This window comes from Benincasa hispida, chromosome 12, assembly GCF_009727055.1.
Source record: "Benincasa hispida cultivar B227 chromosome 12, ASM972705v1, whole genome shotgun sequence".
NCBI classification, from domain to species: Eukaryota; Viridiplantae; Streptophyta; class Magnoliopsida; order Cucurbitales; family Cucurbitaceae; genus Benincasa; species Benincasa hispida.
This window is the reverse complement of record NC_052360.1, coordinates 15,251,098-15,323,186: the sequence shown is the minus strand read 5'-3', so window position 1 is coordinate 15,323,186 and position 72,089 is coordinate 15,251,098. Positions and strand designations below refer to the sequence as shown.

General features: G+C 35.9%; 3 protein-coding genes and 3 pseudogenes across 4 annotated transcripts; 3 read left to right on the top strand and 3 right to left on the bottom strand.

Annotated features, from left to right (window-relative positions):
- Window positions 1-12,818: 12,818 nt before the first annotated feature.
- LOC120068353 lies at window positions 12,819-13,175 on the bottom strand (annotated as a pseudogene).
- Window positions 13,176-13,394: 219 nt separating this feature from the next.
- On the top strand, window positions 13,395-15,723 carry LOC120092434 (60S ribosomal protein L15-2). The gene is made up of 4 exons (XM_039050521.1): window positions 13,395-13,528; window positions 14,286-14,452; window positions 14,891-15,088; window positions 15,308-15,723. The coding sequence occupies exons 1-4, from the start codon at window positions 13,525-13,527 to the stop codon at window positions 15,551-15,553; spliced, it is 615 nt and encodes a 204-aa protein (XP_038906449.1). The 5' UTR covers window positions 13,395-13,524; the 3' UTR covers window positions 15,554-15,723.
- Window positions 15,724-36,551: 20,828 nt separating this feature from the next.
- LOC120068120 lies at window positions 36,552-37,793 on the top strand (annotated as a pseudogene).
- Window positions 37,794-54,874: 17,081 nt separating this feature from the next.
- LOC120067413 lies at window positions 54,875-55,229 on the bottom strand (annotated as a pseudogene).
- A 232-nt stretch (window positions 55,230-55,461) lies between these two features.
- LOC120068119 (60S ribosomal protein L15-2-like) lies at window positions 55,462-58,629 on the top strand. Of its 2 annotated transcripts, XM_039019816.1 has the most exons (5): window positions 55,462-55,588; window positions 56,346-56,512; window positions 56,951-57,148; window positions 57,310-57,466; window positions 58,324-58,629. In XM_039019816.1, exons 1-5 carry the CDS (start codon window positions 55,543-55,545, stop codon window positions 58,410-58,412), a joined length of 657 nt encoding a protein of 218 aa, XP_038875744.1. In that variant the 5' UTR covers window positions 55,462-55,542; the 3' UTR covers window positions 58,413-58,629. The 2 variants fall into 2 exon arrangements, with proteins under 2 accessions (XP_038875744.1, XP_038875743.1); XM_039019815.1 differs by lacking the exon at window positions 58,324-58,629 and having other exon boundaries at window positions 57,310-57,725.
- An 861-nt stretch (window positions 58,630-59,490) lies between these two features.
- LOC120068209 (inositol 2-dehydrogenase 2) lies at window positions 59,491-64,707 on the bottom strand. The gene is made up of 7 exons (XM_039019916.1): window positions 64,525-64,707; window positions 63,228-63,398; window positions 61,846-62,010; window positions 61,609-61,773; window positions 60,526-60,660; window positions 60,301-60,398; window positions 59,491-59,830 (listed from the first exon to the last, which is right to left on the bottom strand). The coding sequence occupies exons 1-7, from the start codon at window positions 64,705-64,707 to the stop codon at window positions 59,641-59,643; spliced, it is 1,107 nt and encodes a 368-aa protein (XP_038875844.1). The 3' UTR covers window positions 59,491-59,640.
- Window positions 64,708-72,089: the final 7,382 nt, after the last annotated feature.

Here is a 72,089-nt window from a genome sequence, read left to right as displayed (position 1 = left end):
CCAATAACCACCCACTACTTTGGTTATTAAAGAAAAATAATTAATTATTCAATAATTAATATTATTATAAATATAAATGATGACCAACTTATCATACTATATTTATAACCTATANTATAAATGATGACCAACTTATCATACTATATTTATAACCTATAGTTTTAATATTTCATCTCATGAAGCATATAAACCATAGTTCTTTTTCTATTCTATGGTACTTAATGTAAATCTTATTTACATCAATCCTCCACTAGATGTATCTCATACATCATACCGATTATATCATATATAATCAAATACCTCTTGTCAATTTGAACATTTCCAATCAACACCTAGAACTGGTCCTCAACTGAATCCATTGACCTACCAAGGGGACCTTATGGATCTGTAGCTCGAAGCTCCAACGGTACGTGAATAACTGACTAAACTCTTTAGTCACGGGATCCACCATCCGTTAACTGTCAGACACTCCATTAAAGACCGACAGATGAACTCTCCTTATTACAGATATATTACGTGTTCATCTTAACCAATCAGCAATGTGACAACCCTTCACATATTGCTCGTAAGTATAGCTGAGACAATAATCGTTATGCCCCTATAGTTACATCTGTCTCCTTAAGTACCACTAATCTCTTTAATGAACATAAGTCATAATCCTACTATGACTGATTCTTCTCTTCCAAAGAGAAGTCGTGGCCACTATGTTCAAGCCCCAGAATCAGCCCTTAAGGGAGCAATCTTTCTACTTATCCCTGCTTCTGGAAAGGAGTGGATTCCATCTTATGGATTGAGTTCCTAGCTCCCAGATCAGACAAGTCCCCAAAAAGGTAAGCATGTTGAGTTGGCAATCTGGCCACTCTCACCTATACTAATCAAAGGATTGCCCTCAAAGGCAGGAGTTCCCAAAACACTCAGGATTGAGGTCATGTCACCTATGGTCGTTTAGGTGAGATGTAAGTCTCTAGTATCAACGACGTTATATAAAGAGTCTAGTCATCTCGTGGTCTAGGTCTTATACAAACTCTTTGTATAGGACACCCTCGCTCGCACGTCTCCACATGAATGGTTAGGATCTACCATCTGTAGTAGTTTACAACACTTGCAAACTTCTACAAAGCGGGCCGTATCCGTAGTGTCACTAGGATCAGGTATCCCACCTTAATCCTTATATTACAGACCTATTTAAGTTATCACTTAAGGCATGATCCACTTGTATATCACATATACATGCTTAAGTTCATATAAGATAACCAAAGAGCTTTGTTTATTGGATATGAGTAAATGTCAAAATTAAATAACAATTATTTTTTTCATTAAACAATGTGTATCTTTACAAAACAACAAGACTCCGGGAGAATTAGGACACCAATCCCAAAAAATTGAACTCTTCTTGCCAAAAGATATATTTCTATGTCCATTGGATATAACCAATAATCAGTATGACGACCCTTCACAGATGCTCGTAATTACAGTAGGGTAATTTACCATTTTGCCCCTATAATTACATCTTCCTCCTTAAGTACCACTGATCTCTCTAATGAACAATACAACATAGTCATATTATGTGTGAACACCTCTCGGGCCATAAGAAGGTGCGTGGTGCCACATCGTTCAAGCTTCGGGATCAGCCCTTAAGAGAGTAATCTATCTACTTACCCCTACTTTAGGGAAGAAGTGAACTCCATCTTGTGAAGTAGAGTTCCCAACTCCCAAATCAGACGAATCCCCAAAATGGTAGGTTTGAGTCGACGCTTTGGCCACTCGCACCCATGCAAACCAAAGAACCACCCTCAATGGCAAGAGTTCTCAACTCACTCAAGATTGAGGTCATGTTACCTATGGTCATCCTAGTGAAGTGAAGTCTCAGTCATGAATAGAGTTATATGACAAGACATTAACACTTCGAGGTCAAGTCTTATTCAAACTCTTTATATAGGACGCCCCCGCTCACATGTCCACTACACGAATGATCAGGATCATACCATCTGTGACAAGTCACAACATTTGTAACAATTCCACAAAGAGGGTCGCATCCATAGTGTTACCATGATAAGGTTTCCCTTCTATATCCATATACTACAGACTATTTTTGTTGTCACTTAAGACATAATCCACTTGTATGTCACTACATACATTACATGCTTGAGTTACATAAAGACAACTAAAGATATTAAGTTTATTGGTTTGTGGTAAAATTAAAAAAAAAAATCTAAATGTGCAAAGTCAAGTAGTGAAGTAAATATCATTTATATTATACATCACAAGTGTTCGTACAAAGTTGTTTACAAACTATAGGACATGAGACTTTAGGGCACAAACCCCAACAATAAGCTCATGAAACAAGAGCCAATTACAAATTTAATTGAGAAATTAAGGAGAATTAAAATGCCAAAACTCAGAAAACCATATCAGTGCATCAGTTTTATATATCTCATGGAAAACACCCACCACACCAAAATTAAACCGAATTGAATGTTTGTATGATGCTCTGATACCAATTGTTAGTGTAAGATAACATGCAGTGGAAGTATCAAGGATCCATAAGCATTTAAATTCACTAATTTTGGCAAAGATTAAAGCATGCTTATCTAAATAAGATGGTTTTAGATCATACCTTTGTAGAACTCTTCAAGAACTTGATCAAACAACAACAATCTTCAACAAAGATCATTGTGAACCATCTCAAGATCTTCCCCATTATCTTTTTGGAGCTTTAGACTAAGTTTTAGGACTCAAGAACAGCTTGAAGTGATGAAGAACAGAGAAAAGTGATGACAGGCAGAAATGCACGTCATTATAGACCTTTTATTTAGAATTATGAGGGCTGTTAAGTAAAATATGCGGCGATTATTTTAAGAATTTATGAGAAAATGAGTTTGCGTCGATCGGCATTAAGAATCTCAGCTAATCCATTATTATGCGTTCAACTGTTTATTTTTGTAGCAACCGTAGAAATCGATCGCATACGCGGAAGCCGGACTATCGCAAAGACGATCGCATGCGTGGAATCTCTCCATCGCAGAGGCGAAGGCATACGTTCGGCGCATGGATGTTACGGCCATTGACCGCATGCGTCCATCACATAGAAGTTGCGATCGTCAAACGAATGCGGTCATCGCAGAGAAGTTGTGACCGTTAAGCGAATGCGGTCATCATAGACCCTAGCGTGAGAAGATAGCTTGAGAGTTCTTCATCCCTTTCATCCATTTTGAGTGACGACTAGGGCCTTCGTCGGAGTTAGAGCTCAAAAGAGTCTGCTCCACCGCCCATCCATGGCACCACCGGTAGTCTTGACACACATCTGCTAGAAGCAAGACATTGCTTCCAGCTGGTCCTTCCATTTATCTTATTTCCTTGTATTGTATTACTATTTGGCTTAGGGAATTAATACATTTTGTGATCAATGCATTTCTATATTTCCTTCGATTCCATCTTCATCCTCATTTACTTAGCATCCTTTACTTTCATTGCATCGCTGAGTAAGATTGTTAGAGTATCGCATACTTAATCATGTGGATTAGGGATATGAAGCATGTAGCAAACCACCGGAAGGTGTGCGTTGCGTGAGTCTTGTGAGAAAACCTTATTTGCTTAGTGTGAAGCTGTAGCAACGCTTGTCTATAGGCGGACGCAATGCTTGTCTATGAGTAAAATCAGCAACAATCAACTACTCGGGAGGGTAAATAGTTGATCGCATTAAGCAATGTAAACAAGTGTTCACTAGGGATAGGAATAATCTTACGTCAGCCAGGCTTATGTGATTACCTTGTCTTATGTATGCGTCCATCACCCCTTTAGAGCTACTCGAGAGAGAGTCTAAAGAAAGAACCTAAGACTTGAGAGAGCTAGGTTAGAATCGAGGCTTAAGAGAGCTAGATTAAGATCACATAAGCAAGAATGGAGACTTAGGAATAAGTTTCGTTTACTATTACACATCACGTGCATCTGCGTCGGGTGTGTATAGCATGATCACATAAGTTTTCGTTGGTTGGGGTTGCCCTTGCGGTCAAGCTTAGTGCTGCAGTGAAGACATCCTCACATTTTATCTAATTTTCCATGCAATTTACTATGCGTCAACAATTGTCATGTCTCTACCTCTCATCCATACTTCCACTGCTTTGTCTGTTCGTTAGGAGTAGGAGTAGTGCTTAGCTTATCACCCCCTATCATTCTTTTATTTATCCATCGCAAACACATCACCGCATACACTTTAGCTACAAGTCCCTGAGTTCGACCTTGAATCACCCGAGAAACTTGCATTCTCGTTATACTTGGTGAGAGCGCAAGAAAACTTGTGACATGAACGCATGGTCATTGCATATGAGATCAACGCATACATTCCATTCCATCGCATGGCCACCGACGCATGAGAACCAACGCATAACTTAAGACATGCACCGCATATTGCGTCCATCTAATTTTAGTCATCAAAAAACTCACAGCAGCACACTTCCGAAGAACCCTTTCTTCCAGCTGAAATTTTCTCTCAAAATTTATGTATAATGCATGCCTTCAAATCACTCCAATCTTCTTTATTTATTGCAGATGAACATGCAAAGAAGAGATGTGCATGGCTTGCAGCTCATGCTTGGAGTTTTAATGAAGAAGAGGAAGTGGGCTTTGTGTGAGCATGAAGAAGATGATAATGAAAAACCAAGTTTTTTCATTTGTGCATGTAATCTAATTTTCCAATTTTTCTTTAAAACCAAAATTTGATTTCAAAACTAAAAAATAATTTTCTAAAATTAATTTCATAAATTCATTTAAAATATTAATTAATTTAATACAAATATTAAATTAATTTTTGCATAATAATCATCTTCATATACTTAAATCATATTGAAATATATATTCTCCAAATCTGTTTAATTTGAACGTTTTAAATTAATCTCTCGAACTACTCTAAAGTTTAACCATTTACGAACTAGTAGGGGGACCTTGCAGACCTACAGATCATGGGCTCCAACAATTCGAGATTAATCGACTAAACTCATTAGTCCAATCTAACTCCCATTCGTTGACTAATGGGACACTCCACTATATCCCATAGTCGAACTCCTCCCACTTTAGATATATTATGTCTACTAAATAACCATAATAAGTAAGTTGATCCTTCACAGGTTGTTCGTAGTCATAGCTAGGTCAAAATTATCGTTTTATCCTTGTGAATACATCTTGTTCCTTAAGTTTCTACTGACCCTCTAATGAATAATTCAGATTCATAATCTTTATGAATCAAATCCTTTCTCTATCATGAGAAGGCGGGGCCCCAATTGTTCAAGACCTAGAATTAGTACTTAAGAAAATGACCTTCTGCTAATCCTAAATCGTATAGGAATGAATTCCATCTTGCAAGGCTATGTCCCCAGCTATTCATTCGGTCTTATCCCCAAAATGGGAAGCTTATTGAGCAGTGCTATTGGACCACTCTCACCATTTGTAGATCAAAGGATAATCTCGAACAAACAGGAGTTCATAGCTAGCTCAGGATTAAGATCGAGTTAACCTAGGTTATTTGATAAATGAAATAGTCAGTTTTAACAGCAAACGGTTGTTATAAAGAAAAATGGCTATTTTTGTGGTTCAGTCTATATCCAAACTCTCCCACTCACGTGTCTCAACATGAACAATTTGTGGATCACATCGTTTGTAGCACTTTACAACTTATTGTAACAACTACAGAGTGGACCGCATCCAATAGTGTTACCAGGATGAGATGCCCAATTTCATCCATATAGTCATTAGACCATTTAGGCTATATACTGTCAACTTGATCTTGTTTATGTCACTACATAAAGTTATAGTATTCAGACTATATACAAGGATATGTTTATTAGATTTTCTTAATAAGATGCAAAATCAACAAATCATTATTATTGATAAATAGAATGTTTAACATGAACTGTGAATTCTGTTCTAGGACATTCCCAACAATCTCCCACTTGGATTAAAACTCCAGTGAGAATAAATATATACAATATAATGTTGAGAAACATATGGCATTTCGGAGCTAAAAGGATAAGATGTTTTATGCCAACGGTAAGGAGGTTTTTTATCAAATCGGTGGCTCGGGCTATACAATGAGTTGTTTCAAACTTCTTGATGGTTTGTGTCATGATTTGGATCCGATGTGTGGACGCTTCTTGTGGGGCTTTTCTAACAGAAGAAAGAGGATTCATTGGAAGAGTTAGTTTAGCCTCTACTGTCGGAAGTAAGAAGATGAGGGGATGAAAGCCCTAATGCAACGAAAATCACAGAATCAAATTCGTTATTGATTTAAGATTTCTGAAACACCCATACACTAAGAAATTCAGAAAAAATACAAAGACAAATAAAATTACAACCTACTGCAAAAATTTCCTAGGTTCATGCAATTAATTTTTCAACGGAAAAAGAGATAGAAACCTTACTTTGTAGAACAAGATGAAAATCCAATTCTCCAATGGGATTTCACGAATACCACAAAGAGCTATTCTATGAAAATTCTTAAGGTAAAATTGGTTTGTGGAAACCAATTCTAATTGGGATAAGAGAAGGAGAATTTGAGAGGGAAAAAATTGATAGAACTATTGTGTATGTTGTGTGTTGCCTGTGATAAAAAAACATAGTGCTTTTTTTACAAAAGAGAGAGATGAACGTAGAAGAACACACGATTCAAATAACTCCCCTACATGGGAGTTATTTGATTAAACTCATTAATTAAATCTAATTTAATTAATCATTTCATTTAAATCATATTTAAATGAAATATCTCTCACATAACCTATAGTTTTAATTCAATTAATTTAATTATATCAAATTTAATTAAATTTAATAATTATTTAATTCTCCAATTAAATAATACCAAATTAAATATTAAATATTTAATTTTACTTACAAATGAATCATATTCAGTTATATTTCTCTCATAACCTATAGTTTTAATGTACATCAGATATACATTAATTTTAATTTATTATTTTAATATGAATCTAATTCATATTAAATTAATATTTGAATTCCTTCAAATTTTTAGTTCTCCCATAAATTAATTTTGAATCATATCCAAAATTAAATTTATATTATAAAGTTTAACCAATTAAAAAAAATAAGCTTTATAGATTTTATTATTTCCATAAGTGAATTTGAACATTTCAAACTCTATTCAAGACATAATGACCTCAATTCTCTTTACGAGCTAGGAAGGGGACCTCATGGACCTACAGGTTAGAAGCTCCAACGACGTGCTCATTAACCAAATTAACCCGATAGTACCCCATTTTTGGAATGTCCAACGGACTATGTAATGTACTTTATCTGCTGGGATACGGGTAGGCATTTTACTAGAGTTTCTATTGTATCAATCTACCCTTGTTTAATTCCTGTTGAAACATATACTCGAGGGGTGGGTACAGGGCAAACGATTTCAAAGCGGACTCCCATTCATTAGCTAGAGAAGATCGCCAAGATTTCGTTATCCACTACTGAACTTATTCCTTCCAATTCAACAAGTATTCTCAATATTATGCCTTGAAGAGGACTCGAACCTCCACGCTCTTTAGCACGAGATTTTGAGTCTTGCGTGTCTACCATTTCACCATCAAGGCATCTTGAAAGTGAATCATATTCCATGAATATGATATCTATCTAGTGTGATGAGAAGGAACTCTTATACAAGAATACCTATGAGCGGAAGTGAATCTTTCCAATTCATTGTGACAGAATTTCCACATATACATTCGAACATACAGAAATGCATTGATTACACTAAATTACTGGCATGCTTAAAGGATTAAAAATAAAAGACTGGGAGAACATACCAGTTGAAGAATCTTCTTCACAAATCTCAGTCTCACCGTGAACGAACTCCTCTCGCTCTTTCTCATCCAGCAAGTAATCACCCAGCAACACCACGGTCGTCTCCACGAACAGCGCACGAACAACAGGCAATAGGGACGACACCACCACTCGGAGCCCTCAGTATTCTCGGAGTGAGAATCCAAAGGGTGGGCTTTGATGAAATTGGTAGAGGGAAGGAGGACAGGCTATCGTATACTATGATCAAGCAAATGGGAGAATGGGAAGACTATCATATAGTCGGGTGCTCGATCGTTTAGTGCGGGGTACAAGATCGTGTAGTAAAAGCTAAGCGATTGTCTATGAAAAGGTAAGCGATCATTTAGAAATCGCGGGTGATCGTTTAGGAAAGCGCGAGTGTGCGATCGTTTAGTAAGTAGGCGCTATCGTATAGGCTCTCAAACACTAAGCCATAAAATGCTAACATACTGTGAGCGATTATGCGTGTCTCGTGCAAAATGAAAACCATTTTTATTTTATTCTTTAATTACTAGAACTGTATTGAACTTCACATCAACGCATGAATTCAGAGAAAATGTCGGCCAATTATCTCATAACCGCCTAATTAATATAATCATATTATATTCATAACCTATAGTTTGATATCATATATCAACTATAGTATTTTCTCCTCTTCTTGATATAAATCATATTTATATCCAATTTCCTCCAAAATAATGTATCTCATACATTTAGTCAATCATATCATATATAATTAACCAATTCAATTATATCATATATAATCGATCTCCCTCTTGTTAATTTGAACATTTCAAACTCACCCAAAAACTGATTCTCAACTTATATCCAAGTTACCAATGAGACCTTTTGGACCTATGGCTCGAAGTTCCAACGGTACGTGAATAGCTAACTAAACTCTTTAGCCACGAGATCCACCATCTGTTAACTGTCAGACATTCTACTAAAGACCGACAACTGAACTCTTTTTACCACAGATATATTTCTGTGTCCATCAGATATAACCAATCATGAGTACGTTAACCCTTCACAGATGCTCATAAGTACAGTTGGGCCAGTTTACTTTTTGCCCCTGTAGTTACATCTCACTTCTTAAGTACCACTGATTCCTTTAATGAACAGTACAACATAGTCCAAATATGTGTGAACACCCCTCGGGCCATGAGAAGGTGTATGGCGTTACATCGTTTAAGCCCTAGAATCAGCCCTTAAGAAAGCTATCTATCTACTTACCCCTACTTCAAAGAAGGAGTGAATTCCATCTTGTGTAACTGAGCTCCCAGCTCCCAAATCAGACGAATCCCCAAAGTGGTAGGTTTGAGTCGGCGACCTTGCCACTCGCACCCATGCAAATCAAATGACCGCCCTCAATGGCAGGAGTTCCAAACTCACTCAGGATTGAAGTCATATTACCTATGGTCATTCTAGTGAAGTGAAGTCTCTATCATGAACGGGGTTATATAAAGAGACATTAACATTTCGTGGTCAGATTTGATACAAACTCTTTATATAGGACGCCCTCGCTTGCACGTCCCCTACACGAATGATCAGGATTAGATCATCTGTGGCAAGTCACAGCACTTATAACCATTCCACAAAACGGACCGCATCTGTAGCATTACCAGGATAAGGTTTCCATCCTATATCCATATACCACATACCATTTTGGTTATCATTTAAGACATGATCCACTTGTATGTCACCATATACATACTTAAGTTACATAAAGACAACCAGGGATTTTAGTTTATTGGTTTGTGGTGAAGTAAATAAAACATCCAAATGAGCAAAATCAAGAAGTGAAGTAAATATCATATATCATACATCACAAGCGTTCGTACAAACTGTTTACAAACTACAGGACATGTGCATCAACCCCAACAATGTATGGAATATATGACAAAGGTGGAGTGTTAGAGTATTTCTATTGCTCGGTCATGTCATATAGGTTCGAGTCGGACATCTACTTTCTTCGATTTGAATTATCCGGAGGATGCCTATCTTCAACTGATTTGACAGGCCTTAGTCCCTACCTTTGTATCCTTAAGTACTAATGCTCATCTAATGAATAACATTTTTATAGTCCAACTATTAAACATAAACCCCTCTCGGGCTAGTGAGAGGATATGGCCCCTTGTTTAAGTACCATAGACACCACTTAAGGGAACACTCATCTACTTACCCTTAAGATGGGAAGAAATGAATTATATCTTGTATTATTATGTTTCCAGCTCCCCACTAAACATTGTCCCCAAAATGGTAGGCATATTGGGTTGGCGAACTGGCCACCCACACCCATACAAATCAAAGGACAATCCCTCATGAACAGGAGTTCATAATACATTCAGGATTAAGATTAAGTTGCGTAGGTTATCCTATTGAAATATAAACTTGATTAGTCAATGGTGTTACATCTAGTGGTTACTATTTTGTAGTCTGGTCTTATTCAAACTCATTGCATAGGATGCCCCCACTCATATGTCACCTACACAAACGTGTTAGATCATTGCATTTGTATCAAATACAAAATGGATTATATCCATAATGTTACCAGGATAAGGTATCCAGCCTTATCCCTATATTATGGATCCTTTAGGTTGTATCTTGAACATTGATCCATGTATGTCTCCACATATAGTTCAAGACTCATAAGACAGCCTAGGATGTTAGTTCATTGGATTTAGGTTTATTAAGACAAAAAATAGAATACAATATGATCAATAACACTTATTGATATAACATCGATAACTCTTTATTGATGATGGTCAATTATTTATATTTACTATCTACGAGTTTTTTGGCATAAAACACAACAGAAGGTGGGTTGGGATTAAGAAAATTTAAAATTTTTAACCAAGCTATGCAAACAAAATACAACTAGAATCTGGTGCGGAATCCAAATAGTCTCCTTGCAAGATTCTTAAAGGAAGGTATTTTCATAATGGGTTTATCTAGAGGCTATGTTGGGATTGAACCCTTGTCTCACTTTGAGAAGTATTCTATGAGGGCGGGAAGGGGGGGGGGGGAGGCGGGGAGGAGAATTGTTTGAGAAAGGATATAGGTGAAGAGTGGGATCAGGTACACAAATCTATGTGTCTGAAGATTCTTGGATTCCTAATGGCAAAAATTTTAAACTGATTGTGGTCCACGACTCTTTTAAGTTGAAGAGGGTATTAGACTTTATTACAACACGTGACAGTTGGAATAAGAAATTGGTCAAATAAGCTTTTGTTCCATACGATGTGGCTTACATTCTCAAAATCCCTCTTAGTAGGTGTCAATTTTCTAATGAGATTACGTGGAGTTATTTTTTTTTTTTTTTTTTTTTTTTGTGAAGAGCACTTGTCAATTAAGAAGACACAATATCAAGGCTCTTAAAGACTCCCAGTTCGATAAAGTTGAGTTCAAGACCTCGTGGGATGCTCCATGAGGATCAATGCTCTTCCAAATTCTAAAATCATGGGGTGAAAAATTATCCAGAATATTATTCCTACTCATTCTAATTTAATGAAAAGAGGAATAACAACTAACATGGGAGGTTCTTTTTGTAGGGTTCACTTGGAAATCGCCAGTCATTTGATTTGGGAGTGCAAAATGACTAGAAACTTGTGGAAGCTTTACTTTCTCTCTAATGTTGTTGTGTTGTCTTTGGGTAGGGGTTGTTGGAAACTGATGGAGTATTAGGATTACCTTTGTAAAATCAATAACAAAGGGGATGCGGGGAAAATTATGGCCATAATGGGGAGTATTTGGAATTACCATACACGATTCGTTTTAATAATACTCTTCCTGATCCTCAAGCTATTAGCCTTGTCGTGGACAAAGTCTTAGAGCCTCTTTCATTGAAGAAGGAAGCCACCCCTATTAGGATCAGTTTTAGTATCAGCACGCCTCGTTGCAACTGGAACAAAAGTTTAAACTAAAGTAGAAATTAAGTGGTTAATCAAACCATCTAACTAAAAAAGATTGTATTTTAAAAATATCAGACAATATTCTCATGAAATTAAAAAAAAAAAAATAGTGCCATTTTTGTTAAATTAAAAGTTTGAGAATAACAACATCAATCAATAATCTAAATCAAAATAAATAAATAAATAATTTAAAAACTAAGCAATGGTTATCACGAAATTTAAAAACTACTTTTAATTATTAATAAATTTTAAAAAGCAATTTCAATTGGTTGAAAGCACATGGCTAAACATGTCCAAAAACTCGCTTAAAGGGAAGAATTTCTAGTTGTCACACAGTAGAACATACTCCTAATTATCACAATCATAATAGAATTTCTTGGTACATATCATTTTAAATGAGAGAGGGTTGATGGAAAATGAATGTCGATGTTACATGGTTAGAGAGCGCTCAAAGTGGTGGAACCGATTGGATTGTGATTGGAATGGTCGTCCTATTGGGGGTGGATGCATCCCTATGTCTACCAATTGGTCGGTCAAGGTTTTATAAGCTAAAGCCATGGTTGATGACTTAAATCATATTCAGGTTTCTTGGGATGGGCGGAATCCCTGATGGAGGTGGATTTAGATTCAATCAAAGTCATCAAGCTTTTGAATCGTTGAGCTTATGACTTATTAGAGTTTTTTTTTCCCTTTATTCAATGAGGCTCTTTTTCTTGCTCCTTCTATAAATATTTCTCACTTTTGTAAAATTCCTATGGAGAAAAACGAAGTTGTCCACAGTCTAGTAGCTTTGGCATCTTCATTTAGAATTTTCTCTTATTGGAGAGAGTTTTCTCTGCCCTCTGTTTTATCCATCATCCTCGAGAGGGATTGATGGTTGGTTGTTGGGATGTTCTATCGGTTCTTCATGAATACCCATTAAAAGAAAGAGTTTTTAGATGAAAAAAATAATGGTGATATTATAGTAGTAAAAGATGATAGTTATGAAACTATATAAATTAAACGAAAATTAAAATCATATTACGAATTATTAAAGGATAAGAAAAGCTTTAAGTTGAAAACTCTCTCCTTTTGACCACTCTCTAGTGATTACTCCTGATCCGAAACACCTCTTCCCCATTCATAGAGAAATCCAACCATCAAAATCAATAAAAAGGTCATCATGGACCAAGATCCAAACACATCTCTCTTATTGAGAGATACTCCCCAAGGAAAGGAAAAAGGTTACTTACGAATCAAGGATAATAAATAAAATGGACACAAGATAAAATCGTATATTGAAACGACTTCTGGCATCACTAGAAGAATCAAAACCTCATTCATAGATTGATAATTTTTTTAGATAGGTTAAATTATTGGAAGTAAATAGAAAAGAAACGTCGAATAGATAAAAGAAACTAACTGACTGATTACTAAATAGATACAAATAGGTGTAAATTCTAACATTTAGATTCGAATATTTAAGTTCTGTAACTTATTATTGATTATTAAGATCAATAAATTGATTTACTACCTATAATTAATTATCAATGACATTTTGTGGAAAAAAATAAAATAAAGACAAAGGGTCCAAAAATAATTTTTTTCCAAAGAAATTCTAACCATTTTCATGAAAGAAGTGACAGAGCCAATTATAAGCGACCCATTTAGTGATTTCGACCCACACCCGAACCCCGTCTCAGTAGCCCAACCGAAATCCAACGGCCCAGACGAGAAAATGAGATGAATTGTTTCTATATAATGTAGGGTTTCAAGGCGAAACCCTAATTGCTGCGTCTCTGCCGAAGCTTTTCCAATGGGTATGTTTTCTGAGCTCATCTCCGTTTCTTGTTTGTTTCGTTTGAAATTTTCAGCGAGTATGGATTCCACCCGCCCCCCAATTTTTCGAATAGACATTCTTAATGTTTGTTTTTCTTTTTGCATGATCTTTCAGTTTAGATTGTTCATAGGGGAGCGTAGTATATATTGTTATATGTTTCTGTTTGATGAAATCGAAAAAGTTTCTACCATTTTTTATGATTGTTATATGTCTTTCTGATTGATGGAATCACATAAACTCGTTAAGGATAATTGTTTCGTATTTTCAGATTTTTTATCTTCTGTTTCTTAGGTAAGCTCCTTTGTGCATTTTTGTTTTCGTTTGTCTCTCCTTTTAGTTTCAGTGTTTCAAGTCTTGTTTTAATTTGGTTCCTATAGTGCTTAAAGTTCCAATGTAGTATTTGTAGAAGTTACACAAATTCCCTAACTATTTCTATGTATTTAACTAATTGTACTCTTTTTATCTTGGTGAAAATGAATGCTTTAGCACGTTGAAACTTTCTCGTTTTTATCTCATTTTGCTTGAATATGGAGATTTTTTCAAGGTTTTTGATTGACATTTTTGCTTTTTGTTACTTTCTATCATTTGCATAATCATTCAGTTTAGATTGTTTATGGAGGAGCTTAGATTAGATTGTTGTATGTTTATGATTGATATAATCTTGAAAGTTTATTCTTTAAATGTCCTGTTTTTGCGTGGCTCATTGTATTTCTAATATTCAATTTGAATAAAAATAGGGGCGTACAAATACGTGTCAGAACTATGGAGGAAGAAGCAGTCTGATGTGATGCGGTTTCTACAGAGGGTGAGATGCTGGGAATATCGCCAACATCCATCCATTGTCCGCGTCACTCATCCCACCCGCCCGGATAAAGCTCGCCGTCTTGGATACAAGGCCAAGCAGGTAAGAAAGCATTCTATCATTTCCTGATAAAGTTGTTTGCATCTAGCCTTCATCAGCTTTTTCTAGGCAATCTGATTAGCATATCTTTTGTTTCATATGTTTTTTGTTTATTGTTTGGAAGTTCTAGGTAACATTGTATCTTGTCTGGCTAACTTGGATGGTTTAATGGTTTTGTACACTCTGTAATTAGGAATTTGCTTCTGCGAAGATTGTGGTAAAGTTTGGATGTTTACAGTTTTTAGCATTCCGTTTGAGCATTACACATTGAAGTTTTAACCTATTAACATTCTTTTTCAAGAACACATAATCATGATTAACCAACCTTGTGGAGAAATGAGCTCTGATGTGGAGAGTCTTCTCTCATACTTTCTGGTTGAGTTTTTATTCTGATATCACATTTGCATCAGCCTCAATAGTGAGTGTAGAATTTTGTTGCAGGGTTATGTGGTTTACAGGGTCCGTGTGAGACGTGGTGGTAGGAAGAGGCCGGTTCCCAAGGGTATTGTGTATGGAAAGCCAACCAACCAGGGTGTTACCCAATTGAAGTTCCAGCGCAGCAAGCGATCAGTTGCAGAAGAACGAGCAGGGCGGAAGTTGGGTGGTTTGAGGGTTCTCAACTCGTACTGGATCAACGAGGTGATTGACTGTACATCGTTTTATTTCATTAGATAACTTGAGGCTAGGAGCAATGTTGCGATCTGAAATTGTACATCGTTTTATTTCATTAGATAACTTGAGGTTAGGAGCAATGTTGCGTTCTGAAATTGAGGTTGCGCCCTTAGTGTTCAACTTGTTGAATCCTTGCATACCACTCTGTCATATCAACTTTTCTGACCGTTCTTGAAATCAAAACAGGATTCTACCTACAAATACTATGAGGTGATTTTGGTCGATGTTGCCCATAATGCGGTTCGCAATGACCCAAGAATCAGCTGGATCTGCAAACCAGTCCACAAGCACAGGGAGCTCAGAGGACTTACATCCGCCGGCAAGAAGTACAGGGGACTTCGAGGAAAAGGACACTTGCACCACAAGGCCAGGCCTTCCCGCAGAGCGACCTGGAAGAGGAACAACACTCTATCCCTGCGTCGTTATCGTTGATTTTCGTATTCTTTTCATCTGTTTTGCTATTTTTATTATGAGCAATTCTGTTTGTTGGGGAATGTAGTGGAAGTTACTTTGATCTACAAAGTTTTGAACTTTATAATTTACATTGAGAATTGGCAGGATCTTTCTAAACTAAGTAACAACTCTTGTGTTTATTGCAGCCACTGTATCTTTTTAATATCTAATCATCATTTTTGCTATTCGTTTTATTTTATTATTTATGCGTTTTTAGTAAGATTCGTAATATTTTAAACTAATTGAAAATTTTCATGGGGGAAGTTATCATGAATTGGTGATTGTAGTAAATTTACGGCTGTACGCTTACCGGTGCTCTGAGGAAATTTTTGGGACGTCTTCAGCGAGGCCAAAATTCGAATGAAATTTAAGTTCTGTTAGTTAATTATTTTATTTTTGAAAATTAAGTTTATAGATAATATTTCTATTTCTAAATTTTTTTATTTGTTTTTTACTTTTTACCAATGATTTAAAAAACTAAGTTAAAAATTGAAAACTAAAAAATGTAGGTCTCGTTTGGTGTAACTATTTGGTTTTTTGTTTTTGTTTTTGAAAAATTAAGTTTACTTCAATCACACTTATAGTTTGTATCTTTCTCAATTAGTATGATGGTTGAATTTTTAGTCAAATTCTAAAAACAATTAATTAATTTTTTTTTTTTTTTTTTTTTGTTTTCAAATATTGATTTGATTTTTTTAATTATTAGTGAAAAGTAGATAATCAAGGAATAGATTTGTGGGTGGANTCAACTTTTCTGACCGTTCTTGAAATCAAAACAGGATTCTACCTACAAATACTATGAGGTGATTTTGGTCGATGTTGCCCATAATGCGGTTCGCAATGACCCAAGAATCAGCTGGATCTGCAAACCAGTCCACAAGCACAGGGAGCTCAGAGGACTTACATCCGCCGGCAAGAAGTACAGGGGACTTCGAGGAAAAGGACACTTGCACCACAAGGCCAGGCCTTCCCGCAGAGCGACCTGGAAGAGGAACAACACTCTATCCCTGCGTCGTTATCGTTGATTTTCGTATTCTTTTCATCTGTTTTGCTATTTTTATTATGAGCAATTCTGTTTGTTGGGGAATGTAGTGGAAGTTACTTTGATCTACAAAGTTTTGAACTTTATAATTTACATTGAGAATTGGCAGGATCTTTCTAAACTAAGTAACAACTCTTGTGTTTATTGCAGCCACTGTATCTTTTTAATATCTAATCATCATTTTTGCTATTCGTTTTATTTTATTATTTATGCGTTTTTAGTAAGATTCGTAATATTTTAAACTAATTGAAAATTTTCATGGGGGAAGTTATCATGAATTGGTGATTGTAGTAAATTTACGGCTGTACGCTTACCGGTGCTCTGAGGAAATTTTTGGGACGTCTTCAGCGAGGCCAAAATTCGAATGAAATTTAAGTTCTGTTAGTTAATTATTTTATTTTTGAAAATTAAGTTTATAGATAATATTTCTATTTCTAAATTTTTTTATTTGTTTTTTACTTTTTACCAATGATTTAAAAAACTAAGTTAAAAATTGAAAACTAAAAAATGTAGGTCTCGTTTGGTGTAACTATTTGGTTTTTTGTTTTTGTTTTTGAAAAATTAAGTTTACTTCAATCACACTTATAGTTTGTATCTTTCTCAATTAGTATGATGGTTGAATTTTTAGTCAAATTCTAAAAACAATTAATTAATTTTTTTTTTTTTTTTTTTTTGTTTTCAAATATTGATTTGATTTTTTTAATTATTAGTGAAAAGTAGATAATCAAGGAATAGATTTGTGGGTGGAAGTAGCGTCGGGTTTAATTTTTAAAACAAAAATTAAAAAACAAAATGGTTACTACAAATGGGATCGTAAATGTTAAAAAATTGTTTTTGGAATTTGGATAAGCTTAAATATCAAAAGCAAAAACAAGAAACGAAGGGGTTAATTACATGGATTTTAGGTCTTGATTTTTTTAATCTTCAAAATTAAGTTTATAAATACAAAATAATATTCTTTATAATTTTTTTGTTATATTACCTAATTTTTTAAAATGTTTTCTTGAAAACTAAAAAAGAAAAGTAGAGTAGTTTTTAATAATTGGATTTCTTAGATGTCGATATCATTGTTGAGATTTTAACTTTACAAATAATTTATGAAATTTATTTATATTAATAAGCTGTTTTATTTTCAAATTAAGTTATTTTTATTTAATTAAGTTGTGAATATTGTTAATAGTACGAAAATTCAATTCGACTAAGTAGAGGAAATTTTTTTGATGTTATGTTCAATTTCTAGATAAACTTTTTCGAAATCTAGGCAAAGCCTTATTTCTTTGAAAAAACAGCAAATGGGTAAACCAATCGCTTTCTTTTTAAACCGAAAAAAACTCAGGAATTCTAGTGTATTTGAAAATGTGTTTCAAAACATGACTACAGCTAACTAGCCAACAAAAACTGGATTCCTAAAGAACGTTTTCAACAATTATTACAATAAACTAATCAACAAAAGTTGGTTTTTTAAGAATTTTTTTAATAAACTTTTTATTTTTCGTTTTGAAAGTTAAATTTATTTTATCTCAATTTTTTAGAATGATTTTAATCATTTTGAGTAAAGAGTTAATTCTTAGTCAAATCCTAAAAGAAAAACAAATTTTGAAAAATCATTTTTTAAGTATTCAAAATTTACCTTGATTTTTGAAAAGTATATAATAAAGCAAGAAATTTAGGAGTGTGATGAATGTTTATAAATTTTATTTTCAAAAACTAAAAATAAAAAATCATATTGTTATCAAATAGGCCTAAAAAATAAAATATTTTGTGAATATTTAGGTCTCATTTGCATCTTTCTTGAATTCTTAGTCAAATTATAAAACAAAAACAACTTTTTAAAAGCCATTTTTCTTAGTTTTCAAATTTTGGCTTGATTTTAAACTATTGGTAAAAAGTAGATAACAAATAAAGACTTTTGGAGATGAAAATAGTACCTTAATTTTAAAAAACAATAACAAAAACTCAAATAATTACCAAATGAGACTTAGTAAATCTAAATCTTATTAAAGCAACAAAAATATTACAAGCATAAAACGAAATGTGAACAAAAACAAAAAAATTACCTTGTATTTGTAGGAATTTGCTTAGACATGAGATCGTCCCATGACAATAAGGGAAACAAAAAAAAAAAAAAAAAGAAAAGAAAAGAAAAGAAAAAAAATCACAATTATGAAGGAATTAAACATCTTTTTAATTTCCCATTGCTGTTGATGGAATTTCGAAGAACTCTGCAAACACCACAAAATTACAATGGCTATGCAACAACCTGCCTCTCCAAGCTTGTCACAAGCTATAGCCATGCAACGATCCACCTCCCAAGCTTGTCAGCCATCCACCCACTAAGCTCTATGGGAGGCCAATCACCCCGGCATTCAAAAAATAGAGGCTTCGTATTAGGAAGGTAGAGAAGTCAAACTCTATTAATAAGCTTATAGGACCATAACACATGAGAAGTAGACTCCAACTCTTACCTGCAGAACAAACACAACGGGTTTGCATTCATCCCTTTTTGGTTTTTATTGATATAAATTTTGTTATGTTACACAATCAACAATTAAAGAATACAAAAAGAAATGTAAATAAGATTGACATATAGACATACGTAGTTCACTAACGATGTGATAGTTATGTCCACGAGACAGAAGGAGAACAATATTATCAGAGAGAATATTTTCTGAGTACACAAACGGCACCTCTAGGGATAGAGAGTTTGTATAACGCACGACTCTAAATCCTAGGATCTTAATGGTAAATAACTATAAATAAATAAATATGTTAAATATGAATTCTGAACAACGAGACTCCCGTACTTGGTTGTTCAAAGCGCCAACAAATAAATTCAAGGCATTCCAATACTTTGCTTTGCAAAGGAGCTTCCATAACGAAGCTGAAGGGGTTTCCAAAGAAGAGGAGAGCTCGATCAATCAAGTATTATGGTGTCCTCTCGAATTGAACGAATGGAAGTTGAATGTCGATGTTTTTATGAAACTCTGAGAAAAACACCCTTTGGACTCGAGATTCTAGATTATCTTATCCCTTGAGAGATTTGGCCTGGAACCGAATGTTAAGGATAACCTTTGCATTATTGGAGCAAATTCAAAGTAAGTTATCAACGTACCTTGATGACTTGTCTCATGTGAGATCTGGGTTTTCATAGGCTAATCATGAGGAGAGCTTGATGAATCAAATATCATGATGTCCTCCCTAGTCAAATGAAGTTGAATGTTGATGCTTTGTGGAACTCTGAGAAGCATTGCGGTGGAGTGGGATGGGTAGCTCGTGATATTCTTAGATCTTCTATATATGTCGGGTTTTGAAAGTTTGCTCAAGGAGGTCCATCAAATTGTTGGAAGCCCAAGAAATTGTTGAGGGTCTCAAGTTTCTTTCTACTATGATATCCCCTCCCCCCTCTCTTACTCTATTATTGTCGAATCTCATGCTAGAGAGTTGTGGATTTGATTAGCAACTACTCTCCATATTTCACTATAATGAAGAATTTAGTGAGAGATTGTTGGGGCTGTCTTTTTCTTTTTTTATCCCATGTTGGAAATCAGGTTGCTCTCTGTGTTGCCCATTATGTTGTTGGGTTCTTTTTTTAATTTTATTTCTTCCAATTCGAAACATTTAGGGAGAAGCTGGATCTCTAATTTCTCTTGTTGGATTCATGTAATTAAAGTATCATAGTAAACTGTCAAACTAATTGAGGTATGGAACAAATTATCCTTTTTATTTTTCTATATTTGCAAGTTTAGTTGTCTTGTGAATAACACTACTCCATTGTAGGGATGTGCAGCGGTCGGTCGAAGTCAGTTGTTCGACCAAATCGTCATTGAATTGACTATAGTTGTTTAGTAAATTTTCAAATCAACCTCGACTGTCAAGGAGTGTAAACCGACCATCTATTGGTCAGTCGGTCGGTTGTTTTTTGTTGAATTTATTTTTTAAACTTTTTTAAACATTGCTGGTTTGGATTTTTTCCAAACCGACGTCAACTGAACCCTTCCTCTTCTTCGACTGATCACCTTCGATTTGGTCGGTTGGCTCGGTTGTTCGGTCTATCATGCTCACTCCTACTCCATTATATTTCATTTTATGACATTGTCGAACAAATAATCTTCTTATTATTTGTAGATTGACCTGTTTGTTGAAAAGTTTGTCATTATTAAACTTTATTTGTGGCATTTATTGTGACTTTTGGGTTTTGTGACTTTTAGTTTTTTGTAACCAACAGTGATTTTTGAGTTATAGGAGTTATGTGAGTTATGAGCATTTGATGACATTTATAGCTTTAAACCATTGGCATTCCTATGATTATGTTTGTAAGCCTATATAAAGGCATGCTTAGTTGAATGGAAAATATATATCCCTCATTTTTCATATTTGACCTCCACGTTTTTTTTTCTAACATAGTGGTATCAAAGCTAGTAGAAAATATTGAGAGAAAAATGGCCAACGGTGGGATAGGTTCACTTCAACTACCAATGCTTACCAAGCTCAACTATGACAATTGGAGCATCAAGATAAAAGCGTTACTAGGAGCACAAGACGTGTGGGAGATCGTGGAAAAGGTTTCCAAGAGGCAGAAGCTGGAGCCGATCAAGCGCAAAGAGATGTGTTAAAGGAGACAAGAAAGAAGGACAATAAGGCCCTTTATATCTTGTATCAATCAGTGGACGAAGATATGTTTGATAACATCGCCAATGCGGAGACGTCAAAGGCGGCATGGGACAAGCTCCAATCGACTCATAGAGGAGTTGATCGTGTGAAAAAGGTACGGTTGCAAATCTTACGTGGTGAGTTTGAATCTTTACAAATGAAGAAGACGAAGGTGATAGCGGAATATCACACAAAAGTAATGGCTGTCGTCAACCAATTGAGATGGACTGGTGAATAAATCACCAATGTTCGTGTCATGGAGAAGGTTCTACGAAGCTTAAATACAAAGTTCGAGATTATCTCCATGGCGATCGATGAGACACAGAATCTCGAGAACATGACAATTGAACAATTTATAGGCTCGTTACAAGCCTATTAGGAGAAAAAGAAAAGAAGGATGGAGCAAATAGAGATCGTTGAACAACTTCTCCAACTCAAAATCAAGGAGGAGAATAGTCGTGGACGTGGAAGAGGTTGTGGTGGTCGAGGCCATGGTGGAAGAGGTGAAGCTAACACCGATGTTTCTCAAAACTCGTCTGAATCCTCAAGAGGAAGAGGAGGTCGAAGCCGTGGAAGACGTGGGTGAAGGTCTGGGAGAGATAAATCTCAGGTAAAATTTTATAATTATAACAAATATGGACATTATGCGAATGAGTGTTACTCATCTCAAACAGAGTCAATTGATCGAAAGCATCAGGACCGATCAACCGCTAGCACATCAAAAGCCCATAAAGGGCAATCCAATTATGCAGAGGAGAATGGAACATTATTTATGGTTTCAAAGGGAGAAGAAGAGAGTCAAGATAGTATATGGTATCTTGACACAGGAGCCTCGAATCACATGTGTGGAAAACGCGAGATGTTTGTGGAGTTGAACAAGATGGAGAAAGGTAATATTGGCTTTGGAGACAATTCTTTGGCTGCCATCAAAGGAATAGGTAAAATTCTCATTCGGTTAAAAAATGGAGAAAATATATCACAAATGTTTATTATATTCCCAATGTAAAAAATAATATATTGAGTGTAGGACAATTGTTAGAAAAAGATTTTGAAGTTCAAATGAAAAACAATTGTTTGTATTTGAGGGATAATCATGAGAGACTTATTGCTAAAGTTTCCATGACCAAAAACCGAATGTTTCCTTTGAATATATGTAATGATGTTCCAAAATGCTTGAAGACGTGTTATTAAGATCTCTCTTGGCTATGACATCTACGGTTCGGGTACCTCAATTTTGGAAGTCTAGAAGATTTTTCGAAGAAGAAGATGGTGCGAGGTTTACCACACATTCACAAGCCAAACCAAGTGTGTGAAGAGTGTTTGCTTGGCAAACATCATCGAAATAGTTTTCCGAAGGAGTCTATGACAAGAGCAAAGAAGCCTTTAGAACTCATCCATGCTGATGTGTGTGGAATGATCAAACCAGAGTCTCATGGTAAAATTAAATATTTCCTTCTCTTTATTGATGGTATTTCTAGAAAAACATGGGTATACTTTTTGAAGAAAAAATCAGAAGTATTTGAAATCTTCAAGAGATTTAAGGCACGTGTGAAGAATGAAAGCAACCTTACAATCAAGGTCATGAGAACCGATCAAGGTGGTGAATTCATATCAAATGAGTTCAAATAATTTTTTGATGAAAAAGGCATTTGACGTCCGTTAACAGTTCCAAGGGCACCACAACAAAATGACATAGTGGAGAGGAAGAATCGGACAATCTTGAACATGGCAAGAAGCATGCTAAAGACAAAGAAAATGCCGAAGGAATTTTGGGCAGAGGTCGTAGCTTGTGCTGTTTATTTGACAAATTGAGCACCAACCAAAAGTGTGCTTGACAAAACGCCTCCAGAAGCATGGAACGGAAGAAAGCCTGGGATTAGTCACTTCAAGGTGTTTGGGAGTATTGCATATGCTCATGTGTCGGAAGAAAAAAGGACCAAGCTCGATGATCAAAGCGAGAAACTCATCTTCATCGGCTATGATGCAAGTTCAAAGGGTTATCATCTTTACAATCCTTTGAATGGGAAGGTAATGATTAGTCGTGATGTTGTTTTTTATGAGGAAGTCTCTTGGGATTGGAATATACAAGAGGAGTATTATTTTCTTCCATATTTTGAAGAAGACGATGAAATTGATCCGACCAGGGATGAAATGGGTGAAGGTTTGCCCATTCCAGTGCCACCTCATTAGACCGATCGATCATCATCTGAAGGTTCATCCAGCGATTCGGAGAACGAAATTGGCCCAAGAGGTACTCGAAGTCTACGGAAACTTAATGAGGTAAATGAAAATCAAAATGACATAATTCTCTATTGTCTTTTTGGTGATTGTAAGCCTATTAGTTTTCAAGAAGCCATTGCAAGCAAGAAATGGAAGGATGCAACAAATGAAGAAATTCGAGCGATAGAGAAAAATGACACATGGGAGTTGACCAAGCTTTTAAAAGGGCACAAACCAATCGGAATGAAGTGGGTATACAAGACAAAGAGAAAAGTCAATGGCGATGTTGAGAGGCATAAGGCGAGACTAGTGGTGAAAGGGTATAGGCAACGACATGGCATTGACTATGATGAGGTATTTGCCCCTGTTGCTCGCCTTGAAACTATTCATTTGATTATTGCTTTGGCAGCCCATAATCATTGGAAGATACATCAAATGGATGTCAAATCGGCATTCTTGAATGGAATTCTTGAGGAAGAGGTCTATGTGGAACAACCATTGGGTTATGAAGTCAAGGTGAAGAAGATAAAGTGCTTTGATTGAAGAAGACACTTTATGGTTTAAAGCAAGCACTAAGAGCATGGAATTCAAAGATTGACAAGTACTTTCAAGAGAAGAAGTATATGAAGTGTCCTTATGAGCATGCCTTTTACATCAAAATGCAAGGTGAAAGCATACTAATCATTTGTTTATATGTTGATGATTTAGTATTTATCGGAAACAATCCTAGCACATTTGATGAGTTCAAAAGAGAGATGGCAAAGGAGTTTGAAATGATGAACATTGGTCTCATGAGTTACTATCTTGGGATCGAGGTCAAAGATAGGATTTTTATATCCCAAGAGGGTTATGTTAAAGAAGTGCTCAATAAGTTCAATATGAATGATGCTAATCCAGTTGGAACACCGATGGAATGTGGAGTCAAAATCACCAAACAAGATGGAGGAGAGAAGGTAAATTCTACATATTTCAAAAGCTTGGTTGGAAGTTTGAGATACTTGACATGTACAAGACCGGATATTCTTTATTCGGTTGGAATTATTAGTTGATTTATGGAGGAACCGACAGCTACATATTGCAAAATGGCAAAAAGGATACTTCGCTACATCAAAGGGACGATTGGGTATGGTCTTTCCTATGTCTCTTTAGCAATTTTGATATTGTTGGTTATTGTGATAGTGATTGGAGTAGTGATTTGGATGATCGAAAGAGCACTACAGGGTTTGTGTTTTTTATTGGTGAAATGGCGTTCACATGAATATCAAAAAAGCAACCCATAGTCACATTATCAACATGCGAGGCAGAGTGCGTCGCAGCAACTTCGTGTGTATGTCATGCAATTTGGCTAAGAAACTTAGTGAAGGAGATGAAGTTTCAAATGGAAGGTCCAATGGAGATTTTTGTTGACAACAAAGCGGCCATTGCCTTAGCCAAAAATCCGGTATTTCATGGGAGGAGCAAGCACATTGATACCCGATTTCACTACATTCGGGATTGCATTACGAAGAAATAAGTGGAACTCAAATATATCAAGTCACAAGACCAAGTGGCGGACATTTTCACAAAGCCCCTCAAGTTGGAGACTTTTATCAAAATGAGGAGTTTACTTGGTGTAACAAATCAAGTTTAAGGGGGGCTGTTGAAAAGCTTGTCATTATTAAACTTTATTTGTGGCATTTAGTGTGACTTTTGGGTTTTGTAACTTTTAGTTTTTTTTTTGTAACCAATAGTGATTTTTGAGTTATAGGAGTTATGTGAATTATGAGCATTTGATGACATTTATAGCTTTAAACCATTGGCATTCCTATAGTTATGTTTGTAAGCCTATATAAAGGCATGCTTAATTGAATGGAAAATATATATATCTCATTTTTCATATTTGTCCTCCACATTTTTTTCTAATACTGTTTGTGGCAGACCACTACTCTCCACTTATCACATAACATATAATTGATTTATACTTTTTACATTTCTGTTTCTTTAATACGGTTTTGTCTTTTGAATACTTTTCTGTTAAAGTTATTTTGTATGTAATATCAACTTTTTCTGATATTGTTTGGACATTATATTTTATTCATGATTTCATACCTTTCCTATGCTTGTTGAACATAGCTTACGTCCAAATTGTGTGTGTATTTATAAAATGCATGACATCATTTATTTATTTTTATCTATATTTTTAAATTGAATTTGAATGTATGTCACTTCAATGCAATATGTTGTTTGTTTCTGAAAGAAAATACTGGCTTTCAAGTATAGTTTAAATTAATCTTTTGTTTTATCTTATTTAAATTAAGAAATAAAAAAAAGAAAAGCCTCGTTTTATGATTTATGTATTTTACTTTGTAATAAGTATATTTACATGAGATTAGAGTAGAAAAAACATGTGAGCCATGTGAATTGTGTAACTAAGGTTAGCCCACTCAACTAGATTTTTAAAAATTGTCCATCAAAATGAAGTGTAATTTTTGCATTAGAAAAGTATTGAATTTTGGGGACATGATAACTCAACTAAAAAATTTTAAACTCACCAAAATGAAAATGTGAGGGTTATTTTTTAATCTTTTTGGTGACATGAGAACTAAAGTTCGATGATTTTAAGAATGGAATAGTTATATGAAGACTAAAAATTTGAGTGACACAAAAAAAATGTAATTCTATATTAGCAAATCATTGAAATTTGGAAATCCAAAACGACACTTTCATCAGCAACAAGTTTTCATACAAGTATTTAAAAAGTAAAAAAACATTTTTTATTAAAAAAAAACTCGATTTCTAAATCCTCGGGTGGTAGAACAATTGAGACCGATTAGAATCTACCTAGGTGGTAGAGCAACTAGCATTGGAGCGCCGACTAGGGCTAGGAGGATTCGGTTGTTACATAGAAACTATACGAACGTGTTAAGAGAGGGGTCTCAACTCACAACCTCATTTTATTGGCCACATTGTACAGTGGATCGTTATGAAGGATGACGTGACAAATCGTCGAGAATTTTACGTCGAGCTATAGGCCATCCCTGGACTATCAATACAAGACGTCCTAATGGTTTTACATTCCTTGCTTGTAGATCCTATGTTGTTGAGTTATATTATGGACTTCCGTGCGCAATGGAAGTATGATTATTACATGAAAGTCCTTGATAGAGCTTCGAACGAAATGCCTCGACCCCACTTCCCTGAACCATGGATTTGGCTATTGTGTTCATTAATTTTTTTTCTCCATAACTTATCTTCTTTTTTGTATGAACAACTCTTCGCGTTTATTTATGTTTGTATGGATTGATTGAAACACTACTATTTATGTACTATGTTTGTAAGACTAACTAAATTTGTGGTATATGTTTTAATTGTTGTACATCTATATAACTAAAATGAGCATAGCTCAACTGACGTAGTACTTCAATCTCGAGATTAGAGGTATGATTCCTCCATCCCACACATTTAACTTAATACCTTTAAAAAAAAAAAAAAAAAGAAAAAAAAAGAAGAAAAGAAAAGAAAAGAAATTATGATCAGCAAGAGGACAAGGATGTGAAGACATAAAAGGCCTTAAGAATAGACATATATAACGTAATAATATGATATGTCATTATTTGTTACCGTTCCGAAAGAAACTCCATTTATTATGGAGTGAGAAAATTCATTTAATATGATTTTTTTATATTTCCAAATAGATAGAGAAAATGCATTTATTTGTTGAGATTTTCTCCTTTACTTAATTTAATTGGAGAGAGAAAATTTATTTAATGAAATTTTTTTCTATTTTCATTGGTTTCACGTTTTTTGTCTGCAGATTCATGATTATTTAAAATATACCTTATAATATTTTGTTAAGAATTTGAAAATATTCTAACCAATATGTGAAATATACCACAATACATAAATTCAATGGTTGATATAATTCATCATATAATGCATTTATTATGGAGAAAAAAATGCATTTATTATGATTTTTTTTCCTTTTTCGATTGTAAGGATAAAATGCATTTGATATATTTTTTTTCTATTTTCATTTGGAGAGAGAAAAATGACATTTAATATGATTTTATTTTCTATTTTGTTTTTCATGTTGATTTTTGTTGTTATATGAAATATTCCATTGCTTGTTTATTTGTACATGTAATATATTTCATTGTTTATTTGTACATATCAATTTTTGGGGTTTTTTTTTTACGAATTAATGGTTATTTTAAATATACCTTAGAACATTTTGACGGATTCATGATTATTTTAAATATACCTTATAATATTTTGTTAGGTATTTGAAAATATTCTAACAAATATATGAAATATACTGTAGTTTATAAATTAGAGATTGACTCAATGCTTGACATATATCACAGTATAAACCAATATATGAAATATACTACAATATATAAATCTTCATAAATTTTATTTACACCACAGTATATATAACATAATACAATAAGTCTAAATAAAAAAAGCACTTGTGTATATCAAATAAATGAATACGTATACCACAATATATATCAAATTTCCTATAAAAGCTAAAAAAAAGTACATATATATCACAGTATAAATAAAAAATAGGAAAAAATAAAGTCCATCTTCATATGGGGGTTTATAATACATAACCTTCCATCTTCATCTTTCTTTCTTCTTCAGCCATGGCCGCCACAGATCTTTCTCCCCGTCGTCGTCGATTGGATTTGCTCGCCCCGTCGTGTCATCAACTGAATTTGCTCAACCCGTCATTGTTAATTTGCCCCACACTGTCCACGCCATCAATTCGTCCCATGTCATTCATGTCACTGATAACTGGCAGAAATGCCCGTTATTATAAACCTTTTATTTAGAATTATGAGGGCTAATAAGTAGAAATGCGGTGATAATACTTAGAATTTGCGAAAAATTGAGTTTTACGTCAATTAGCACCTAAATTCTCACTGACCCCAATATTATGCGTTACTCCATGCCAAAATGTCTATTTTTGTAGCTATCACAGGAATCAAATGCATGCGTTTGAAATAAGCCATCGCAGACAAACGCATGCGCTGAAACCAGGCGATTGCAAAGACAAACGCATGAGCTAAGCGATCACAGAAGGTAATCACATGCGTCCAATGCATGGAAGTTGCGATAATCGCATGCGTCCAACGCATGGGAATTGCGGTGACCAAATGGAGATTGTGGCCATAGAGTGATAGCCATAATAGAAGATCACAAGATGGGTAGAACGTGTTGATAACTTCAGCTAAATTAAGCTCAGACGCATACCTTGGGAGTATCAACAAGATAAGGCGATGTGACAATGCCCATACCGCGACAAAAGTACTAGTGAGTCATACCGTCATCATGATAGCTGTCGGCGTCCAAACTCTATAAATAGCCCTTGGGACCTTCATTTTACACCATCCGAATTTCTGCGTCAAGGTAAAAGTTTGTGATCACAGATGAGAGCCTGAAAGAGATTTCCAGTGAGAATTCCTCATCTCCAAACCCCAGACCGAGTGACGATCGGAACATTCGCCAGAGATAGAGCTCGAGAGAGAAATCTCCACCATTCAACCATGGCACCACCGGCAGCCTTGACGCAGATTCCTTCATCTCCCTTATAATCTCTGTATTGTATTACATTTTAGCTTGAGATACTAAGATATTTTGTGATCAATGCAAATCCTAATTCCTCCATTACCATCTTCTTCATCATCTTCATTTCTATCATATTTTATCTTCAGCGTTTATTTATCAAAGTCAATCGCATGCTTAATCGTGTAGCCTAGAGATAGGACGCATGAAACAACCCACCGAGAGGTGTGCGTTGTGTGAGTATAGTGAGTTAATCCTCTTTGCTTGGTGAAAGGCTGTAGCAATGCTTGTCTATGGGATGTTGCATTGCTTGTCTATAAGTTAAATAACCATGTCTAACTGCCTAAAAAGGTAAGAGATGGAACGCACTAAGCAAGGTTCGCATTGTTTCTAGAGATAAACACAATCTTATGCTCAACGCAACCATACACTATAGAGATATAGTCATGCGGCTGACCACCGAAAGGTGTGATGCATTAGTGCAACGAGCTGGGATTACTCGAGCGATTTAAGATAGTAAACATCACTATGCGTTATTGGTTGTTGTGTTTCTACCTATTCTCATTGTAAACCTCTTAGTGCTCGATCTGTTTAGTTAGGAGTAGAAGTAGTATATAAGTCATTTAAACTTTATTTGCTTTATTTTTTTTATTCCTCGCCCTAAACGCATCACTTCAAAAATATTATTGAGTGACAAGTCCCCGTGTTCGACCTCGGATCGCCCGAGAAACTTGCGTTTGTGTTATACTTGGCACAAGCGTAAGAAAACTTATGATAGGGACGCGTGGTCATTGCATGCTAAGATTAACGCATCATCATTTCGACGCATGACCTCAGACGCATGGGAGCAAATACATCAGTTATGTCTAATGTATGATTTCATGTTCAAACCCATCCGTCCTTAATAATTAAATAAAATAAAACAAAACCCGTTCCTAAATTATCCCAACATGTTTTTGGCGCCGTTGCTGGGGACTTGGCAGCTAATGTTTTGTGAAGTTTGTGTTTTCGCAGGCACCCTTTCAATCTTAGGCGTATTGTAGATTGTGCGACCAAGCTGTAAACAATATTTGAAGTATAGGTGATGCGTCGAAAGTCAAATATTGACCCTAAGATAGAAAAGCTATCTATCGCATGAGCTGGAAGCAGTCTTAGATGCATGTCAACCATCATGTGTCCAATAATTGCTGGAAGCTCCAATAGTCAATGCGAACCCCCTTGACCCAAGCAGTTGAGTACCATCTCTTGCATGGGAGACTCCTTGCGGTGACAACACTCTAATTTCTCCAGGGACGTCTTCTACTCTATCTTTTACATTGCTTTCTTAGTTTAGTTTATTATTTTTATTTATTGTTATTTTGGAAATGTGGCTGCTTCCTTGGTTGGGGTGCATTTGCTCCTTGTAGGTGCGATAATAACTCTCCTCGATGCGCAGTTACAACGGAAGAATCCTCCACATCCTTCAACGCATGGCTTCAATCGTATAAACTCCAATGCATTGTCGCATGGATTCTTCTACTTAAGGTTCTTTTTTTGTTATCTTTTATGCATTATCCTTTTGGAATTCTCCTTGTCTGACTGCGGTTCTTTGCGATGCGTCTATAAGGGTACAAAGAATTCATCGTGTCCCTTAATTAGTATCGCAAGGCACCCCTTACTTTTAATAGCATCTTCAAATTGTGAAAGTCTATATTTTATTATGTGCAAACCTTTGCTCAAGCATTTGTTATCACATTCCTCTTGAGTTTGCTTTTATCTTGCAATGAGAATGCTGCCACCCTCTAAGTTTGGGGGGTGACAGCAGTCTCGGAGAATTGCGTTCATAACATTGCGGTCATTTCCTTTAAAAAAAAAAATAACTTTTGAAAATAACAACTCCACTGCCAATGCAATGGGGAAACCCATATTGACAAGAGTTGAGTTGTGAAAGGCACTTACCCGTAGTTGGATGTCTGCATGACATACGTGGAGGCAAGCCAAAACGAAGGTAAGTCGCCAGGATCAACGCATAAGCACAATTCCTCTGTCTGGCGTAAACCAACTTAAGCAAGACATGAGTTGAGTTGAATATGGAATGCAACCGAAGTTGGATGCCTGCATGACATACGTGGGGGTAAGCCAAAACGAAGAGCGTAACCAAGTTCAACACTGCATTCAAATAAGTAAACGCATAAGCTTGAATTTTTTTAAACGAACACATTCTCATGAGCTGAACGCAAAGTTGCGGAGAATGAATAAAAAGTTTTTTAGCAAGGGCTTGCCAAATTTCAACTTAGAAAAGATCTCTTTGAAGAAGCAACCAAGGTAGAGGAGAGCATTGCAGCCATGGTTAGAGGTACGAGTTAATTATATTCTGAAAAGCTGGTCATCGCAAAGGAACGTTGAAAGGTGAGTTAAAAATTTCTTGAGTGTAATGCATGCTTGAGGACAAACATGATTCTAAGTTTGGGAGGATGATAACTGGAAAAAATGCCCATTATTATAAGCCTTTTATTTAGAATTATGAGGGCTAATAAGTAGAAAATGCGGTGATAATACTTAGAATTTACGAAAAATTGAGTTTTGCGTCAATTAGCACCTAAATCCTCACTGACCTCAATATTATGCGTTACTCCATGCTAAAATGTCTATTTTTGTAGCTATCGTAGGAATCAAACGCATGCATTTGAAATAAGCCATCACAGACAAACGCATGCGCTAAAGCCAGGCGATCGCAAAGACAAACGCATGAGCTAAGCGATCGCAGATGGTAATCACATGCGTCCAACGCATGGAAGTTGCAGTAATCGCATGCGTCCAATGCATGGGAATTGCGGTGACTAAATGAAGATTGTGGCCATGGAATGATAACCATAATAAAAGATCGCAAGATGGGTAGAACGCGTTGATAACTTCAGCTAAATTAAGCTCGGACGCATACCTTGGGAGTATCAACAAGATAAGGCGATGTGATAATGCCCATACCGCGACAAAAGTAGCAGTGAGCCATACCGTCATCATGATAGCTGTCGGTATCCAAACTCTATAAATAGCCCTTGGGACCTTCATTTTACACCATTCGAGCTTCTACGTCAAGGCAGAAGTTTGTGATTATAGAAAGAGATTTCCAGTGAGAATTTCTCATCTCTACAACCCAGACCGAGTGACAATCGGAGCATTCGCCGGAGATAGAGCTCGAGAGAGACATCTCCACCATTCAACCATGGCACCATCGGCAGCCTTGACGCAGATTCCTTCATCTTCCTTATAATCTCTATATTGTATTACATTTTAGCTTGAGATATTAAGATATTTTGTGATCAATGCAAATCCTAATTCCTCCATTACCGTCTTCTTCATCATCTTCATTTCTATCATATTTTATCTTCAGCGTTTATTTATCAAAGTCAATCGCATGCTTAATCGTGTAGCCTAGAGATAGGACACATGAAGCAACCTACCGAGAGGTGTGCGTTGTGCGAGTATAGTGAGTTAATCCTATTTGCTTGGTGAAAGGCTATAGCAACGCTTGTCTATGGGATGTTGCATTACTTGTCTATAAGTTAAGTAGCCATGTCTAACTACCTGAAAAGGTAAAAGATGAAACGCACTAAGCAAGGTTCGCATTGTTCCTAGAGATAGGCACAATCTTATGCTCAACGCAACCATGCACTATAGAGATATAGTCATGCGGCTGACCACTGAGAGGTGTGATGCGTCAGTGCAACGAGCTGAGATTACTCGGGCGATTTAAGATAGTAAACATCACTATGCGTTATTGGTTGTTGTGTTTCTACCTATTCTCATTGTAAACCTCCTAGTGCTCAATCTGTTTAGTTAGGAGTAGGAGTAGTGTATAAGTCATTTAAACTTTCTTTGCTTTATTTTTTTATTCCCCTAAACGCATCACTTCACAAATATTATTGAGTGACAAGTCCCTGTGTTCGACCTCAGATCACCCGAGAAACTTGCGTTTGTGTTATACTTGGCGCAAGCGTAAGAAAACTTGTGATAGGAACGCGTGGTTATTGCATGTTAAGATTAACGCATCATCATTCCGATACATGGCCTCAGATGCATGGGAGCAAACGCATCAGCTATGTCTAACGCATGATTTCATGTTCAAACCCATCCGTCCCTGTCTCTTATACACATCTAGATGTGTATAAGAGACAGGAATATACATGTGCATGAGGGAGAGAGAATAATATGTATATATAACATAGGTGAGGGTTAAATTGTAAATAACCACTGATATTAGTAAAAATAGAGCTGTCTCTTATACACATCTAGATGTGTATAAGAGACAGGTGTATATATATAACATAGGTGAGGGTTAAATTGTAAATAACCACTGATATTAGTAAAAATAGAGAGACCAATAGATCTTTTTTTGTTAAAAAAAATGAAATGTTCAAGACATTAACATAATATGTGTCTGTTCTTAAGGCATTTTATGTAGAAATCCCTTTTTAATTAATTAATTGGAAAAACTAGTATTGCACCCTATTTATTACTCACTCTATTTTTGTCTTTTTCAATAAGTTGTTTAATATATACACAAAGAAATGGTAACAAATAATGACAAAATCTTCCAATGGAAAATCTCTGTACTCGTCCCCGCCTTCAATTGACGGGGATGGGGTGAGAATGAGGGGAAATACTCACCACGAGAATGGGATGGGGAATCCCCCACCCTGCCCTAGTCCCATTACCAACCCTGCGACCCGACTATGCAATCCAAACACACATTAACCAAAAACACAACAAACCGAACCTTACACTCCAAACACTGTAATTAGGTTCATAGTAACACAGACTCTAAACAACAACCTCATTGTAATCAAATTTCCAAGTATTATGATTCCTTTTCAGCGATCCAAACAACCTCTAAGGACAATTGATTATCATATGATTACAATAGTGAAAAGATAAAAATAAAAAGGAAAAATATCATGTATAAAATAATATGAAATAAATAAAGTTCGTTTAGCTATTTAATATTGGTTACCTTATCGCTACTATGTCATTTTCTTTAGACAACTAATAGACTTTAACCTAATGACCAATTATAACTGTTTTTCAAACCTCATATACTAAATTGTTTGTTTTGAAACCTCTGACCAAATCAACACTCAATTCAAACCTCAAGGAAAAAGATGTATTTTTCTTCCATAAAAGCCATGACCCTAACTATGTACGTGTCTTAAAATAGATTTGTTCGCTTGATAATTACCAGACAAATTCTATTTCGCAGTGAAGGAAGTGGTAAGATAGTAAGCCTAAGATCCAAAATTTTGAGTTGACATGTGTATATTTGTAGCACTACACCAATATCTTATCATGCGTTAAAGAATGGAGAGACTTTGAAAGCAATGACTTGAAAGAAAAAAAAAATATCATAGTGAAGCTTGGATGAAAAAAGAATGATAATGAAATTTACGGTGATAGTCACAAAGTTAAACAAAATTTAAAAATCCTATTATGAATTATAGTAAAAGAAGAAAAGGAAGAAAAGGAAGAAAAAAAACTTTAAGTTGAAAATACTCTTTTACATTCATATATTTAAGTTTATATATCTTATTATTGATAACTAAAGATCAATAAATTAATTTACTACGTACGATTAATTGTAACAATTGTAAATAAGTAAAATAAAAAGAGACAAAATGTCCAAAAATATTTATTTCGAAGAAAATTTGTTGAGTATGAATTGTATGGTTACGAGTTATGCCTTAAAATGAATGACAATTTCAAATTAGTTTTGCCTACGAACAAGGAAACTATAAAATAGTGTAACTATGAATCTCCAGGTGAATTTGATCCTGGCCAGGATGAATACTAGTCGCATGCTTAACACATGCAAGTCAAATGGGAAGTGAAACCGAACTTAGATGTCCATGGGATGAGGTCCCCATCCCCGCCTCTTATTTCATTCTCCGTCCTAGCGAATTTTTCCGGGGAACAGGACGAGGATTTTCCCAAGGAAAAAATTCATCGCCTTTATTTTTTTCTAACAATTTTTTTATTTCAATTAAATATATATATTTCTTAATAATTCCTTAAATATTTCCAATACAATTTTAATTTAAATAAAATATTATCAATTTTACTAATAAAAATAATAATATACATTTAAATTGAAAAGATATAATTAAAATGTTAAGTTCTCATAATTTGTAAAAATTAAAATTCAACAACTCAAATTTCCTATTTTAAATATTATAACATCTAAGAAATTAAAGTAATAAAGTCTTAAACTTAAAAATATAAAACATCCATAATTATCTTAACAAATTCTACAATATTATATAATAATAATATATATATATTATATAACACATATATATATTTAAAATTATATACAAAAGTCGAGGCATGGCCGGGGAAATGTCTCGAGTTGTGAATGGAAAAAAAAATAATTTTCTACTCCCTCACCATTCCTTGTATATTCGGAGATTCTCATCCCGTCTGGAGTAGGTCCCCGCATGCCCAGATTTTTTGGACATCTCCGGGGTCCTATTTTAGGTGATCCATTTAGTAGGCCTACAATTGAAGTCCGTTTCAGTGATGGCCCAAATCCGACGGTCCAGATGAGAGATGGCGCAAATTGTATATATATAAACTAGGGTTTCAAAGAGAAACCCTAACTGGTGGTGTCTTCAGCAGGCTGAACTGAAGCTTTCTTTCCAATGGGTATGTAACTTAGCTACTCTTCCTGAGATAATCCTGCGGTTTGTTCTTACTATTTTTCATGATCTTTGAGTTTAGATTGTTTATGGAGGAGCTTAGATTAGATTGTTTAATGCTTTTGTTTGATGAAATCGAAATAACTTCTTTTATCGTTTTGAATTTTTTCTTTTTCTTGTGACATTTGGAAAAATGGGGGGTTTTCTTTTAGCAAATTGAATGATTCTGGATTTTTGAATTATTTTTATTTTCTTTCGTTTCTTGTATTTTAATACTCTCTCAGTTTAGATTAATGATAGAATAGCTTGGATTAGATTGGTACGACCTTACTTGAACATGATCTATTCTATAGGTTCTACTATTGTGTCCTCAAGTTTTAAGCTTGGATTAGATTGTATATGTTTTGTTTGATGAAATCGACAAGGTTTCTTCTATGTTTCTGATTTTTGTATGTATGTGTTTCAATTTGGTTCCTTCAATGCTAAAAGTTTCAATCGATAAAAATGTGTTTCAATTTTGTCTTTGTAGAAGCCGACAAAATTTTCCTAACCATTTTTTATAAGAAATTGAAGTGTACCCTCTTTATCTTGGTGTAAAATGGATTCTTTAGCACATTCCCATTCTCATTTTGCAGCAAGTGTGGAGATGCTTTTTTCAAAGTTTTCTAATAGATATTTTTTCTCTTTGTTACTTCTCACCATTTTCAATCCTTCCGTTTAAATTTTTTATGGAGGAGCCTAGATTAGATTACTGTATGTTTAGGATTGACGAAACCAAAAGAGAGTATCTTCTTCTGAATGGTTTTGTTTTTGCATGGTCTTGAATTTGTAATTTTTAGAAATAAGGGCGTACAAGTACGTTTCGGAACTATAGAGGAAGAAGCAGTCTGACGTGATGAGGTTTTTACAGAGGGTGAGATGCTGGGAATATCGCCAACATTCATCCATTGTCCGTGTCACTCATCACACTGGCCTTGATAAAGCTCGCCATCTTGGTTACAAGGCCAAGCAGGTAAGAAAGTATTCTATCATTTCCTGATAAAGTTGTTTTCATCTAGCCTTCAACGGCTTTTTCTAAGCGATCTGATTAGCATATTTTTCAGTTGTCATGTCATTGGTATCCTTATTATCTTTTATTTCATATGTTTTTTGTTTGTTGTTTGGAAGTTCTAGAGTAACATTGTATCTTGTCTGGCTAACTTTGATGGTTTAATTGTTTTGTACACTCTGTAATTAGGAATTTGCTTCTGTGAAGATTGTGGTAAAGTTTGGATGTTTACAGTTTTTAGCATTCTGTTTGAGCATTACACATTGAAGTTTTAACCTATTAACATTCTTTTTCAAGAACACATAATCATGATTAACCAACCTTGTGGACAAATGAGCTCTGATGTGAAGAGTCTTCTCTCATACTTTTTGGTTGAGTTTTTATTCTGATATCACATTTGCATAAGCCTCAATAGTAAGTGTAGAATTTTGTTGCAGGGTTATGTGGTTTACAGGGTCCGTGTGAGACGTGGTGGTAGGAAGAGGCCAGTTCCCAAGGGTATTTGTATGGAAAGCCAACCAACCAGGGTGTTACCCAATTGAAGTTCCAGCGCTAAAAGCAGTCAGTTGCAGAAGAACGAGCAGGGAGGAAGTTGGGTGGTTTGAGGGTTCTCAAGTCGTACTGGATCAGCGAGGTGATTGATTGTACATCGTTTTATTTCATTAGATAACTTGAGGCTAGGAGCAATGTTGCGATCTGAAATTGAGGTTGTGCCCTTAGTGTTCAACTTATTAAATCCTTGCATACCATTCTCTGTCTTATCAACTTTTCTGACCGTTCTTGAAATCAAAACAAGATCCTACCTTCAAATACTATAAGGTCATTTTGGTTGATGTTGCCTATAATGCGGTTCGCAATGACCCAAGAATCAGCTAAATCTACAAACTAGTCCATAAGCATAGGGAGCTCAGAGGACTTACATCCACTGGCAAGAAGTACAGGGGACTTCGAGGAAAAGGACACTTACACCACAAGACCAGGTCTACTCGCAGAGCGACCTGGAAGAGGAACAACACTCTCTCCCTTCGTCGTTATCGTTGAGTTTGGTATTGTTTTTCTCTGGTTTATTATTTATATTATAAGCATTCTGTTTGTTGGGGAATGGAGTGGAAGTTACTTTGATTTAAAAAGTTTTGAACTTTTATAAATTACATTGAGAATTGTCTGGATCTTTCTAAACTAACTCCTTAAGTACCACTAATTTCTCTAATGAACAATAGATCATAGTCCTACTATGACTAAACCCCTCTCGAGCCAAGAGAGGGAGTGTGGCACCTCATTGTTCAAGCCCTGGAATCAGCCCTTAAGGGAGCAATTTATCTACTTACTCATTTTTCAGGGAAGGAGTGAATTCCCTCTTGTGTAGCTGAGTTCCCAGCTCCCTAATCAGACGAATCCCTAATCGTAGACTAGTCAAGTCGGCGATCTGGCCACTCTTACCTATGCAAATCAAAGAACCGCTGTCATAGGTAAGAGTTCACAACTCACTCAAGATTAAGGTCATGTTACCTATGGTCATCCTTGTGAAATGAAAGTCTCAATTATGAACGGCACGAGACTAAACATTTCGTGGTCCGGTCTTATACAAACTTCTTTGTATCGAATATTCCTGCTTGCATGTCTAATACATGAATGATCAATATCATATCATTTGTAACACCTACAAAGCGGGCCATACTCGTAGTGTTACCTGGATAAGGTATCCCTCATTATTCATATACTACGACCATTTAGGTTATCACTTAAAAAGCGATCCACTTATATGTCTCCATATACATATTTAAGTTATAACGATAACCATGGATCTTAATTTATTGGTTTGTGATTAATGCAACTAAAATATCAAATATTTCATAGACTAGAGTGAATCATATACCATATTGAATGAACTCTTATACAAGAGTACCTATGAGTGGAAGCAGATCTTTCACATATACATTCAAACATACAGATATGCATTCACAATGCTAAATTACTGACATGCTTAAATTATCAATAAATAAGAGACCAAGAGATCATACCAGTTGAAGACTTTTCTTCACAAGAAATCTCGCTTTTGTTGGAACGACAAGCTATCGTTTAGCAACACCCAATCGTCTACCACGAATAGTCTCCACACGAACAGAAGGAAACGGGGACGACACCACCACTTGGAGCCCTCAGTATTCTCGAAGTGAGAATTCAAAGGGTGGACTTTGTTCGGATTTGGTAGAGGGGAGGAGGAAAAGAGATCGTATACAACGATCAAGCAAGTGGGAGAAAGACTCGTCTATCGTATAGAAAAAATTCTTGATCGTTGAAGTATATGATCATGTAGGAAAAGGTAAGCGATCGTTTATAGATCGTGTAGAAAAAGCTAAGCGATCGTCTATACGATCGTTTAGTAAAGCTCGGGCACTAAACGATCATTTAGTAAAAGATAAACGATCGTATAATCAATAGCGCGCGCGGGTGTAAGCGATAAGCGATCGTTCAACACTATCATATAGGCTTTGATTTTACTAAGTGATGACACACTCCCTTTTCTTTTTAAATCTCGCACTACACCGTGAGCTATTTAAGCGTCTCAAAACGATTTCTCATCTTACTCATTCGTTACGAAAACAGAAGAGACACCGGCCAATTATCCCATAACTGTCCAATTAATAAATAATAAATATAATCACATTATATTCATAACCTATGGTTTAATATCATATATTAACCATAGAATTTTTCCTCCACTAGATATAAATCATATTTATATCCAATTTCCTCCAAATTAATGTATCTCATACATAAAGTCAATTATATCATATATAATTAATTAGTTCAATTATATCATATATAATCGAACTCCCTCTTGTCAATTTGAACATTTCAAAATGACCTAAAATCGATCCTCAACATGTATCCAAGCTACTAAGGAGACCTTATGGTCCTATGGCTCGAAGCTCCAACGGTACGTGAATAACTGACTAAATTCTGTAGCCACGATACCACCATCCATTAACTGCCAGACATTCTACTAAAGACCGATATCTGAACTCTTCTTACTATAGATATATTTATATGTCCATTGGATATAACGAATCATCAGTACGATAATCCTTCACAAATGTTTAGCTGGGCCAATTTACTGTTTTGCTCATGTAGTTACATCTAACTCCTTAAATACCACTGATCCCTCTAACTAACAATACAACATTGTCTTACTATATGTGAACATCTCTCGGGCCATGAGAATGTGTGTGGTGTCACATTGTTCAAGCCTCGGGATCAACCCTTAAGGGAGCAATCTATCTACTTACCCCTGTTTCGGGAAAGAAGTGAACTCCATCTTATGAAGCTGAGTTCCCAGCTTCCAAATCAGACGAATCCTCAAAATGGTAGGTCTGAGTCGGCGTTTTGGCCACTCGCACCCAAGCAAATCAAAGAACCGCCCTCAATGGCAGGAGTTCTTAACTTTACAAACCTCCTTAGCAACTTCACAAGCCACTACATACTCGGACTCTATCGTGTAGTCGGTGATGCACCCCTGCTTAGTGCTCCGCCACACTATAGCTCCTCTGTTAAGAGTAAAAACTGACCCTGAAGTGGACTTCTAAGAGTCCTTATCAGTCTGAAAGTCAAAATTCGTATATCCCATAAGGATCAAATCCCTAGACCCATACACGAGCATGTAGTCCCTCGTTCTCCGAAAATACTTGAGGATGTTCTTAACTACGGTCCAGTGACCTTGGCCTGGGTTAGACTGATACCTACTGACTATTCCTGCAGCATAGCAGATGTTTGGCCTAGTGTAGAGCATCACATACATCAAACTACCAACAACATATGCATATGGGACCCGTCTCATCTCCTCAATCTCTTAAGGCAACTTAGAACACATGTCCTTAGACAAAGTGCCTCCATGCCTTAATAGTAGTAGGCCCCTTTTGGAGTTCTGCATCGAGTACTTGAATAAGATCTTGTCAATGTACGATTATCAATATACGATGCCTAAGTCAGTGCTAGCACTTTGTTCTTACGATCTCGAAAGATCTGTATACCCAGAATAAACTGAGCCTCTCTCAAATCTTTCATTTGGAATTGAGTCGCTAGCCAATTCTTAACTGCAGTCAGTAGACCTACATCATTCCCAATGAGTAGTATATCGTCTACATACAATACTAAGAAAACTACTGAACTGTTGACGATCTTCTTGTAAACACAAGGTTCATCAATGTTTTGGTCAAAGCCATACGATTTGATCGTAGTATCAAACTGAATATTCCAAGATCAAGACACCTATTTCAGCCCATAAATGGATCGATTCAGTTTGCAAACTTTTTGCTCTTGACCTTTGGCAATGAATCCTTCAGGTTGCACCATGTAAATGGTCTCCTTAAGATTGTCATTCAGAAAAGCCGTCTTGACGTCCATTTGCCAGATCTCATAATTATAATAAGCGGCAATGGAAAAGAGGATACATATCGACTTTAACATGGCAACAGGTGAGAAAATCTCCTTATAATCAACTCCCTCCACTTGGGTATAACTCTTTGCCACAAGTCGAGCCTTGAAGGTTTGCACCTTTCCATCAGCACCCCGTTTGCGCTTGTAGATCCATTTACAACCTATAAGACTTACCCCATCAGGTTGATCTACAAGATTCCATACAGAGTTGAAGTACATTGACACCATCTCGAGATTCATGGCTTTGACCCATTCATCCCAGTTAACATCCTTTATTGCCTTTTGATAAGATGATGGATCCTCAACGTCGCCATCTGCCACCATAGCTAGGATTTCTATGAAACCCAGATAGCGATTAGGAAACCCTCCCACTGCATCGAGGTTCCCTCAATTCTTAAGGTGGAACCGACCTACCAGATGAACTATCATTAATAACTCTGGCTGATGAAGCAGGTTCTTCAACAACTCTTGTTGAAGTTTCAGTAGTTTCGTTGGAAAGCTCACGTAACACGACTTTACTACGTGGACTGTGCTCCCTGATATGATCCTCCTCTAGGAAAGTAGCATTCGTGGATACAAACACCTTGTTTTTCAGACGGATCATAAAAATAACCCCCTCGTGTACCTTTGGGGTAGCCTACAAAGAGGCACAAACTCAACCGTGATTTCAACTTCTCGGGATTTTCCTCAAGCACATGTGATGGGCAATCTCATATATGGAAGAGACGTAAACTATCTTTACGGCCATTCCACAGCTTCAGAGGTGTTCTTGCAACACACTTGGAAGGAAGTTGAGTTTATATACCACAGTCTCCACTGCGAAACCCCAAAACGAGTCCGGTAAGGAAGCGTAACTCATCATCGAACGAACCATGTCCAACAAGGTTCTATTTCTCCTCTCCACTACACCATTATGTTGAAGTGTACCCGACGCTGAGAGTTTGGGAAACGATTCCATGTTCAAATAAATAGTCCTGAAACTCAGAATCCAAAAACTCTCCACCTTGATCCGATCGAAGTGTTTTAATCCGTCTATCCAAAGCATTCTCAATTTCAGCCTTGAATACTTTGGACTTTTCAAAAGATTCAGACTTTCGTTGCATCAGATAAACATACTCTAAAGTAATCATCGGTAAATCTGATAAAATACTCATAGTCTCTTCGAGCTCGCATATTCATATGACCGCAAAGGTCAGAATATACTAATTCTAGAGGCTCTTTGGCTCGATAACCTTTTCCAATAAAAAATCTTTTAGTCATCTTACCCTCAAGGCAAGATTCACATACTGGTAAAGAATTTTCTTCTAACACGCTTAGAAGGCCATTTTTCACCAACCTCTCAATCTTATTGAGATTGATGTGCTCTAATCGAAGGTGCCAAAGTTGGGCATTTTCTTTTAGAGAAACTTGTTGACGTTTAGATTGAATTACGAAAGATTTAAACATCTCTATGTTATAGAGGGAACATAAGGCTATCGGTCTTAGCACATACAAGTTATTTTCCAGTTTAGCTGTACAAATTTCAATACCATCCTTATGAATAAACACTTTATTTAATTTAAAAGAAAGAGTGTAATTGCATTATAACAGGCACTTTACAGAAATAAGATTCATTTTTAGTTCAGGAACTACAAAGACATCTTTTAATACAATAAACCTATTTTGTAAAGTTAACTGGATATCTCCCACTGCCACAGTTGAGACGACGTGCCGGTGCTTACTCGCAACGTCATCTCACCAGCCTCCAACTGTCACCAGGATCTAATCTCCTGAAAAGAAGAACAAACATGATTAGTGGTGCCCGAATCAATTATCTAGGTAGAATCATCATTCTCCACTAAACAAGTTTCTAACACAAGTAAATCACATTTACCTTTGTCTGCCTTGGCCTTAGCCTTGGCTACCTTCTTTTCCTTCATATAGCGAGGATAATTCCTCTTCCAGTGTTCGTTTTGGTTGTAGTGGAAACATGTTCCTTTTTCAACCGACGGTGGATGCTTCTTCTAGGCGAAAGGTGGTGGGTTAGCAGGCATTTTCCCTTTCCCTATATCACCTTTATTTTTCTTCCTTTTTCCAGAGTTAGAAGTTGAAGGTGCAGACTTCGTCCCTGAGGTCGAACCTCAATGGAACTTTTTAGAAGACGAGATAACATTTGCCTCACCTCCCCTTTCCTTCTTACTTTTCAGCAAGGATTGGTAAGTCTGCAACTCGTTGAGGAAAGTAGTAAGGGTATAATTCTCTTTGGTAAGAATTGTATTGCTAACAAAGTGGAGGAAGCTCTCCGACAATGAATGCAGGATAATGTTAACTTGACTGCCCTCATCGATTTTAGATCCATTCATCTCTGCCACATTGAAGTGGACCATCATATTAAGCACATGTTCATGAACAGAGGTGCCTTCCTCCATTTTGGAGCTGAAGATGTGTTTCAGAGCTTCGTGCTTGAGCTGTCCAGATGGTTGTCCGAACATTCCCTACAGGGACTCCATGATCTCACGTGCTGAGACCATGGGCTCATGTTTCTTGGCCAACACATCACTAAGACTGGCCATGATATAGGCTTAGGCCTTCTTGTTTGCCCGTGTCTAATGCTCGTATGCCCTCCCGAACATTTCGAGTAGCGTCCTGAGGTGGAATAGGAAAACAGTCCTCCGTAAGGAAAAACTTTAGATCCTTGATGATGAGTATCGTCGTGATCATATGTTTCTAGCTCGAATAGTTTTGGCAATTCAGTTTTTCGGCGCTAAGCAAACTAATAGTGGTTGTAGTCATATTAAAACTGTTGCTGAAAAATGAATAAACTTTTATAAGACTTTGCAAAACCACATTTTAACCAATTAGTTTTAGCAAAATAGTTTCCAAGTACCCTAAGTGATAAGACTTCTTTTTTACAATGATGCCCCAGCGAGGCAGGACAAACGTCACCGGTGGGATGATCAAATGTCCCTTCACTAGAATGAGACATCTCAACCATTAGGCAGAACCAACTCTTAGAACTGAATCTAACAACCACCATTTTCGATCTAGAACTGTTAACCCTTAATAATTCTGCGTAGGTGTAACCCCTCATTTTTTACCCCAGATTCTTACCCTAACGCACTCACCATAGTGAAAAAGTAGATTAGGACGAGAGACTAAGTAACGTTATCCTCTTACAGGAGATTAAATAAAGAAACATGCAAAACAACCATCCTACAAAGGGACACTCCTAGGGTGCCTCGAGGCGATGCGCAAAAACTTTATTTAATCCAACGAGAGAGACTGTGGGATATGCTGTCGCACTTCCCGCTCCCACTTACTATGAACATTCTCTTCATCCACCTTGATATTGACCTACCCAAACACCATCCCTAGGACACTCCCAGGGTGCCACGAGGCCGAGGATAGATCTCACGGTGTGGGCAATAAGGGAGAAATACGAGAAGTTTAAATGAAGCAGCATATACCCAAGTACCTCCCACTGAATGTTCTACCCAGGGGTTCATTAACCTAGAAAATCCGAGTACTGATTAAAATCTAAGTCATTTATTAAGTCTGCTAAAAAACAACATTTGTATTTGAAATAAAACAAGTTCAAGTAGTCACATATAAACTCTTTAATGGATTGTCCTTAACTTGCATGCATGCATCAAATCTATCTAATTCACCTTTCCAGGTAGGTTCCTAGGTAGGGGTGTTCCGTTGCCGTCACCTTAAATACCCCAGCCTAGACAGAACCAGCCTTAGACAAAATGTCACTTATAGATAGATTTGCTATACGTTAACCTTTAATTATTGATTTTAGTTCTAATTTCATTTTATAACCTTTTATAAAAGAAACAACTAAAACAAACATTGCCACATAACGAGGTATTTATAACGCTTATAAATATAACGCTTAATAAATAATGCATGCATAAATTTAACTCTTATATTATATGATGCATGAGCATGCACTTATGTAATTTAAATCATGCTTCTCTAAATCATACACTTATAATAAAGAGAAGATGCCTGACCAATGCATAAACTAAGGTGGGATTTTTCTATATGTACATACTACATGACATAAAAAAAATTCATTGCATGTATAAAACTATAGATTAATGAACCGGGACGAACCAACACGAATCCGGAATGAAAATTCTATCTATTACATTATTCCACCGAGAAAACCAGTTCACGAGCGAATTGGGTCTTGAACCGCCAGGCGAAGCTCCATCGTTTAGTAAATGTCTCCAGGTAAACGATCGTGTAGCACATACTAGACGATAGCGAGAAAGCTAAACGATCACATAGACGTCAACGAGGTGTGAAGCCTGATCGTCTAGACGATTGCTTAAGACACGAAAGGTAAACGATTTACCACATATTTACTCTGCGATCGTATAGTCAGTAACTAAGCGATGAGGTTTGCTGAGCTATACGATCGTCTAGTGCGCATGCGCGTTAAACGACACCTGAGCATCCAATACTCAGCTATCGTCTACCCTATCGTCTAAATGACCCGCCAACACTTGATCGTCTTCTTCCTTGAAGAACAGCAACCCTTGCTTCGAACTTTATCACGAACGACTCAAGACCTAAACTAACTTTGAAATTACAGACTCGATAGCAATTAATTGTGCCAAAAAACACAGGGGCCTTTACAATTAACTGGAAATGTAAAAGAATTTAACAAACCGAGGTTTCATCCCAGAAAACTCCATTAATCCATACATCCACAAATGATTTAACAATTAAACAGAGAGTAGACATGTTGTACCCACCGAGAATGTAAATGCAATTCTTTTGCAACAATGAATTGGAAGATCAGAAACCTGGCTTTGATACCAATCGAAGGAACTCTTATACAAGAGTACCTATGAGCGGAAGCAAATCTCTCCAATTCATTGTGATAGAATTTCCACATATACATTCAAACATACATATATGTATTCACAACGCTAAATTACTGGCATGCCTAAAGGATCAATAAATAAGAGACCAAGTGATCATACCAGTTAAAGACTTTTCTTCACAGCAAATCATACCAGTTGCTATCGTTCAATAACACTCAATCGTCTACCACGAACAGTCTCCACACGAACAGAAGGAAACGGGGATGATACCACCACTCGGAGCCCTCAGTATTCTCAAAGTGAGAGTCCAAAGGGTGGGCTTTGTTCGGATTTGGTAGAGGGGAGGAGGAAAAGAGATCGTATACAACGATTAAGCAAGTGGGAGAAAGACTCGTCTATCGTATAGACAAAATACTTGATTGTTTAGGTGAAGTATATGATCGTGTAGGAAAAGATAAGCGATTGTCTATAGATCATGTAGGAAAAGCTAAGCGGTCGTCTATACGACCGTTTAGTAAAGCTCGGGCACTAAACGATCATTTAGTAAAAGATAAACGATCGTATAATCAATAGCGCGCGCGGGTGTAAGTGATAAGCGATCGTTCAACACTATCATATAGGCTCTGATTTTACTAAGTGATGACATACTCCCTTTTCTTTTTAAATCTCGCACTACACCGTGAGCTATTTAAGTGTCTCAAAACGATTCTTCATCTTACTCATCCGTTACGAAAACAGAAGAGACGCCGACCAATTATCCCATAACTGTCCAATTAATAAATAGTAAATATAATCACATTATATTCATAACCTATGGTTTAATATCATATATCAACCATAACATTTTTCCTCCACTAGATATAAATCATATTTATATCCAATTTCCTCCAAATTAATGTATCTCATACATAAAGTCAATTATATCATATATAATTAATTAGTTCAATTATATTATATATAATCAAACTCCTTCTTGTCAATTTGAACATTTCAAACTGACCCAAAAACTGATTCTCAACTTGTATCCAAGCTACTAAGGGGACCTTATGGTCCTATGGCTTGAAGCTCCAACGGTACGTGAATAACTGACTAAACTCTTTAGTCACGATATCCACCATTTGTTAACTACCAGACATTCCACTAAAGACCGACAGTTGAACTCTTTTTACCATAGATATATTTCTATGTCCATTAGATATAACCAATCATCAGTAGGATGGCCCTTCACAGATGCTCGTAAGTACAGCTGGGCCAATTTACCTTTTTGCCCATGTAGTTACATCTTACTCCTTAAGTACCACTGATCCCTTTAATGAACAATACAACATAGTTCTACTATGTGTGAACACCTATCAGGCCATGAGAAGGTGTGTGGTGCACATTGTTCAAACCCTAGGATCAACCCTTAAGGGAGCAATCTATCTACTTACCCCTGCTTTGGGGAAGAAGTGAACTTCATCTTGTGAAGCTGAGTTCCTAGCTCCCAAATAAGACGAATCCCCAAAGTGGTAGGTTTGAGTCGATGAGCTGGCCACTCTCACCCAAGTAAATCAAAAGACCATCCTCAATGGCAAGAGTTCCTAACTCACTCAAGATTGAGGTTATATTACCTATGGTCATCCTAGTGAAGTGAAATCTCTGTCATGAACGAAGTTATATGACGAGACGTTAACACTTCATGGTCAAGTCTTATACAAACTCTTTGTATAGGACGCCCCCGCTCGTACGTCCTCTACATGAATGATCAGGATCAGACCATCTGTGACAAGTCACAACACTTGTAGCTATTCCACAAAGCGGGTCGCATCCGTATCGTTTCCAGGATAAGGCTTCCCTCCTATATCCATATATTACAAACCATTTTGGTTATCATTTAAGACATGATCCACTTGTATGTCACGACATACATGCTTAAGTTACATTAAGACAACCAGAAATTTTAAGTTTATTGGTTTGTGGTAAAACAAATAAAACATCCAAATGTGCAAAGTCAAGAAGTGAAGTAAATATCATATATTATACATCACAAGCATTCGTACAAAAAATGTTTACAAACTACAGGACACGAGACTTTAGGACCTCAACCCCAACACATATATCATAAATCACAAAATGTTTGTTCATACAAGTTTTTACAAACTACAGAACCCTACGAGATTTAAGGCATCAATCCCAACAAGAATATCAGGCGAGATAAGATCAAGGACCTTTGTGGCATACTAAAATTTAATTATGTGAAGTCCTTTGGTTACCTTGGTCTCCCTTCTCAAAATGCTTTTAACAAGAATATAATTTGTAAGGAGGTGAAGACAAATGTGTGGAAGGTCCTTCGGAGCTGAAAGGATAAGATGTTTTCTACCAGCAGTAAGGAGGTTTTTTATCAAATCGGTGGCTCGGCTATCTCGGGCTATACAATTAATTGTTTCAAACTTCTTGATGGTCTGTGTCATGATTTGGATTCGATGTATGGTCGCTTCTTGTGGGGCTCTTCTAACAGAAGAAAGAGAATTCATTGGAAGAGTTGGTTTGGCCTCTGTTGTCGAAGGCAAGAAGGTGAAGGGATGAAAGACCTAACGCAACGGAAATCATAGTATCAAATTCGTTATTGATTTAGGATTTCTGAAACATCCATACACTGAGAAATTCAGAAAAAATACAAAGACCAACAAAATTACAGCCTACTACATTCCTAGGTTAAGCATGCAATTAATTATTCTACGAAAAAAGGGATAGAAACCTTACTTTGTAGAACAAAATGAAAATTCAATTCTCCAATGGAATTTCACGGACACCACAAAGAGAGTACAATCCTATTATATGAAAATTCCTAAGGTAAAATTGGTTTGTGGGAACCAATTCTAATTGGGATTGGAGAAGGATAATTTGAGAGGGAAAAATTTTATAGAACTATTATGTATGTTGTGTGTTGCTTGTGATAAAAAACATAGTGCCTTTTTTACAAAAGAGATAAATAAACGTAGAAGAACACACGACTCAAATAACTCCTCTACGTGGGAGTTATTTGATTGAATTCATTAATTAAATCTAATTTAATTAATTATTTCATTTAAATCATATGTAAATGAAAAATCTCTCTCACATAACCTATAGTTTTAATTCAATTAATTTAATTAGATCAAATTTAATTAAATTTAATAATTACTTAATTCTCCAATTAAATAATACCAAATTAAATATCAAATATTTAATTTAACTTACAAATGAATCATATTCGGTTGTTTCTCTCATAACCTATAGTTTTAATGTGCATCAGATACACACTAATTTTAGTTTATTATTTTAATATGAATTTAATTCATATTAAATTAATATTTGAACTCCTTCCAATTTTTAATTCTCCCATAAATTAATTTTGAATCATATCCAAAATTAAATTTATATTATAAATTTTAATTAATTTAAAAAATAAGCTTTATACATTTTATTATTTCCCTAAGTGAATTTGAACATTTCAAACTCTATTCAAGACATAATGACTTCAATTCTCTTTACGAGCTAGGAAGGGGACCTCATGGACCTACAGATTAGAAGCTCCAACGATGTGAGATTAATAGGTTGAACTCATAAACCAAATTAATCAATATTCGTTAACTGTGGGTACACTCCACTAAAGATCCACAACTGCACTCTTCTCACTAATAACAACAAGTTAGTCCTTCACGAGTGTTCGTAACACCATCCGAGTCAGGAGGAATTGTTTTCGTATCCTGGACTTAAGGAAGGGGTAGGCTCTGAAAGGAGAAGGAAAGCTGGAATGCCAACAGGCCTCTATTATTGAATTCACCCGACCCGATATTACCCCATTTTTGGAACGTCCAATGCCAAAAGTCACTGAATGGGTAAGTTGCTAATCCCTAAAACAGACTATGTAATGTACTTTATCTGCTAGGACATGGGTGAGCATTTTCTAGAGGTTTCTATTGTATCAATCTACCCTTATTTAATTCCTATTGAAACATATACTCGGGGAGTGGGTATAAGGTGAACGATTTCAAAGCTGACTCCCATTCATTAGATAGAGAAGATCGCCAAGATTTCGTGATCCACGGCCGAACTTATTCCTTCCAATTCAATAGGTATTCTCAACATTATGCCTTGAAGAGGACTCGAACCTCCACGCTCTTTAGCACGAGATTTTGAGTCTCGCGTGTCTACCATTTCACCTCCAAGGTATCTTGAAAGTGAATCATATTCCATGAATATGATATCTATCAAGTATGATGTATGGAATATATGACAAGGTGGAGTGTTAGAGTATTTATATTGCTCGGTCATGTCATATAGGTCCGAGTCGGACATCCAATTGCTTCGATTTGAATTATCCAGAGGATGCTTATCTTCAACTGATTTGGCAGGCCTTAGTCCCCACCTTTGTATCCTTAAGTACTAGTGCTCATCTAATGAACAACATGTTTATAGTCCAACTATTAAACACAAACACCTCTCGGGCTAGTGAGAGGGTAGGGCCCTTTGTTCAAGTCCCATAGACACCACTTAAGGGAATGCTCATCTACTTACCCTTAAGACGAGAAGGAATGAATTCTATCTTGTATTATTATGTTCCCAACTCCACACCCAGTCTTGTCCCCTAATTGGTAGGTATATTGGATCGACGAACTGGCCACCTGCACCCATACAAATCAAAGAACAATCTCTCATGAACAAGAGTTCATAATACATTCAGGATTAAGACTAAGTTGCGTAGGTTATCCTATTGAAATATAAATCTAATTAGTCAATGGTGTTACATCTAGTGGTTACTATTTCATAGTATGGTCTTATGCCAACTAATTGCATAGGATACTCTCACTTGTATGTCACCTACACGAACGTGTTGGATAATTGCATTTGTATCAAATACAAAGTGGATTGTATCCATAGTGTTACAAGGATAAGGTATCCATCCTTATCCCTATACTATAGATCCTTTAGGTTGTATCTTGAACATTGATCCCTGTATGTCTCCATATATAGTTCAAGACTCATAAGACAGCCTAGGATGTCAGTTTATTGGATTTAGGGTTATTAAGACAAAATATAGAATACGACATAATCAATTACACTTATTGATATAACATCGATAACTCTTTATTGATGATGGTCAATTATTTATATTTACTATCTACGAGTTTGTTGGCATAAAACACAACAGAAGGTGGGTTGAGATTAAGAGATTTTAAAATTTTTAACCAAGCTATGCCAATAAAATACAACTGGAATCTAGTGTGGAATCCAAATAGTCTTCTTGCAAGATTTTTAAAGGAAGATATTTTCATAATGGGTTTATCTAGAGGCTACTTTGGGATTGAACCCTTGTCTCACTTTGAGAAGTATTTTATGGGGGCGGGAAGGGGGGGGATTATTTGAGAAAGGATATAGGTGGAGAGTGGGATCAGGAACAAAAATCTGTGTGTCTGAGGATTCTTGGATTCCTAATGGCAGAAATTTTAAATCAGTTGTGGTTCATGACTCTTTTAAGTTGAAGAGGGTCTCAAACTTTATTACAACAAGTGACATTTGGGATGAGAAATTGGTCAAATAAACTTTTGTTCCATACGATGTGGCTTACATTATCAAAATCCCTCTTAGTAGGTGTCAATTTTCTAATGAGATTACATAGGGGTGGATTCTAAAGGAAATTTTCTTGTGAAGAGTACTTATCAATTAGGAAGACACAATATCAAGGCTCTTAAAGACTCTCAGTCCGATAAAGTTGAGTTCAAGATTTCGTGGGATGCTTCGTGAGGATCAATGTTCTTCCAAATTCTAAAATCATGGGGTGAAAAATTATCCATAATATTATTTCTACTCATTCTAATTTAATGAAAATAGGAATAACAGCTAACATAGGATGTTCGTTTTGTAGGGTTCACTTGGAAACCACCAGTCATTTGATTTGGGAGTGCAAAATGACTAGAAACTTGTGGAAGCTTTACTTTCTCTCTAATGTTGTTGTGTTGTCTTTGGGCAGGGGTCGTTGGAGGTCGATGGAGTATTGAGATTACCTTTGTAAAATCAACAACAAAGGGGATGCGGGGAAAATCGTGCCTATAATGGGGAGTATTTGGAATTATCATACACAATTCATTTTAATAATGCCCTTCCTGATCCTCAAGCTATTAGTTTTGTTGTGGACAAAATTGTAGAGCCTCTTTCATTAAAGAAGGAAGCCACATGTAAGATTGATTTTTAAAGTGAAATTGCGGCGGACGGATCGTAATGCGATGTAATGTATAATGTCGTCGCAAAGGTGGAAAGATGGGAAATGGTGATGGAATGATGATGTGGTGAAGTGGTGGATTGATGATGAAGTGGGGATGATGTGTACGAATCACGCTTCGCGATAATAAATGCGATACTTCGTTCTAAAATAATGTATGCGATGATGCTGATATGCGTTCGTAGTATGCGTTCATGTAGTACGCGCGTGTCACAAGTTTTCTTGCGCTGGAACCTAGTATAATTCCAACACAAGTTTCTCAGAGTGATATGAGGTCGAACATGGGGATTGCGATGATCAATGCGATACTAATGTGATATATGCGACCGAAAACAAAATAATAATGAATTGTATTGGGAAAAGTAAAATGCGTTGAAAAGTAAAATGCGATAATAAAATAAAATGTGATGATAAAGTAAAATGCGGTGACAAAATAAAGTGCGGTGATAAAATAAAATGCGATGACAAATAAATAAATAAACAGATAAATAAACAAATAAATGGGCTATCTGTGAAGATATGCAAAAGTATCTGATGGAATGCGGTGACAAGTCTTGTGAAATGCACTAGAAAGAGAATGGGTTGGGAGAAAGGACATCGCAAGTTCGTCAATCCTGTTGAGGACGCAACTAAGGTTCTACTTTCCCTTGGCTTACACCTCTCAGTGATCGGCCGCGTTCCCATATGTCTATGGTGAATCAAGGATGAACGTTGTGAACGCAAGGTTGTTTCCATCTCTGGAAATACTTCTTGCTTTAGTTAACACATTCTTCCAACCTTCTTTCGAGAGGTGGAATAACATTTTCACTTCTACTCTCACAGGTGAAGATGCCGTTGAGCATGCGTTAGTTAAACTTAGTTGATTTCTTCAACAAGGATGAACTTACTCGCTTAATCCTTCCCCCTTACCCTGGGTATTAGTTACACATGATGAGAGAGATGGACGATGAATGTATGGAAGAGAACAAAGAAATGACGATGACTATGATAATAATATTAAAAGATAAAGATAAGTGTTGGTTACAGATAATGAATGAAAGATTAAAGATGAACAACAGTTGATGAATAGAAAGTGAGAATAGATAAGGAAAGCGTGTCAATGTCTTGACAAGGATTCCGATCGGAGACGATTTTCTTGTCGGCGTGTAAGAGGTATGTGGTGGAGAACTTCCTTCTCAGGCTTGTTTTCCATGTAGAAGTGATCTTTGCACATAGTTTCTCTTCGGGAATGTGAAAGAATTTCTGGCTCCCGAGACTTCCCTTTAGGACTTGTCTCGTCGTTCTCCCGGATTTTCTCTATTTGTCTCTTCACACCAGCCTTCTCTCTTTGGAATTGATGTAGCTATTTATAGACCTTGGCACCTCTTTCGTCAGTGGTTCCACTTTGAAAAGTTTCATTTTCCTGCCATGGCTTGGTGGAAACGTCCGCTCTGCTCCACATTCACTTTGTCAGATCGTACAACAGAAAAGCTGTACAATTTCAGAAATCCCCGCGAATGCGTCGATCTTTTCATCTACGATTGATCGCCGCATGCGGTGCAGATGCGTTGGTCTTTTTATCGGTCGTCGCATGCGGTGAAAATGCGTTGCTCGTTTGCGTCCATGATCGATCGTCGCATTCGGTGCGAATGCGTTATTCTTTTTGTTCTCGAGCAATCGTCGCATGCGGTGACATGTTTCCTGTAAAACAAAGACTTGGACATTCCATTTTGCCATCGCAATGGGGTTAGCGGGTGTGCTTCCGATACTTTACAACTTTTGCGTTTCTAAGCCAATTTCTATACGTTCGACGCAACTTTTTCCTTCTTTTTGTTGCATAATCTAAATAAGATGGTATAAATAACTTGTATTTCTATAAGTTATCACCACCCCTACTAGGATCAGTTTTAGTATTAACACTCTTGTTGCCATTGGAAGTTGCCAAAAGAGGATTGATGGAAAATGAATGTCGATGTTGCATGGTCAGAGAACGCTCAAAATGGTGGGACCGGTTGGATTGTGATTGGAATGGTCGGCCTATTGGGGGTGGGTGCATCCCTATGTCTACCAATTGGTTGGTCAAGGTTTTATAAGCTAAAGCCATGGTCGATGACTTAAATCATATTCAGGTTTCTTGGGATGGGCGGAATCCCCTCAGGGAGGTGGATTTAGATTCAATCAAAGTCATCAAGCTTTTGAATCGTCGAGCTTATGACTTATTAGAGGTTTTTTTTTTTTTTTTTTTTTTTGGTCAAGGTGGCTATTTTTCTTGCTCCTTTTGTAAATGTTTCTCGCTTTTATAAAATCCCTAGAGAGAAAAACAAAGTTGCCCACAGTCTAGTAGCTTTGGCATCTTCATCTGGAATTTTCTCTTCATGGAGAGAGTTTTCTCTGCCCTTTGTTTTATCCATCATCCTCGAGAGGGATTGATGGTTGGTTGTTGGGATGTTCTGTCGGTTCTTTACGAATACCCGTTGAAAAAAAGAGTTTTTTGATGAAAAAAATAATGGTGGTATTATAGTAGTAAAAGATGATAGCTATGAAACCATGTAAATTAAACGAAAATTAAAATCATATTATGAATTATTAAAGGATAAGAAAAGCTTTAAGTTTAAAACTCCCTCTTTTTTACTTCTCACTAGTGATTACTCCTGATCCAGAGCACCTCTTCCCCATTCATAGAGAAATCCAATCGTCAAAATCAATAAAAAGGTCATCATGGATCAAGATCCAAACAGATCTCTCTTATTGAGAGATACCATCCAATGAAAGGAAAAAGGTTACTTACAAATCAAGGATAACAAATAAAATGGATACAAGATAAAATCATATATTGACACGACTTCTGGCATCACTAGAAGAATCGAAACCACATTCACAAACTGATAATTTTTCTAGATAGGTTGAACTATTTGAAGCAAATGGAAAAGAAATGCCAAGTAGAATAAAAGAAACTGACAGACTGATTACTAAAAAGATACAAATAGGTGTAAATTCTAATATTTAGATTCAAATATTTAAGTTTCTGTAACTTATTATTGATTATTAAGAACAATAAATTGATTTAGTACCTATAATTAATTATTAATGACATTTTTGTGGAAATAAATAAAATAAAGACAAAGCGTCCACAAATATTCTTTTTTCCAAAGAAATTCTAACCATTTTCATGAAAGAAGTGACTGAGCCAATTATAAGCGACCCATTTAGTGATTTCGGCCCACACCCGAAGCCCGTCTCAGTAGCCCAACCGAAATCCAACGGCCCAGACGAGAAAATGAGATGAATTGTTTCTATATAATGTAAGGTTTCAATGCGAAACCCTAGTTGCTGCGTCTCTGCTGAAGCTTTTCCAATGGGTATGTTTTCTGAGCTAATCTCCGTTTCTTGTTTGTTTCGTTTGAAATTTTCAGCGAGTATGGATTCCACCCGCCCCCCAATTTTTCGAATAGACATTCTTAATGTTTGTTTTTCTTTTTGCATGATCTTTCAGTTTAGATTGTTCATAGGGGAGCGTAGTATATATTGTTATATGTTTCTGTTTGATGAAATCGAAAAAGTTTCTACCATTTTTTATGATTGTTATATGTCTTTCTGATTGATGGAATCACATAAACTCGTTAAGGATAATTGTTTCGTATTTTCAGATTTTTTATCTTCTGTTTCTTAGGTAAGCTCCTTTGTGCATTTTTGTTTTCGTTTGTCTCTCCTTTTAGTTTCAGTGTTTCAAGTCTTGTTTTAATTTGGTTCCTATAGTGCTTAAAGTTCCAATGTAGTATTTGTAGAAGTTACACAAATTCCCTAACTATTTCTATGTATTTAACTAATTGTACTCTTTTTATCTTGGTGAAAATGAATGCTTTAGCACGTTGAAACTTTCTCGTTTTTATCTCATTTTGCTTGAATATGGAGATTTTTTCAAGGTTTTTGATTGACATTTTTGCTTTTTGTTACTTTCTATCATTTGCATAATCATTCAGTTTAGATTGTTTATGGAGGAGCTTAGATTAGATTGTTGTATGTTTATGATTGATATAATCTTGAAAGTTTATTCTTTAAATGTCCTGTTTTTGCGTGGCTCATTGTATTTCTAATATTCAATTTGAATAAAAATAGGGGCGTACAAATACGTGTCAGAACTATGGAGGAAGAAGCAGTCTGATGTGATGCGGTTTCTACAGAGGGTGAGATGCTGGGAATATCGCCAACATCCATCCATTGTCCGCGTCACTCATCCCACCCGCCCGGATAAAGCTCGCCGTCTTGGATACAAGGCCAAGCAGGTAAGAAAGCATTCTATCATTTCCTGATAAAGTTGTTTGCATCTAGCCTTCATCAGCTTTTTCTAGGCAATCTGATTAGCATATCTTTTGTTTCATATGTTTTTTGTTTATTGTTTGGAAGTTCTAGAATAACATTGTATCTTGTCTGGCTAACTTGGATGGTTTAATGGTTTTGTACACTCTGTAATTAGGAATTTGCTTCTGCGAAGATTGTGGTAAAGTTTGGATTTTAAAGTTTTTAGCATTCCGTTTGAGCACTACACATTGAAGTTTTAACCTATTAACATTCTTTTTCAAGAACACATAATCAAGATTAGCCAACCTTGTGGACAAATGAGCTCTGATGTGGAGAGTCTTCTCTCATACTTTCTGGTTGAGTTTTTATTCTGATATCACATTTGCATAAGCCTCAATAGTGAGTGTAAAATTTTATTGCAGGGTTATGTGGTTTACAGGGTCCGTGTGAGACGTGGTGGTAGGAAGAGGCCGGTTCCCAAGGGTATTGTGTATGGAAAGCCAACCAACCAAGGTGTTACCCAATTGAAGTTCCAGCGCAGCAAGCGGTCAGTTGCAGAAGAACGAGCAGGGCGGAAGTTGGGTGGTTTGAGGGTTCTCAACTCGTACTGGATCAACGAGGTGATTGACTGTACATCGTTTTATTTCATTAGATAACTTGAGGCTAGGAGCAATGTTGTGTTCCGAAATTGAGGTTGCACCCTTAGTGTTGAACTTGTTGAATCCTTGCATACCATTCTCTGTCTTGTCAACTTTTCTGACCGTTCTTGAAATCAAAACAGGATTCTACCTACAAATACTATGAGGTGATTTTGGTCGATGTTGCCCATAATGCGGTTCGCAATGACCCAAGAATCAGCTGGATCTGCAAACCAGTCCACAAGCACAGGGAGCTCAGAGGACTTACATCCGCCGGCAAGAAGTACAGGGGACTTCGAGGAAAAGGACACTTGCACCACAAGGCCAGGCCTTCCCGCAGAGCGACCTGGAAGAGGAACAACACTCTATCCCTGCGTCGTTATCGTTGATTTTCGTATTCTTTTCATCTGTTTTGCTATTTTTATTATGAGCAATTCTGTTTGTTGGGGAATGTAGTGGAAGTTACTTTGATCTACAAAGTTTTGAACTTTATAATTTACATTGAGAATTGGCAGGATCTTTCTAAACTAAGTAACAACTCTTGTGTTTATTGCAGCCACTGTATCTTTTTAATATCTAATCATCATTTTTGCTATTCGTTTTATTTTATTATTTATGCGTTTTTAGTAAGATTCGTAATATTTTAAACTAATTGAAAATTTTCATGGGGGAAGTTATCATGAATTGGTGATTGTAGTAAATTTACGGCTGTACGCTTACCGGTGCTCTGAGGAAATTTTTGGGACGTCTTCAGCGAGGCCAAAATTCGAATGAAATTTAAGTTCTGTTAGTTAATTATTTTATTTTTGAAAATTAAGTTTATAGATAATATTTCTATTTCTAAATTTTTTTATTTGTTTTTTACTTTTTACCAATGATTTAAAAAACTAAGTTAAAAATTGAAAACTAAAAAATGTAGGTCTCGTTTGGTGTAACTATTTGGTTTTTTGTTTTTGTTTTTGAAAAATTAAGTTTACTTCAATCACACTTATAGTTTGTATCTTTCTCAATTAGTATGATGGTTGAATTTTTAGTCAAATTCTAAAAACAATTAATTAATTTTTTTTTTTTTTTTTTTTTGTTTTCAAATATTGATTTGATTTTTTTAATTATTAGTGAAAAGTAGATAATCAAGGAATAGATTTGTGGGTGGANAGGAAAAGGACACTTGCACCACAAGGCCAGGCCTTCTCGCAGAGCGACCTGGAAGAGGAACAACACTCTCTCCCTGCGTCGTTATCGTTGAGTTTGGTATTGTTCCTCTCTGGTTTATTATTCATATCATGAGCATTATGTTTGTTGGGGAATGCGGTGGATGTTACTTTGATCTAGAAAGTTTTGAACTTTTATAAATTACATTGAGAATTGTCAGGATCTTTCTAAACTAACTGATAAATTTTGTGTTTATTGCAGTCCCTGTTTTTTATATATCAACCATTTGTGTTGAACAAGTTTTGTTGAAATGTCTCTGAGTATTAGTTGTATTGTATTGTTTATGCATTTTAGAATACTTGCGTTAGTTATATTTGAAAATTTTCATTGGGGAAATTGTCATTTTAGAAAGTTTTGGAAAAGGAAAAGTTGTGATAAAACCTTCAAAGTTATGAGCACTTGAAGTATAAGAGAACAAATTGTATTGTATTGGTTTAAGCAATAGCGAACTACGCACAACCCAATGACCTGATGATAAATTACATATTTGCAATTATTTGGTATAGTTAGCACTTAATCCATGCTTCATAAAAAATAAAAAATGATTCAATTAATTTTTTTTTGGCAACCTAGTTTTTTTCACTATAAGTTTAGTTCCTTGTATGATCGTTTTACTTTTAAAATTACAAAAATCATGAGCTATCAAAATTTTAATATTCCCAAATCTAAAATTCAGAATTTAGAGTGTCAGTTAATATAAAGTTTAAAATTTACATTCTATAGATTAACGAGTTTTGTAAAATTTTCAAAGTTGTAAGGAACTTGAAAAACAAAATTAAAAAATCGAATCTAATGTTTATCTATTTGTAATGAAATTGTTGTAATTCTAAAGGATAGATCAATTGTAATTAACTGCAATTGAAAATGTAATTAGATTATTTTTAATCATATTTATTTAAAGTTATGAATCAGTTGTACTTACCATTTACCATCATTGGATTCATTTTTCTATCTTAGCAGTAACAATGACAGTCATAATATCAATTAATGGATTTCACATAATTTTAAACTATAATCGGATTGGTCATTGTTATAGTCTTACTTGGATTGCATTCTTTCCTTCTAGACCTAGAAGTGAGCTCCATGTTTCATTAACATAGGTAAACAACAAATTTTTTAAACATAATCAAATAGTATTATCATTATTGATTCATTAGTTTCTCCTAGGTAAACGTGGCAGTAGTAAATTTATAATTTAGCCAAAAGCTATTTACATGGACCATATTATATTGTGATAAGAATCATCCTTCGAAACTTGGCTACTAATCCATGACTTCAGCAATGGTGACGAATCGACCACTCTGTATAGAAAGTTGTGCAGCAACTCCCATGGCCACTGAAATTAGTCCATCTTGTAAGTCCACTGCAGGAACTTGTCCAGCTCTACCTCCCAGTGCCCACAAAAAGTTCAGGTGTTCCAAATAGCTTGACCCATGATGCAAACCTTCGTACCTGACATCAAAATTGATTGATTATAGAACACTTTTCACACTCAACATTATTTTATTAAAATTAGATATCAAATTTTAATAGGTAATGAACTTCATTATTATAGTTTATCAACACATTTGATCATTCATCAATTTATCAATATATGTATGCAAAAAAATCTTGCACACTAAAAATCTGATCATTGCAAAATTTGACGTATAAGAACTAAATTGTTGTAAAATTGAAAGTATATAGACTGTTCATGAATGTTCATGAGTCAAATTTCATGAATATTCAAAGACTAAAATTACTTTTTTAACTAAATTGATTAGGGATAAACTAAATGGACTAAATCATTATTGAGGAACTAAATTATTATTTCAAGTTTTTTTTAACTGAATTGATTAAGAGATAAAGTACGTATTTGTGGACTGAAGAATGTGTGTAAGAGTATAGTCAGACTATTTGTAGTTCAAGATAAAGCAACTTACTTGATTCTGTCATCCTCTGTTTCTAACGTTTTGACTCCGTTTCTTCCAGAAACTCGAGTGCCGAAACGAACAATGTTTTCAGGGACAAAAGCCTCGCCCTGTTGCCGAGTTTTTAACTCAATCAAAACGAAATGTTTCCAAACATTGGCATTTTCTTACAGGGGAAAATTTTCAAATTTGCGAACTGTAGATGGATTTAGAGAGTTTTATTTTATTTTATCTTACCTTTCCAATGTCACCAACAACCGATATCTCCTGCTCGTTTTTACTTCCCTCAGCAAACATACAAAGATCCAGCATCCCTCGTGAACCATTGTCGAATTCAACTATTACATATGCATTGTCAAGTATATCTGGAATCTGACAAAAAGTTCAGAAACTGTGAGTACAAATCAGGGTTGCTATTTTGGAGAATATCGATGAACAAATTTACTTGTGCAAAAAATCAAGCATGTTAAACATTCGTAACAAAATTGGTACCTATGGTTGGAATTTCATTAATTGATCCATTATAATGAGTCTGAATCGTAAATGTCATTGGATTGCTTTTAATCGCGTTTACTTAGAATTATGAATTTTGTCACATTTATTGTTATTGTTATCGTTACCGTTACCTATGAGGGTCAAACGATAACGGTAATAGTAAATGTGTCAAAATTCATACTATTTCTTTTGAAATAGTAACAATAATTACATAATTTTTAGACGCAATTAGATTGGATACACTCCACTCTTCAATTAATTTGCGTTTTTTATTACAAATTTGAAAGTGGGTCCCATGTGTCAGTATAGAGGCAAAACGCAAGTAAACAACATCAGATGTAATCAAATGGGACCCACTTTTCACATTACCATTCATTTATTACCTTTTCAAAGGTGGCTTTGGTCCCTATAATTTTAAAAGTTGGAATTTAGTTTCTATGGTTCGATACAATCTTACAAATGGTCCCTATGGTTTGGTAAAATCCTCATAAATAGTATCTACCTTAGAGATATGAAGCTTTTGTCAAACCTTTAGGACTAAATTCTATTTATAAATCATAAGTACTAAATTCTATTTATGAATCATAAGCACCAAATTCTAACTTTCTCCAAATCATAGTGACCAAATTTGCGATTTAATTCAAAAAAAAAAAAAAAAAAAGTCTCATAAATAAGTTAATACAACTTTCCTTCAGAACGATCTAATTTGTGCAGAGTTCCTTTACCAATCTTGAAAGTTAAAGTTTATAATGTTGAACTAAGCTATAACAAGTTTGCACGAAGTCTTTCAAGGCTGAATAAATATTGAAATGCTAAAAAATTTACCTTCCCATCATACATTTCATCTTTGTGATTGACATCAATTGCTCCAGATGCCATTAAACGGATAGGATTTGCACCCGCAAACAGTCTCATAAGATCAAAGAAATGGCAGCATTTCTCCACCAGAGTCCCCCCAGTATTAATATTGAATCGATTCCAGTTGTTGACCTACTGGAAGAGGAGTCAAAATATCAAACTTTCACTTTATAAAAGCATAAACATAAGAGTTTTAAAACTAACCTTAACCAAGAAAGGAAACCGATGCTCACGAATTGCCACCATTTTAACTTGTCCTAGATTTCCACTCTTCACTATGTCAATCAGTTTAGCAACTGGTGGCATGTATCTGTATTCCAGTCCAACTTGAACCAGAATACCCTCCCTCTTTTTTGCGGCAATTACAACCTATTCCACACTTTCTTTGTCAAAATATCATTTTAGTCTTTGTGCTTTTGATAAATTTTGAACATATAGTATGTGTACCTTCGATAAATATAGTTCTTCAATGTTAATTTTTATCGAAAATGGTTTAATAATAATTATAAATTTCAAGCAAGGAAAGACTTTATATGAATATATTTCCAAAATTCATGAAGGGAATGTTAATAGAGAATAACTTTCTTTTTGAAAAATCAACAATAAACAAACAACAAATACTATTCTTTTAAGAAAGGACACGTTGGTTAAGCTTGTTAGGAAGCTGTCTTCACTGGTTGGGTCTTTTTGTTGTATTCTTTGTTCGAAGGCGGAGGAAGACTTGAAACCATATTCTTTGATGTTGTGACTTTGAGAGTGGTTTCTAGGATTTCTTTTTCCAGACGTTTGGTATGATGACATCATAGAGAAGTCAGGGTTATAATCGAGGAGTTCCTCCTCAATCCGTCTATTGGAGAGAAAGACCGTTTTCTTTGGCTTGATGGTGTGTGCGGTTTTATGGGTTTTATTGAGTGCATGGAACAGTAGGGTGTTTAGGGTGTAGAGAGGTATCTTAGGGAGTTATGGCTCCTTGTTTGCTTTCATGTTTCCTTATAGGCTTCGATTTCGAAGACTTTTTGTAATTATTCTATAGGAACGATTTTGTATAGTTGGAGTCCCTTCTTGTAAAGGGAGTCCCTCTCTTTTTTGTGGGCTTGGTTTTTTATATGTGCATGTCTTCTTTTATTTTTTCTCAATAAAAATTGTTCTTTTCATAAAAAAAAAAGAAAGAAAGAAAAGAAAAGAAACGAAATGAAAAGACACTGTATGAATATATTTCTAAAATTTATAAAGGGAATGCTAATAGATAATAACTTTCTTTTTGAAATATCAATAATAAATAAACAATAATGACTACTTTTAAGACTTATTGAAAGTACAAGGACTAAAATGGAATAAACTCCAAACTAACAAGACCAAAATAGTATTTTAACTGATTTTCTTTTACCAAACTAAATAGAAGCTCATGATGCTAAGTAAAAAAACTTGACATGCTTATTATCAGTGTAAGTAAAGGAAAATCCATCTCATGTATTCAATTCCCTCCCCTAGTCCTTGCATCTATCAGTAAATCATGATTCTAATGATAATATAGCTAATGTTTTCATAGTGAAAAATGTGTATGATTGGGAAAAAAAATGGATGACCTCTTTGCAGTGAGCAACTGTTGTGCATAATGGCTTCTCCACAAGTACATGATGAGGTCTAGGATGATTGATGATATCCATGAGAATTTGATAGTGAGTCATATTTGGAGTTGAAACAACCAATACATCACAAAGTCCACTATCCAAAAGCTCTTGGTGCCCTGAGAAAACCTTTTCAAACTCTTTATATTAGAAACACTGCCTAATTGAAACCTGTTCATAGAATCAAGAGTTAGTTTATGGAATTTTGGCTATTTGAAGGTTAACTTCTCATTACTTAAGAGAACAGTCAAAATTGAAGAGTAGAATATCACCTGACCATAATGTTCTGTTTGTACTATATTAAAAGATCAAAAGGCTCTAAGGTTAGCTGTTTGTGATACTTAAGAAAAGAACAACCATGTTCTTATAGCTTCGTAATGGTCAATTATCCACCACACACTTAAAACAAATATATTAAAAAAAACTGTAAAATATGTTTATCAATACTTTCAAGTGTGAGATCGTCGATAAGGAAGAGAGTTGGGTCTTTGTTCCATATCGAGAAAAAAATAAAAACTAACATTTTACTTACATCAAAAAGCACCAACTAACGTTAAAATTCTCCTTAGAACCCATTTGTGATCGTGGTGCCCCACTCATTGCAAATTGAAGAGACCCGGAAGTAATTTCAAGGTGCATCGTGATTTTTATGAAAATACATATTCTCACACCATTATTAAAATTTTGCAATCTTATGACTTTTCTCAAATGTAAAATCGCGCTCCGTGTTTCGTCAATTCCCAATGGGTGAGACCCTCAATCGCGAACAAGCAATGTAAAGTTGATTGTTGCAGATGTAAGCAAAATGTTGATTTCCATTATTTTTAGAATTTAGGTAATTTGACATTAGCAAAACTAAATTTGGGTGATCCATACAAAAATCTCAAGAAAGTTGAGGCTGAGCACATCATCTTTAACAGGTGAAAGTAAAATCCCTCCATTCCGCATTTACAGAAAAATAGCCACCAAAGAGATTTTCAATTACTTCTTCGGAAGATTCTGATGAACTATGCAGACTATTCCAAGACCAAATTATCACTACGGCATAGCACAAATCCGAAACTACTTTCTCGAAACTTGATTTCACTTGATAAACTACTTTCACGAACCTAATTAATGATCAAATCCTAAAAATAAAGTTGGAATTTAGCATTTAAGAAGGAAATTCAGCGTCTTTGTTATCAGTGGCGTCGAGAACAGCCATCAAATCGAACAGTCGCGACAATCATATCTAAGATTAAAGAACGCCGAATACCTCTATTTGCCAGCCCAGTGAGTGAGCTAAATCAAGAGCTTGCCGCTGTGAAGAAGCGTGAGGGTCAGCTATGGCGACAACGGCGACGCCTTGATCGCGAAGATGGTAGAGATTAAGGAGATGTTCTCGGCCCATCATTCCCACTCCAATGATTCCGTACTTGATTGTTGAGTGAGAAGCCATGGGTGAGAAGGAAGTGCCAGTTGCATCCCGCTTATTATCTCAACGCTTTCAATGGCCTCTCTTTGTGGCCAAGACGGTGAACGACATCTGTCACCTTTTAAGCCTCTTTGCCATTAGATTTTGTTAGGAAATTCCCAACCTAAATATCAATTTATACTCTTGAATTTTGAGTTGTATTAATTTAGACTCAAAACTTTGTATCAATATAGTCTTGAAATTTGAAGGTTGTTTACTAAACCTAAACCAATAATTATGTCAATTTAAACCCCGAATTTTTACAAGTATATCAATTTATACCTTCCCTTGATTTAGTTGGAAAAAATATCTTGCAAAACATTTAATTTTTCAATTAAACTTATAAATGGTTATAAGTGAACTGATTTAGAACCTTTATTAAAGATTATATTTGAAAGTCGTCAACGTATAAATTCTTGTACATGTGTAGATTTCTACAATGTGGATTTAACAAAATTGACGACTATGATTTGAATGAACAATTTTCAAATGAATCTTAATTGATAATCTAAATTGATTCGCTTATGTAAATTTAGAGACTTAATTGATAAACTTACAAGTCTCACATGATGTTTATCTAAATAAAACATAATGGAGAGTGTAAATCGATACATTTATGAAAGTTTAGGGTTTAAATTAAAATACTCATGAAAGTTCAATGTTTAAATTGATACAACTATTAGTTTGAGGTATAAATTGATATAACTCCCGAAATTTAGAGTTTAAATTAATACAATTATTAATTTAGAGTTTAAATTCACAATACTCTGAAGTTGGGAAATTCTCAGTTTTGACCCAAATTTTTTTTCTCCATTCGAAAGTAACCCCATCTTTAAAAGCTACTTTTTTTTTTAACAAATTTTCCAATGTTTCAGACTTTAACTAGAGAGACTCACCACGTAAAAAGACAATTTTGCCCCTCAATAAATGGTCATTTCAAAAAGTCAAATCAAATCTCATCTTCCTGTGGAAATTTCTCAACTTCTCGAGGAAGTTAGGATTTTCTATTTTTCTTCCTCTCGTTGAGTTTTCTTCACCATTGTTGGACTCTTATCTCGCAAAGACTCCCCTACCTCTGTAAAAAAAGACCTATCTTTTGTCTTCCGTTACCCCTTCGTCAGATTCAGATTTTGACAAAAGGTACCTTTTCCATTTTCTTTCTTTCTAAATGTATCGATTTTATTGTTTGTAGGGGGAATCTATGTGATTTATGGTAGGAATGTGTAGTGAAAAATCCAAAACTTTTCTTTTTTTTTTTTAATCATCCTTTGAACTTTAACGAACTTAAAAGAACCTATAAAATATATGGGTAAGGGCCATATGTTCGTTTGAGTTTGATTTCTCATTTTTCGGGTGTATTGAACTTCATAAGACAAATATGTCGTGAAGTTGTTGCGAATATTTGTCTCGTGTAGTATTCACAACCGTGAGAAGTTTGTAAAATAGCTTGAAAGCTCTCTGTCGTTTGTTTGGGAATGTAAGTTACTTCACGAGACAAAAGACAGAAATCAATTCAACTTCGTGAGACAAACCACAGAGAGTACAACTTAAGCTTTTTTACAAACTTCACGAGATTTGTCTTTTGGTGATGGCTCTCTGGCTTCTTTCTCGTGAAGTTCATACTTTTTAAGAGTATTTTCTTTTACTAGGGATTTTAATGTTGTACCATGTTTTATGGCACATATAGGTAATTATTATGGAGCCAAGGATCGAGCCAGCATGATACTTTAAGGCTTCATTATGTTCATGTTCTCATCTGGCTAAGACCTATATGGTGATCCGGATGAAGTTAACAAGGGTCTAGGCAGACCATATTCGGAACCATCTTAGATTGTACTCTCTCCCTCAATGGATAACTGATACATCACCTACTTCTGAGGGAGGTTGTGGATGATAGATTGAACATAATTTCTCTTAATCTGTTCGGTTCTAGGGTATCATTTAGTAAGGATGAGTTTGACTTCATCACTAGGTTTAGGGTACAGATGCGAGTGGTGCAGAATAATCCTAACCCTATTAGGCATAGAAGCTTATACTTCAACGATAGGCCTAGACTGAAACAGTTTGAAGCCAAGGAAGGTTTTCTTGTCATGGACTTTAGGAGCAACGGGGATGCGGTGAAAGTGGCACTTGCATATTTCATAGAGTTAGTCATGATGGGGAGGGAGAAGAAGCAAGTGTTTGACTATAGCATCCTTGGCATTGAGGATGACTAGGAGATTTTTTGCAATCACGACTGAAGTAGTGTGATTTTTTATAAGACTATCAGTAGTCTTAAGAGAGCTCTCACCAATGCTATTGATCGAGCAGAACCCGAGACTCTAGCTAGATACAGCTTGTACGGATTCCCATTTTCCTTACAAGTTAGTTCACATACGTATTCTACGCATGCTTCATTCTCCATTATTGTCGTTCTTTTTATGCTTTAACTCTATCTTCCTATTTGTAGAGGTGGGCGTATGAGACCGTTTCTTCGCTTAGAGATATTATGGCAACTCGTACTAGTGAGACAACCATTCCATGCTTGTCTTGACGGGAGAGTAGGAAAAACCCAACATATGCCTCATTGGATAGAGATATTTTAAGACACAACGGGTAATGGATTGAAATTATTTTGATATATTGTTGTAAGTTCATTTTACTTATAACCCTAACCTATCATGTAGAGAAACCCCGTTATAACAATACGACTGGTACCAACAGAGGAGAAGGTAGCTCACATGCACCGCGTTGTTTCTGCCCTTGAAGTACATGTCCTCCCGCCGAGGCTTGATGGTGAGGGTGACGATCGTCGTGCCTAGGTGATGCTGGACACGATCAGGGTGATTGTGGCGATGGGGGTGGGGGTCATCATGACGATGGTGAGGACGAGGATATTTGTAGTGTCAAACTGGATCACGTCCACAGTAAGGGTGATCATGGTGACGATGAGGGTGATCATGGACATAATGACCACCATGACTAGAACCAGAACTAAGTTCATGTTGATGTTGAAATGATTAGGGTGAAAGAAGATACATCTCATCCAAACATCGGCTTTCACAATTCTTCGGAGCTCACTCGCAGACCAGACATTGACAATTCTTCGGAGCCCATTCACATCCAACGCGTTGTGGAGTATCAGATATCGAGACATCCCACATTGTGGGAGAGATAAGACAATTGGAGGGTCGCTTAGATCGGTTTGAGGCCAGTGTTAAGTCCGAATTCGATGCTCTCCATTCTAAGGTCGCTAATGTTCAATAGGATGTGTCTGTTAAGATGGGATATCTTAGACAACTATTGAAGGTGCAATTATCATCTGAACCTATACGATATTTACAAATTTGTACGTTCACTTACAGTTTCTTTAATGCAACTGTAAGGAAAAGATATTGCTTAATCTGATATGCTAATGTACAACCCAAAACCCATTCCCTCATATCGTGTCTGAGGATGTTGGAGGCCCATCGGAGCTGGGGGGATATTGCATTGGAGTCCTCTAGAGGAGAAGCTGAGGGAGCAAAGTATGACTCAGTTGTCCTTGCTCTTCAAATCATTCCTAACACCAACGAGGATATTTGTAGTCCTTAGGAACCAATACTCGGAGGACAGGAGATGATTACACTTGACTCACAGGACGTTAGTGTCATTTGTGCCTTCAGGTGACGTGGCATAGGCAAGGATGAGTTTGAAGAATCAAAGGTATGTGAAACTTGATAGATCAATTTGCTCTCTCATAAATTTTGATTTAAGCTAATATACGTTGTTATTAAAATAGGAATGCAATACATCAGTTATAGCCTCAGAGACCCAACCGATGAAGGGTGTCACCTCGGCCATCGTACCTAGTCCGCATAAACGAGGCCCGATAGAAAAACCTGTAGACAAAAGGCATATAGTACATCAACTACTGATACCCAATCGGTTGGTATTCTATATGTTCTACATACGCTGTTATATTAAGTTTATTCATTTTTGTTAATATGGTTTTCTAATTTAGACAGTGCAAACGGTGGACAATGAGGATAGGGATAAAATGTGGGAGATAACCAGTCTCAAGGGTAAGACATCCACACCCTCAGATACTGAAATTGTTGGGGTTAGTTTTTTACGATGTCGATAGTGTGCTTTTGGATGTTGTACTACGTTCCTTGAAGGAAATCGTGCACGAGGATTTCCATAAGCAGCAGAAAGATCATTCCAAATTACAATCATATATGAACTTTACAAATTACAGTCATAAACAGAAACATATAGTTATGCATTCATTACAGAAATTACAACATGACAACAAATAATTAAGGAGAAATCTACACACATTTGTAGACTCATCGCTAACACGACCGCTCCTTGATCACGAACGCTCGAACACAGCAACCTCGAATGTTCGTTCAACACGACCGCTGTACAGCACGAACACCGCCTACTCGAACTCAACGATCGCCTCGGTCACGAACACTCCAATAGCACGAGCGGCCTCCACAAAACCTCGACGGCGTCGAGTTGAGTATGACATCACCAAGAAGGCTACCTTGGTATTCTCGGTGTGAGAATCCAGAGGGTGGGCTCTGTGTGCACTTGGTTTGGGGCAGAAGATGGAGGAAACAACAATCGTGTAAACGATTGAGCAAGTGGGAGAAGGCTAAACATATCGTATAGGTCGATGCCCAATCGTTTAGTAAAAGCTAAGCGATCGTCTAGCAAAAGCTAAGTGATCGTTTAGCTTATCGCTTAACTGTAATGACCTGACCCCCTAGGACTTAGGCTAGGCCGTTACTAAAATAAATGCATGCATAGAATTTAAAACGACGCTCAGTTATGTTGAAATAAATGTTAATTAAACAAGAGAAGTTCAAAAGACATTTATTAAATGCAATTGTTAAAACAATAATAGGGTACCCAAAATTCGTAAAGACTAATAAAAGTATATAAAAGAAATAATCCTTAGTAATAAATTTCAAACAGTAAAATTAAATATTAAGGGAAAAATAAAGACTCTAAATTTCATGATGCGGAAGTGAAAAAAACTAGTCCTAGTGACACGATCACGAATTCCGCTGCGCCATTGTCGGTACATCTTTACCTTTATCTGAAACATCAACATAAGAAAGAATGAGTATGAAATACTCAGTAAGTAACCTCACCACTGAGGTCAGGCTAGGCATCTATGTCCTCTAGATACCCACGTATGGCACATAAACACATGAAACAAGTAAGAGACTGAGTCCTATCCTACTGTAATTAAGTATGCCCACAAAATTGGTGAATCCCAAAGGAAACAAAAAATTGGTGAATCCCAAAGGAAACACAAAACTGGTGAATCCTGAAGGAAACACAAAACTGGTGAATCCCGAAGGAAACACAAAACTGGTGAATCCCGAAGGAAACACAAACTGGTGAATTCCGAAGGAAACACAAAACTGGTGAATCCTGAAGGAAACACAAAATTGGTGAGCATCGACTAATCAGTGAGGACATTCACACGGTCTCAACGTTAAAAAAAAAAAAAAATCAACACCGTACGAATCTATAACATACATGTAATCCTTGATACCATGGCTCTACCACATACACAAAGTCCTCAACAACATATTCTACAACATTCATGTATACCTTAACATCATAGTTCCACAACATACAAGTGTGTCACAACATCAGCATACCAGATATCAACATATGAAAACACATACCACCTCATACTAACGATCAAGTGCCTAGGTGTATATTTAAACAAAACAGAACTCGTGCCAAAACATACTTGATTCAGCTCATACTATCAGTCAACATGCTAACATTTACCATAACATACACTCATCACACTAGCATACAAATAAAGCCTGGCCCGTGGGCAGTTCCAGTGGTAAGATTACTTACCTTAATCGAAATTCCCTAATTAAACTCAGACAACCAAACGATGACCGCAGTTTGAAGAAACGACCCTAACATACGAATACAACCATTAAGTTTCAGTCAAAAAATAATTGCGACATTTCAGATTCAAAACCACAATACCCAATAACTTACCCAAGGAACTTGATTAACAACCACTCCAAAAGTTTCCTCGATTTAAATCTAAGGCCAAAAATAATTCGAACAAGTTAACCTTCATTCCAAACTTAATGGGGGCCCAATCTTCCACCCAAAACTTCACAAAAGGCTTACCTAAACTGCCAGATCTGGAAAACCCAAAGATGACGACAGTGGTGGATAGCGAACAGAGGGTTAGGAAGCGCTGCAGCGATTAAAGCGGTGGTCGGCGTGAAGACAGCAAGGAAGGTGCGGCTGAAGAGATGGGCGACTGGCGGCACGCGGGGGCGGGATCCAGCGGTACGACGGGCGGCGTGTAGGTCCATGGCTCGTGCGACGAAGGAGGAAGTGAGGGAGGCGCGGTGGTCGGACGGCTGGAGGGGCGGTGGATAAGGCAGAAGAAAAAACGGGGGGGGGGGGGGGGCTCGAACGAGAGAGATGGCGTGAGGGAGAAGGAGGCGCTCCTTTTTATTATTATTTTTAAATAATAATAATAATAATAATAATAATAATAATAAAAGGAAAATAGTATAACCTAATTAAATCCTTTCCTTAATCCACTTTATACCATTTAATTTCTTTCCTTTTCCAAAGAAAATAAATTCTTGCCATAAATTTCCAAATTGAGTTTGAAAATTGAATAATTTGAATAATTTCCACGCCAACACTTAAATCCTCGCGCTTATACTTTAAATTCAAAATTCAAAACATGCCCTTCAACTAAGGACAATTACTGAAAAAGAAAAATTACATTATTAATAAAATAAAAAGGTGTGGGATGTTACATTAATTGTGTGTCTGTCGCCTACAAAACACTACATGATTGTTTACCTTAGTCAAGCTGTCGTTTAAGTAAATTCTATTTACTTGACAACTTCCGTGAGATTATTTTCGAGAGAGAAAATCTCAAAAACAACAATTTTCACATTACTAAAATTAGGAAAACAATTTTCCTTTTATCTCACGGTTACCATGAAACCACCAATAACCTTCCACTCAATTGGTTATTAGAGAAAAAGATTTAATTATCCAATAATTAATCTTATTAAAATATAAATGATAACTAACTTACCATAATATATTTATAACCTAATAGTTTTAATATTTCATCTCATGAAACATATAAACCATAGCTCTTTTTCTGTTCCATGGTATCTAATGTAAATCTCATTTACATTAATCCTCCACTAGATGTATCTTATACATCATAACCGATCATATCATGTATAATCGAATTACCTCTTGTCAATTTGAACATTTCAAATCTGAAGGAAATCGGTCACGAGGATTTCCATGAGCAGCGAAAAAGATCATTTCAAATTACAATCATGTATGAACATTACAAATTACAGTCGTAA

Bases quoted from the DNA above. Each gene is read 5' to 3' on its own strand.
- LOC120092434 (XM_039050521.1), top strand. The intron at 14,453-14,890 runs GTAAGAAAGCAT...ATTTTGTTGCAG, and splicing joins TTGGATACAAGGCCAAGCAG to GGTTATGTGGTTTACAGGGT. The intron at 15,089-15,307 runs GTGATTGACTGT...AAATCAAAACAG, and splicing joins ACTCGTACTGGATCAACGAG to GATTCTACCTACAAATACTA.
- LOC120068119 (XM_039019816.1), top strand. From the start codon at position 55,543: ATGCGAAACCCTAGTTGCTGCGTCTCTGCTGAAGCTTTTCCAATGG. The intron at 55,589-56,345 runs GTATGTTTTCTG...GAATAAAAATAG, and splicing joins TGCTGAAGCTTTTCCAATGG to GGGCGTACAAATACGTGTCA. The intron at 57,149-57,309 runs GTGATTGACTGT...AAATCAAAACAG, and splicing joins ACTCGTACTGGATCAACGAG to GATTCTACCTACAAATACTA.
- LOC120068209 (XM_039019916.1), bottom strand. From the start codon at position 64,707: ATGGCTTCTCACTCAACAATCAAGTACGGAATCATTGGAGTGGGAATG. The intron at 60,661-61,608 runs GTAAATTTTTTA...ACTTTTTGTCAG, and splicing joins ATGAAATGTATGATGGGAAG to ATTCCAGATATACTTGACAA. The intron at 60,399-60,525 runs GTAAGATAAAAT...ACTCGGCAACAG, and splicing joins TTGTTGGTGACATTGGAAAG to GGCGAGGCTTTTGTCCCTGA.